General features: G+C 50.3%; 1 protein-coding gene across 1 annotated transcript; it reads left to right on the forward strand.

The window, feature by feature from the left end:
- Window positions 1-16,893: 16,893 nt before the first annotated feature.
- On the forward strand, window positions 16,894-54,725 carry SMAD6 (SMAD family member 6). The gene is made up of 5 exons (XM_062501438.1): window positions 16,894-16,977; window positions 17,107-17,650; window positions 20,345-20,401; window positions 22,156-22,233; window positions 53,695-54,725. The coding sequence occupies exons 1-5, from the start codon at window positions 16,894-16,896 to the stop codon at window positions 54,234-54,236; spliced, it is 1,305 nt and encodes a 434-aa protein (XP_062357422.1). The 3' UTR covers window positions 54,237-54,725.
- The last annotated feature ends 15,325 nt before the right edge of the window (window positions 54,726-70,050 follow it).

Consider the following 70,050-nt stretch of genomic DNA (forward strand, 5'->3'; position numbering starts at 1 on the left):
GAGGAGCACAGATTTCAACTGTGCTTTCATCCCCATTGGCTCCTTGAATTGGGCCTTGGACTCACAAATAAGGGAGCTGTTTTTCTTTTTAAAACCTGAAGTTGATGTTCTGCAGGACCTGCTGGGGCCAGCTGAGAAAACCTTGATACCAAAGCATTGTCTCATCCTCCTGCCGAGCTCTCTGACTTCAGCTCTGTGTCTTAACCACAGGGCCACCCCTTTTTCCCTTTGTAGGACCATTTATTTGTGAACCAAAACCAAGGTGATGGAAGCCACCAAGAGCCCCAGCTTAGAGAAAGCCTCTGCTGTGCCTCCAGAGCTTGTTCAGTCCAGGGCCAGCACGGGCAGGCTGGGCTGTGGTGGCTCCCAGAGCCAGCAGTGACGTGGTGACGTGGTGGATAATCACCACATGTCCCTCCGAAGGTTCACAGGGATGAAAAGGCTCTGTGCAATTGTAGATTTTATTTTTTCCCCTCTAAGGGCAGCGTTTGGCTTGAGCTCCCCAAAGCAGTTAAGTTTATTAATAGTCTGTTTCTGGAGCCGAAGTGACTCCATAGAGGGGAGTTATTCCATGCAAAACAAAACAGGAAAAGAAAACAATGTTCAACTCCTCGGTGCTGGAGGGGTGCTCAGAGAGCTGCATTGTTCCACCTTCTCACATGAAGCAGAGGAGACCCAGGACAGAGCAGCCCTGGCAGGAGGAGGGTGGTGAGGTCAAACCCAGGGACAGAGAGAGCATCTGGGGACGAAATGTGACTGACTGCTGAAAATGAGTCTGTTCCTGGCCAAGTCACTGCTTTAAGCATTCAGAAAGAATCAAAGGGGGAACTTGCCAGGCAGCAGCACAGTCTGTTATTGATGGGATCTGAGTGCTCATTCCTTGGGAAAGCAGCAGGATCCATGAATTCCCATCCTCATTGGCCAGGTGTGCTGCCCACTCAGACCTGCCCCGGCTACAGAAGTGCAGTGGAACATTTCCCTGTCTCTCAAACATGAGGTTCTGTGGGACTTCTCATTCTCATTTTGGACCCTGTGCATTCCTTCTCCACCCCTCTGCTGTTGGTTTGATGGGCACTGCTGGTTCCTTATCACCTCACCCAGTGCTCAGGTGCTTCAGACATGGGGAGAAGCTGGAGCAGGGGCACAGGAAGGACAGAAGATCCAGGTGAGAACAACACTCGGGAGCAGGCAGGAACAAACTCTTCTTCCAGGGACTGTGAAGATTAAAGGAGACCTCTCAGTTCAGGAGAGCCTGGAAGGATGAGGTTGGAATCATAGGATTGTTTAGGTTGGAAAAGTCCTGTATGATCACAGAATCCCAGAATGGTTTGGGTCAGAAAGGACCTTAAAACTCGTCCCATTCCACTCCTGCCATGGCAGGGACACCTTCCACTATCCCAGAGTGCCTCAGCCTGGCCTAGGACATTGCAGGCATCCAGGGGCAGCCACAACTTCTCTGGGCACCCTGTGCCAGGGCCTCCCCACCCTCCCAGGCAGGAATTCCTTCCCAATATCCAATATAAAGCATTCATCAAGCACAGCCATTAAGCCAGTCGTTTCTTTCTGCAACTGATGTGGGTTTTTTGTTTATGCTTTCCAAGTCTTCTTCCCATCCTGGCAAATAAAGCCACGTGACTGAAAAGGACATGGAGAGGGGAAATAAGATTGCTCCTATTGCAATTATTGCTGTAAGCAACCTGGTGGGAAACACAGGAGACAGCTGTTCCTCAGGAAAATAAAACATGGAACTTTTCCCATGGCAGGGAGAAATGTTCTTTATCATAAAAAACCCAGCATCATCCAGCTCCTGCCTCCCCCCTCCTCTGCCTAAACATAAAATACTCCTCACATGCCTCATTCTGCAGTGCTTTGAGCATTGCTGGCTTTTTTCACTGCCATATTTCAACGTGTGCCCCTGTGACAGACAGCAAAGTGCCTCCCATCAGATTTAGAGCTTGGGATTATTTTCCTACAAGAGGAGAATAAGATGCAAACATCCCCTGAACAGGGCTGCTGAAGCCTGGGATGAGTTTGGGGAATTTCATGAATCTTGGTGACAGCACAAGGTATCCACTTAATGACATCTTCAACTTCCAGCAGTTTCAGAAAGTTTATTGCATTAAATCTGGGATGTAAATGGATCATAGGCAGTTGTAAATTTTTGTTCTAGTTCTGAATAAACCAAATTATTTTCTGGGAAATGAGGACCTGAACAAAAATGTTGGTTGAACGCATGGGTGGATTTGCTCTCCAAACTTTTTAGCGTTTTAAAATTAGAAAGAAGTGTCGGTTAGAAATGGAGATGATTTCAACTCAGAAAGTCAAAATGTTTAATTCTGAAATTCTTTGGATTTCTTCTCATTGAAATTCCACATCCATATTGTAAGAGAGTGACTGACCTTGTGCTGGGGCACGTGTGTGACAGTTAATTTCGAATCTTTAGCTTCAAATCACTCATCTGGGTGGAGGAGCACAGGGTCCATCAAGCAGCCACGTCTGAGGGAGGGTGAGCTGGGCACCAGGTAGGCTGGAGGCAAATTAACTCATTGCTCCACAGGCTCATCAGCTCCTTTCCCTCCCTTTGAACACCACAGAATTCCTCCTCCGTAGTCACTATTTACACAGTTGCACACAGATTCTTTCTTAAGCATTCACATATTTTATGAAGTCAGAAAACACTTCTAAGATGCAAAACCCCTGATGGTTTAAATGAGTTTAACAATAAACAGGCAGAATCTAAAGTGTGTGCAGTGCTGGGGTCAAGCCCACAATGAATTTCCACTGGCCTCAGCTCAGAGGAGCTTCAAGCCCATGCTTTCACTTCCAAATGACTCTGGGCTGGTGAAAACAGAGTTTTTACTCATGCTTCACATATAAATGGGCAATTTTGGAGTGCTGGGTGTCACTCAGAGCTTATTGCTGGGTGCTGGGTGCTGCTTTGGCTGAGCTTTTGCAGAGGAACCCTTCAGTTTAGGTTGCTGCTGGCACCCAGCAGTGATCTGGCAGCAGAAAACTTTCTTCACATGCCTTTACATTCAACTGAGGCAGCTAAATTGTTACTCAGTGAAAGCCCAAATCTGCAGCAGAGGCATCCCTCCACGCCAGGGAAGGGAGCTGGGATTAAAGAACTGGCAGAGAGAGACCCTTATGCAAGGGCAGGAAGATCATTCAGAAATATCCATAAAACACAGGACAAATCTTAAAATATTTATTAAAAACAAAGTTTGACTGTTAATTCCCCCTCACACATGACCCGTGAAAGAGATTGTAGAGATGGGGAAATGAAACCACAAAGCCAGTAAGGGATTTGCCTGAGGCCTCAGCCGTAAATCAGGCTCTCAACTGGAGAGCAGCTCTTCCTGCTCCCTCCTCACTCCATCTCCTCTCCCCAAAAAAGCGCAAAGGGCCGAGGCTTTGGCCGTGTCCCCCCAGGTGCCAGCTGGGAGTGATGCTCAGCAAGGTGCCAGAGCTCAGAGATGAACCCTGCAGCTACACAGGGAGCACAGGGAGTGGCTGTGACCTCCTTATTTCTCCCAAACCTTATCCTGCCGTGATGAAACAACCAGCCTTCTCCAGAGGTGATGAAACAACTGGGAGTTGTTTTCTCCAGTTTGGGAGTGCTTTCCTGGCCTTATCAATGAAAACACGCCTGAGTTCTATCCAGTATTCTGTGTCATTACTGGGGAACATGATTGGTGTTGGCAGTTTTTTGTTTAAAAAGAGCATTTAAGTCTCTTTTTGGAGTCTGTCTGATTTTGCCCAGCAGTTCTGTGATTTTTCATTTGAGTGGCTCATTCCCTACCTGTGCAACAACGAGGCCACCTGTGGACCAGGAGCCCTGGTCCCTCTCCTGGAGACAAATCCATCTCTCTCCAGCCCCTTTTTACAAGTTTATTGAGCCTTATCCCCAGCACCCATGAGCTGCCAGGCTCCCCAAACCCCCGTGGGCTCCCCAAACCCCCGGGGTGCCGTAGCTGTGCCATGTCCCCACCGTGTCACACCGCAGAGATGTGCCTGCGGAGCCTCGGCCAGCGCCACTTCCTCCCGTGGGACTCTCCAGATAAGTCACTTGTGTATTAAAAGTTGTTTACCTCGTGCTCCAAGCAGGATGCTTCCCTTATCTGCAGGCAAAGCCAATTCCCCCAGTGCCTCCCTCATTCCTGGCTCCTGGCTCTGCGTTATCTCCAGACCCTGCCCCGAGCAGCCCCCAGGCTCACAGTGCCCACTCCAACGTCTTCAAAGGCTCAAAATTGCTCTGTAATTTGAATCTTTAACAACACGTGGAGAAATCTCCTGGAGCTGGCCTGTATCGTGTCTCTGAGTGGCTTCATAAATACCACACTGAGGAATTTGGGTTTTCTCATGTGTATCTCTGTGTGTGTGTGTGTGTGTGTGTGTGTGTGTGGGTGGGTGCGTGCATCCATGAGGGATGCTTGTATTCTAAAAAATGCATTTTCTGCTTTTCCCTAGAAAAACTACTACAGATCTACTGTGCAGTTCCTTTTCCTCACCCTTCCATCCTTGTCCCATAGCTCTGGCTCTTGTACCATCACCAAGGGCAGGGTTTAGCCCCCATCCCTAATTCCCAAGCCAGAGGGCTCCAGTGGCTCCTCCTGGGCCACCACTGTGGTCAAAGCCTCATCCCCATCTTCCTGGGATGCAGAAGCCAAATGCAGAAAGCCAGGATAGGGAAAAAAAAAAAAAAAAAAAAAAAAAAAAAAAAAAAAAAAAAAAAGCTCGATGGAATGTATTTATCTGAAAACAATAGTGTGTCTGGATGGAAAAGGCAGCATTTTACACCAATCATGTGGTTGTTATTAGTGTTTTCCAAAACAGTCAGAGGTACCTTATGTGTTAAGAAAGGGTGGCCTGGCCTATTCTGCTTAAAAAGCAAAAATTGCATTTCTGCACCTCAAGCTGCTCTTGTGTTTGAGCCCTGCACTGAGACCCAGCTAGCTGCCAGAGGAATTTCCAGTTCCCCCAAATCTGCAGTCACAAGGCTTGAGCTCAGCCCAAGATGCTGAAGCAAATATTTATGGTTGTGTTTTAGCTCTCCCTTTCCAGTCCCTTCCCTACAGCAGGAGAGTGTCCTGGACCCGTGGCTGGAGCCTGGGCTGCTCCTGGCAGCCACGAGGGCTTGGGATGCCATTCCCAGTGCCCCAGCTCTGGATGCAATCCCGGACCAGGTGCTCTGGGATGATCCTGCTTGAGCAGGGATGTTGGACCAGATGTCCCCACTGCTGGTCCCTTCCAAGCTGACCCGTTCTGTGATTCTGGACTCTTTGGGGACCCCGTGGGACGATGCTCATGGGCAATAGGGCAGCACCATGGCTCCAGCTCCATCCTTTAGCCAGGCACAGAGCTGCTGCAAGGAGGGATTGTTTGAAGCTGCTCCAGCCGAGCCGGAGGGTTCATTTTCTCGGCTGAGGCAGCCCCAGAAACCCAAGATCCACTGATAGCCATTGAGCGAGGATTTCCATTTTTGGTGCGAGCTCAGACTTAAAATAGACAATCTTGAGCGAGGAAGAAACTCTGTTGACAGAACATAGGGAACATTCCTCCAGTGTACTTTTGCAAAGGACTATCTCTGTCTTTAATCTCCACGGCGTTTCCTGCAGGTCTCCCGGGCCCAGCTTCCCTCTCATTGTTCCTGGCGCTTTTGGAAATGACCTCAGGCAGTTTGCAGTGACTGGCGACCCACGGTCAGAATGACTAACCCAGTCTGTCTCCATCCCTTGGACGTGTCCCATTGACTAAATAAATGACAGGCACTGACATGTGAATAGAAACAAAAACAGCCTGACAAGTGAAATCTTAACTCTTTGGAGCAAAGAGACGTCTGGACTCGGGCTCATCCTGCACAGGGAATCACTTGGAAAAGTCCTGACAAGGGGAAAACGCAGCGAGGCTCCCCAGCTGCTCGGGACACATGCAGATCGGGGAGACAAACGCCTCGAATATTATTTTTAATTGTTGAAAATTGGTTTGTGCAGCTTTTTATCTTGGCACATCTTTAATTAAAAGCGCGGCTCGGTGTTTATGCGGGTGTCTGGGCTCAGCGTGAATAATTGCACTGAACATTCCAAGGGGCAGTGAGGACAGAGGCTCCATCTGTCCGTCCCAGCCCTGGACTGGACCCACAGCTCATCACAGGGGAGCCTGGAGATGCTTCCTGCCATTCCCATTGCCACTTACTGCACAGAACCACCCTTTGGAGAGGTGATCCTGGCTCCCCAAGCCTTCATGGACCTGCCTGCACTGTTCTGAGGGAATAATATATGGATTTATACCCCTCCTAAAAGCCATCAGTGCTGCTGCTCTTTCAGGGACTGAATTCCACATTTTGCCCAGCTCCCTCCATCCTCATCCCAGCTAAGTGACACCAGAATTTGGGAACATGCCCCAAACCAGCATGAGCGATTTTTTATGCTGTCTTTCTTGGTTCTGTTTATGCACCAAACTTGCTGTCTTTGAAATCTAACAATAGTTTTACCAATAAGAATAGAATTAGTGTTAATAAGCTACATTTGTGGAATTTTTCCTTTTTTTTGGTTGGAAAAGTAGGCAAGTATTCTCTTTAATATCATCAATTAAATGCTGTAATTACAATAATTAATAATGCTGTTTAGCAGTTATTAGCACTGGGTGCCTTGTTAGGATGTCTGTGTTAGCTCAGGTTTAATAATGAGCTTCATAAAAATCCAAAAAGAAGAAAATAATGATACGGGGAGTGGTTGTAGCACTGTGGTCTGAGGGCTTCTTGCTTTAATGTAAGTAACAAATAATTCCCTCTGGCTCTCAGCATTTGTGGATAAGGCCATAAAAAAGGAGGAAAAAAAAAGGAAAGAAAGAAAGGAGGAAACCTCAGCTAATAAAAATGCCACCCTGGCTTTATGGCCGCACGCGGAGCGTTTGTTGTTTGGCTAATGATGATGGGAACAGCTCCTGTTGGGGTGGCCGATGTCCCCCTGTCCTGCACATGTCCCACCTGTTTGGAGAGCACAGGAACGGGGGTGACACTGGGAGCTGGGTCACTGTCACTGCCATGGGCACAGCCCTCGGCTGGAGGAGGCTTCAGGAGGGGTTGGCAGGACTTACAGCCAAAAATTTTGTCCTAGCCTGGCTTTGGGAATTGTCTTTTTTCCCTTGTCCTGAGCTGGTGCTGATCAGCTGCTGTCCCTACCTCAGGGCTGCTGAAGCTCAGTGAAGAGAGGGAAGGTGCCATGAAAAATGCAATCCCTGCAATCCCTCAGCTGAGCTCTCCACACTCCTCCTGCCTCGTTGCTGTTTTGGTCTCAGTTCACCACATCTGGTCACCGTGCATCAATCATTTACCAGCAGAATAAAAAGAGTCTGGGAGCTAAACCCCACTCATTTCTATAAAATCAGTTTTCTGTCGAGTGCCTGCTCCAGTACCTGCTCCATCCTCTGGTTCTCAGCCCAGCATGGGCTGCTGGGCCATGGGAAGTTGTTTGCACACAGCAGGTCAGTGTTGCATCCCTGAGCCAGGTTGGGTCTAGCACAGGCTGGATTTTGGGAAGTGTGGGCAAGAGCCAGCATGGAGGGTCAGGCTGGGCAGTGAGGTGTTCCAGGCCCACCTCAGGAGGTTCAATAAAGGTCAGAATTCACCTGGGACCTGTCTGGGGGAGGCGACCGGTGCTATACCAGGGCTTGGCTCACCAAAACACCAGCAAAAGGGTTTAGTGTCAGAAATGCTTGTCCAGCTATGGAAAACCCCAGTTCTGGCTCCAGGAGGATGGGAAGGGGTCTGCAGAGGGCACCTGCACCCCAGAGCTGCCTGACATGCCCACGGGTGACCATGCTGGCAGCCAGGATCCCTGTGCAGCAGGGAGAGGGGCTGCTGGCACCCACGGAGCCTTGGGGAAGGAGCTGCTGCTCCTGATCCTTTCCCAACAGCCTGGAATCTCAGAGCCAGCATTTTCCTGGACAGTCATGGGTTCTCAGCAGAGTTGGAGGAACAGAAGGGCCAGCCCTGGGGGTGACAGCTCAGAAGGGGTTTTCTCATTCCATGGTGTAGCAATGGAATGGAGAAGATTCCCTGGAGATCTGACTGGCTTCCAGCCTCCATCTGCCCTCTCAGCAAAGCCTGCTCCTGTGCTGGGTGTTTTAGCTGGGTGTTTGCTGGACCAAACTGTGTCCTGCTGTGTCCTGGTGTCTATTTAAGGGTGATTTGCTCTCAGTAACACCCAGAAGAGCCAATGACTTCAGGGTCAGCTCCTTTCCTCCCTAATCCTGCTTTCTGTTGGAAAAGCAGCCCTGGAGATCCTGCAGCCAGCTGCCAGCATGGACATTCAAAAAGCAGTTTCAACACAAAAAGAGGTGGAGCTTTGGTACTTCAGCAATGAGTGCCTCTGGCTACCTTTGGTCCCCACTCAAAGCAGGGAAGGCACTATCCCTTTTTCCCATAATGATTTTCATATGCCCGTTTAGGGTTTGTGAGAGATTTGGGGAAGCATCAGCTCAGTCTGTGCTGATCCCGCAGCCACGTCCCAGGACCAGCTTTAGAAGCCTGCCTTTTTCAATTCTCCCTTGCTGCTTCTCCAGCCAGTGACTCAGTCCCTATTTCTATTCTCTTCCCACTTCTGTTCCTGCTTCTCCAAAATTTTGGTCAGCAGCAGCAGCTTTTGCTAATGTCTTGTGGCTGCTTCTCTCAGAGTTATTATTGGAGATGCCTACGAAATAACAGTGCTGCTCTGTGAGACGCTGCTGCACCACTGCAGAAAATATTTACCAAAGCTGTGGTAAGCAGCTCTTTACTGGAGTGACTGGCGTCTGCTCTGAAGCTGCCCAGACGCCACTCACTCCAGCAAAGAGCTGCTGCAACAGAACAAATTGCCCAGGGCAGCAGATCTTGGGCAGGGAGAAAAGCCAGCAGCCCAGTCTGTCTGTCTTTGTGTTTTCTAAGGGAGAAAAATTATCTTTTTACAAGCCTGCCCTAGTTGGCTCTGACCAGCTCTTCCCAGAAAATACCATCATAAATAGGAGAGCAAACTGCTGCAGAAATGGACAGGTTGCCATTTAGGGCTGACTTTTCTCAGATCTGCTTTGGTGTCTTCCTCAGCCTTCCTTCTCCTCCAGCCCTGCCGTGTTTTTAGCTCCTGTTTCTTAGCAGAGCACTACTGAATACAACAAACTTCAATTAAAATCCATTTTGGACATAAACATCTACATTTATGTATACTCCCTTTGCTTTCTGGACCAGCTCCAAATAGAATCATCCTTTTTTTAATCCTATTCCCCTGGGGAACTTCCACTTTTGTGTTTGCAAATTGTATGGGTAAACATGAAGAGGGGTAGATTTATTTTTTTTAAGGACACTGGGCTTGGCATGTTACACAATTTGTTGCTGGATCACCGTGGTGGCAGCACACAGAGCTGTTTGTCTAACTCAAACAGTCCCTTTCCAGCTCAAGAGTGACAATTCACCAAAGCCAAGCCAACAAGAACGTAAAGGGCAGTTTCAGAACTGGGTGTTATCTGCCTGGAAAAGGCTCCAGAAAGACAGAGTGTCTCCACAAGCTGCTGAATAAAAGCTGATAGAAGGACAAAGTCCTGGTGTTTGTTAGGGGCGTGTGATTTCAGGATGAGTCCTCTGGTTGTAATTCCCTTCCCGTCTGAGCAGAGCTGCTGGTTCATGTGACAGAACTGGGCTCCTGTAGCCAGAGCAGGACAGGAGGGGTTTAGGGGCTGCAGGTCCTTCCGAGGCTGGGGAAGGAGGGACTGAGGATGAGGCAGATGGTCCAAATTCCCAAATTCCCATGCAGGCAGAGGCTGGACTCAGCCTGTGCATCTCTCTCCTGCAGGAGCTTCAGAGGCTGCACCAATTTTAGAGCTGCTGAAGGTGACTTTTCCTCCCCATCCCCTTCTTCATTTTACACAATCCCAGAATGGTTCATGTTGGAAGGGATCTTAAATCTTATCATGTCCCTGCCATGGGCAGGGACACCTTCGACTGTTCCAGGCTGCTCCAAGCCCCATCCAACCTGGCCTTGGACACTTCCAGGGATCCAGGGGAAGTCACAGCTTCTCTGGACACCCTGTGCCAGGGCATCCCCACCCTCACAGCAGAGAACTTCCTCCTAATATCCAACCCAACACTACTCTCTGTCAGTTTTAATCAATTCCCCATTGTGCTGTGGCTCCAGGCTCTGGTAAAATCTCTCTCAGTCTTCCCTGCAGGCTCCCTTCAGGTGCTGGATCTTGCACCATCCCCTCCTCGTGCTCACACCACTGTGGGACCCACTGGAGCTCCCAGTGCTCCACGAGGTGGGAAGTCCTCCTCGATAAAGCACCAGATGGAGGCTCAGCAATCAATGCCTTCATCCTCTCCAGCCACATGCCTCACTTTCTTAGCTCAGCAGTTCAAAAGGAGAATCCCAGTCAGAGGCAGCAGGAGGGACACTGGGAGGTCTGATGGCAGCCCAGTGCCCTCAGATCACCTTCCCATGCCACTGACAAAGGAAGCCTGGGCACACTTCATGGAGCCCTTCATCCTTTCCTGCTTTGCTGAGTTGACTCTGCATTTTCTGGAGGTATCCAAGGCTGCTCAGAGGGACTGGACTTCCCAGGTGGGTTTTTCAGCAGCACTGGGAATGACAGAAGATGCTTCTCCTGCTTCTGACCCTGTGACTGACCAAGAGCCAAGGTGTGCCTTTGCCGTGGGAAAAATGGAAATTAATCTTTTATTCAGGAGAAAAGGCCCGCTTTTCTCTCTGTGGAGGCTGGCATTGTGTTTGGATGAAGGCACTCTTCCTGTACTGCAAAACCAGAGACACCAATGCTTTCCTTGGATTGCAGCAGGGCTTTTCTGGGATGGCTTGAGTTTGTTTTCCTAAAAATGAAAGCAGCAGCACAGGGGATAATCCTGTACTCGTGGCACTGGCCTGACTTGTGGTTCAGTCCTTGTTTGTCCTGAGCCAAACCAGGGAACTGAACCCAATACTCCCTATCTCAGATCACGGCGCTCATCTCCAGTGCTAAAGTGAGAGGGAGAAAGAGGGAGACTCTTTTTCCCTCAGTAACTGCTTAATTATTTTTTACAAATTGGCCCAGCTCCACCTAGAAGGGATTTAAAGACTCCATGTTCCTGCTCCAATCAAGGGACCTTTCTTGGGATGGGTACCACCACGGATAGATGCCATCACCCACGCCAAGGACCTTTGAGGAGATAATTTTACCTCTGTGGGTTTGACTAGAAATCCAGGCTTGCTCCCAGAAAGCTTTTCCAAGCAACATTTTGTGGAAACTGGTACTTCACTACCAAAAAGCAAAAAAAAAAAAAAAAAAAAAAAAATCTGGTTTTGCCGAAGTGACATTTTCTGACCCAAGAAAACATTTTGGCAAAAAGCTTCCCAGCCACTCTGCTGGGAATGTGCTCTTTGCCATCAGTCCCCAAGGCTGGAGCGCCGGGGTGTTGAAATGTTACTACAGCCCTGGAAACAGTGAGTCAGCTTGTCCCCACCCACAGCAGATACTCGTGGGAAGGGCCTTGAAAAGCCTGGAAACCCAGCAGCTCCTGCCTTGCAGAGTTTCCATTAACACGTTCACATTAATTCCTGGTGAAACGCAGAATTTGGCAAATTTCTGTTGGATTTTGCCTCTTTTTTTTTTTTTTCTCCTTCCTGGTTGTGATGAATTTTGGAGGATGTTTAATTTCAATCCATCCCTGAGCAATTTGGCTGCTGTGGCCACAATTCAATCCCCAGCCCTGAGTCACAGGGGCAGCAGATGCAGCCTCACCACAGATCCAGTGGGATTTGGATGGGAGGGATGGATGGATGGATGGATGGATGGATGGATGGATGGATGGATGGATGGATGGAGAAACTGTGATCCCACTTGGAGGAAAAGGTGCCAGAGCAAAATTGGCCACTGGGCTGGGATGTAAATGCACTGAGCTGGGCATTCCTGGCTGGGCAGAGGATCCTGCACTGATGTCCCAGGGTCTCCATGGGGTTGTCACACACTGGGACAGGCCTGGGGGTGATGCTGCACCTCTGCTCTGGAGCCAGGCTGGGAGAGCTGGGAATGTTCACCCGGAGAAGGCTCCAGGGAAATCTCAGAGCCTCTTCCAGGGCCTGAAGGAGCTCCAGGAGAGCTGGAGAGGGACTGGGGACAAGGGATGGGGGGACAGGACACAGGGAATGGCTTCCACTGCCAAAGGGCAGGGCTGGATGGGATCTTGGGAAGGAATTGTTCCCTGGGAGGCTGGGGAGGACCTGGCACAGGGTGCCCAGAGAAGCTGTGACTGCCCCTGGATCCCTGGAAGTGTCCAAGGCCAGGTTGGATGGGGCTTGGAGCACCCTGGGACAGTGGGAGAAGTCCCTGCCATGGCAGGGGTGACACTGGATGGGCTTTAATGTTCCTTCCAACCCAAACCATGCATGATTTTATGCTCCAGGAGAGCTGGCAAAGTGTGGTTACATCCCAGGGGAAGGGTTTGCCAAGGCTGCAGCTCCTCCAGGATGGGGACACAGGCTGAGGTGAGATCACATCTTTGCACAAAGGGTTTCAAGATGTCAAAGAGGTCTGGGAGTGTGGAGTTCAGCAGTTGGGAAATTCTCCATGGAGGAAAACTCTTCAAACATAAATTTTTTTTCATACTTTGGGCTTATCAAAATGCCTCATTCTGATTTTAGCTTTTTCCATTTTGAAGAAGGTCCAAGGTCCTATCACAGTGTGTTACCACACAGGGTATAACATTTGCAAGAGTAAAATGACAAGTCAGTTTGAACTGGAAAATCATGGCAATGTCATGAAAACAAAGGAAATGGGACATTCAAATGTTGTCAAAACCTTTTTTCTCTGGTTCCTTTCAAAACCAGCTTCCAGCAAAACCAGCAGGATTTTATGAGGCATTTTAGTTTTTGGCAGAGCCCCTGGCTCTGGCACAGCAGGTTTGTGGTGGTTTCTCTGGTTGGGCTCAGACACTCTGAGCCCTCACTCCTGGGGGGAAAAGGGGGTGCAAAGTGTCCCCCAGCCCTCCCCACCCCTTGAGGGTCCTCATCTGCCCCCCATTTTCAAAGCATTAAAATAACCTACAAGTCAAGCTCTTACAACATTATTTGTCAATTATTCATTTTGTGGTTTAACCTCTGCATTCTTCTTTTTGACCAGGATTGTATCAAATACTAGGGATTTAAAAAAAAAAATAAAAAAGAAAGAAAGAAAAGCAAGCAGAAAACGATGATATTAGATATTAATTTTCCTTACTGAACACCTGGAATACCACAGTCAGGGCTTGAGCTCTACTGATGCCTTTGAGGGTGCTGGTAATGTCAGGCTGGTCCCTGTCCCCCTTTTTTTTCCATCCCAGCTGCAGTTTGGCTTTGGGAAGGGGTTGGTGCCCTTCTGGCCACCCACGGTCCTCTTGGACCCAGGAGGATTTGGCTTTCTCTTGTACCTGGGAGATCCATGTCAGATAACACTGGCAGGCTTTCAAAAGCTTCTCTCCAGCTTCCCTGCCAAGACCTATAGGATGTGTTCCAGAGCATCTCCCAGGAATGTTTGTTATTATGACAGGCAAAAAAAAAAAAATAAATATAGGGGGGTAAAAGAAAAAGCCCGTGAAAGAGCACATTACTGTTAATCACTTGAAATCCTTTAATAACCAACATTACTATAAATTATACGTGCATTGTGACAGGCACAATCGAGGGCTCTGTTTTTGCTGCCCACGTTGGGGCAGGAACAATGTGCTGTTGTTGCAGGGGCTGGGATGGATGGCATTCAGGAATTGGGGCTGCTCCTGCATACCTGTGCCCGTGGAGATGCTCGGCTGCTCCAGATCCCATGAAAGCCCCATTGTTCTTCCTGCCATATTGCACACTCCATGATTATAGAGCGTTGGATGAGCGGGGAGACGTTGCTCGTTGGAATAATAACCTATTCTTAGCTCTAGCAGTGCTATATTTAAGATTTATATATATTTAAATGTTGGTAATTGCACATTTGGGACATATTGTAATTTGGGTGACAGCTTAGAGAGACAGTGCTGGAAAGAAAAGCATCAGCGGTGTTTAGGGAGGTGAATCCCGGGGTCATGCAGGGCAGGGTGATCTATGTGAATTTTAAAAAAGGGTTGGAACATCTCTGGAACAGCCTCAGGACCAGGCAGGGATCCCACCAGGGTTGGAAATCCACCCCTGGAAGTGTCCAAGGCCAGGCTGAATGGGGCTTGGAGGAACCTGGAATAGTGGGAGGTGTCCCTGCCTGTGGTAAGGGTGAAACCAAATGGGCTTTAGGTCCCTTCCAACCCAAACCATTCCAAGATTCCATTAGATCCAGGAAATCCCATTTTCTACTTCCATGTCTGAAGCTGTATTTTTTGTGCCCCTTTTGTGCCTTTTCACTGTGAACGAAAGGCATTTCCCTCCCACAATGGGGTGTTGGGTGACTTCAGTCCAAAGCGTGGTACAGGAGTGAAACGTGGCTGCTCTGCAGGTGGATGAGAGCTGAGCAGTGTCAGAGGCAGCAAGTCCCTCACAGGTTTTATATGAGTTTTTATATTTTTTTAAGCAGGCAAGCTGCACATTTCCTGAACCCCACCCCAAAATGGCAGAGTAAAAGGAGCTTTGCCCTTGTTCCCACAGGTCAGAAGGGACAGAAGTGACCCCAAAATCAAAAGATCTATTTACATTCTGTATTTATATTGGTGCAAATGTTGGTGGCACACACCTATGAATTTCAAATGGAGTATTTGAGATTACACTGATTAAATTTGCTGTAAAAAAATATGATAATCTTCATCCAATAGATTTAAATTACTTTTGGGGGGGTAGATTAGGGCAGGTTTGGGGAAATGTGGACAGAAATTTAGACAAAAGCCTTCAAGTATGAGACAAGCCACCCAAAATTCCAAGAGAAAAACTACGGACATTCATCTTGCCCAGGATCTGTTGGTGGAAATAATTTCACTGCTTTGGTTTTCTGTGTTTTCCCCCTAACTGATCAACTGCTGGGGGATTAATTGCCAAGATTAATTTTTGCTCAACAGCGAAGTCTTCAGGCTGGCCCCAAGCTTCTCCTGCAGCAAGTTCCCACAGATCCATCCCAGGGCTGGGGGAAACTTCTCCGCATCCCTGGGGATGGAGCGAGGATGAGCAAAGCCGTTCTCGCTGCGAACCCCGGGATCCGCTTCCCTGGGCGCGTGTCCCGGCAGGAGTGGCTATTTTACAGGAATTAATTTATTTATTCTGTGTTCGGGGAAGGGTTATTTGGGATGAATCCCATCCAGGGGGGTCCGCGGAGGGTGCCGTTCCCCACGGGCACTCTGCCGCTGCGGCCGCCTGGGGCGGAACACGAGGCCGCCTCTCCTCCCGCTCCCAGCGGCGCTGCCAGCGGCCGCGGGCCGGTCCCCGTCCATTCCCCGTCCATTCCCCGTCCATTCCCCGTTCATTCCCCGTCCATTCCCCGTCCATTCCCCGTTCATTCCCCGTCTATTCCCCGTCCATTCCCCGTCCATTCCCCGTCCATTCCCCGTCCATTCCCCGTCTATTCCCCGTTCATTCCCCGTCCATTCCTCGTCCATTCCCCGTCCATTCCCCGTTCATTCCCCGTCCATTCCCCGTCCATTCCCCGTCTATTCCCCTGTTTCCCGGCCCCGCGGGGACCGCGCGGCGCCGGAGCCGCCGTTCATTCACGGGCACGCCGGGGTGGGAACGGGGCGGGGCCAGCGCCGCGCGCCGGCCAATGGGAGGCGGCGGCGGCGCACGTCACGCGGCCTCGGGCCAATAGGAGCGCGCCGGGCCTGAACTTTTGCCACGGCGGACAAGTTGATACATCGCGGGGGTGTGTCCGGCGCGCGGCCCGCGGGGGGGCGCGTTAACCCCTGCGCTGCCACGGCCTCGATTCACAGCGCCCCGCTCGCCCACCCCCCCCCCCCACCCCCGTCCCGCTCCGCCGCTCCCCGCGGGTTCATCCCCCCACCCCCGTCACGCCGCCCGCGGGCGGCGCGGGGCCGCGCGGGGCGGGCGCGGGGTAGCGCGGGGAGCGTGCGGCTTTAAGCGGTCGGAAACCCGAGCCGGTGTTTGCGCAAGGGCCGGTGCCGCGCGGAGCCGCCGGAGTGTCTAGACTGGCACATGATGGGCGGCAGCCAATGGCGGCGCCGCTCGCGAGGGGCCCCGCGCGCGCGCCCCGGCCACACAAAAGCCGGCGAGGGGCGGGCGGGCGCGAGCGGGCGGCGGCGGCGGCCCCGGGAGCCGCGCACGGAGCGCGGGGACCCGCCGGACCGGGGCCGCGCCCTGCGATGCGGACAAGAGACGCGCTGACAACCGGCCTGCGCTGCGGGCTCTGCTGCTGCTGCTGCTTCTTCTTCGCCTTTCTGATTTAATTTTTTTCCCTTTTATTTTTTTAATTTTTTAAATACTTTTTTTGGTTTTTGTTTTTTGTTTTTTTAATACTATTTTTGGCTGAAGGGATCCGACGCCTCCGAGCGGCCCCCGGCGCCGGTTCCCCGCCGGGCGGCACCCCCGGCGCCGGGCGCGCTTCCCCGCTCCTCCCCACCTTGTATGGTGGAGCGGCCGCGGGGCGCAGCCGAGCGCTGCCCCGGGCTGCCCCCGGCCCTCGCCCCCGCCGCTCCCCGCCCGGCCCCGCGTTGGCAGCCGATGTAGGGCACGGCGCGGCGCGCCCGAGCCCCAGCGCCGCCACGGGAGCGGCCCCCGCGGCGCCGTCTATGCCCGCGCCGCCCCGCCGCCCCCCCCATGGTGCGGCCCCGCCGCGGGCCGTCCGAGATCCGCTGGGCAGCAGCGCCGCGGGGAGTCCGGGCTGCTCCGGGGCTGCGATGAGATAGAGCCGGCGGCGGAGCGAGGAGCCCCGCGGAGGAGGGCGGGGGGCGGCGGAGAACGACGCGACCCCCGGCCGCCCGCGGGTCGTATGTTCAGGTCCAAACGCTCAGGGCTGGTGCGGCGACTTTGGAGGAGCCGCGTCATTCCGGACAGGGACGGCGGAGATGGGAGCGCCAGGAGCGGCCACGACCTCGGAGCCACCGGCAGCTGCAAGATCGCGGAGAAAAGCCCCTCGGCGGAGCTCCGCGCGGTAGCGCGCAGCCTGCTGCTGCGGGAGGCGGAGGAGCGGCGCGGGGCGGCGGGCGAGGCGGCGCCGCGCGGGGACCCCATGGCGGAGCGGCGCGGGGCCCGGCTCCGCGCCCCCGGCTCCGCGCCGGAGAGCGACGGCCGGACCGTGACCTGCTGCCTCTTCTCGGAGCGGGAGCCTGGCGGCCCCCAGCCTCCCCCGGCCGCCGCCCCCGGCCCCGACGGAGCGGCCGACGGCGGCTCCCCGGAGCGGCGGGGCCGGGAGGCGCGGGCGCGGCTGCTGCTGCTGGAGCAGGAGCTGAAGGCCGTCACCTACTCGCTGCTGAAGCGGCTGAAGGAGCGCTCGCTGGACAGCCTGCTGGAGGCGGTGGAGTCCCGCGGGGGGATGCCCGGCGGCTGCGTCCTGGTGGCCCGCACCGAGGTGCGCCTGGGGGGGCTGGCGGCGCCCCCGCACCTCCTCCTGGGCAAGCTGTTCCGCTGGCCCGACCTGCAGCACCCCGCCGAGCTGAAGCCCCTCTGCGAATGCCAGAGCTTCGGCGTCGCCGACGGACCCACGGTCTGCTGCAACCCCTACCACTTCAGCCGCCTCTGTGGGCCAGGTGAGCAGCGGCGAATTGGGTCCCCACCCCGCCACGAACAGCCACCGATTTGGGAGTTCGGGGTTTCTGACCCCTTCTTGCGTTTATCGGAACCCTCGTGGGCAGCGCTGCCCCGGCCCCGCGGTGTTACGGGGATGCCCGGGAGGACGCGCCTGGTGCGGGGTCCCCGCCGGGCATCGCCCCCTCTATTGGAACCGGTGGTTCCGGTTGTGCGTAAAAAGCCCTTTCTCATTATTGTTTTATTTTTTTTTTTCCCCTTCCCGCGGAGTTTCCCCGCTCTCCGGGAGCCGGAGGGCGATAATCGGCGGCTCCATCCCGCTGGCGCCAGCCTGGCTCGCTCGTATCGGAGCCGGGCGGTCACCGCCGCCGGCTTAAAGCCGCAGGCGCTTCGGGGGGGCTGCGGGGATGTCCCCGCCGCGGGGATCCCCGGACCCGCAGGCGCATCTGGGGCTCCTGCATTTCCCGGGGGTTTCTCCTTTTTATTTATTTTTTTTATTATTTTTTTTTCCCGTAAGTAAAAGAAGTGAGCGTTTTCAAGGCGTGGGTTTGGTTTTCTTGAGTTGTTTTTTTTTTTTCTTTCAGTAATACTCGATCGCGTGGCCGTGTCAGCAGGGAATAGTTATATGGAGCAGGGACATCTTGGAGTTTGAGGTGCAGAAATCGAAATGACATTTAACAAGCTGTACAAAATCTGTAATGAAACTGGACAGCTGGATTCCCACTGCCAGAGGGCAGGGTTAGATGAGATATTGGGAACAAATTCTTCCCTGGGAAAGTGGGGAGGCCCTGGTACAGGGTGCCAGGGAATCTGGGGCTGCCCCTGGATCCCTGGAAGTGTCCAAGGCCAGGTTGGATACTGGGGCTTGGAGCACCCTGGGATGGTGGAAGGTGTCCCTGCCCACGGCAGGGGATGGAAGGAGATGATTTTTAAGGTCCTTTCCAACCCAAACCGTCACATGATTCTATGCTGACTGTCCCTTTTTTGGCAGGGACTTTGATTTTATTATTTATTTTGCAGTCTGGGCTCCTGCCTCGTTTTGCATCACTTCTTTCAAAGAAATTTCTCTTCTGGGCGTGCTTCTCTGGAAGGTCGCTAGAGGCTGGAGGCAGCTTTTTTTATTCCAGTTGGAGTTGAGCTGCGTTTTCAGGAACGGGGCATTTATTTTAGAAACGGGAGAAGTTTCCCAGTCTCTTTCCCGCAGCCGTGGTGGTTTTCCCAGCCGTGAGCGGCTGGCAGCTCTGTGCTGGGAGTAGTAGAAAGCAGAGCTGTTATCGAGTGGCTCCTTATCACTTTGATAATGGGTGCCTGTGCCAGGACCGCACCCGCGCCGGCTGGGCGCTGGGAACGGGAGCCAAGAGAAGGCCTTGGTGCCCTTTTCCACAAGTGGCTCCCTACAGGGATCATCATCCTGTTGGTGTTTCCCACCCAGTTTGCTGTGGGGTGACATAGCTGAGGAGTGTGAAAGTTCTGGGGTGCTTTGAACAAGTCCCTGGTGACAGCAGGTCTGGTTGGGACCAGCACAGCCAAGTCTGGCTGTTACATCCACGTGGAAACATCAGCACCTTTATTTTTTTTTTTTTCTTTTGGGATTTAGAAGCACCCTGTGAGGAGAGCACCCTGCTCCCTTAAGGGGAATGGGGAAGCTTTTCCAAGAAGCAATAGATGACCCCAGAGCCATCCCACGGGGGATGCTGAGGTTTTTTCTGATGGACTCAGCCAGGCTGAGCTGCAGGTGCCAGCTGAGTGCTCCCAGGTCCGGGTGGGAGCTGAGGAGCACTCCTGTGTTCTGCTGCTCTGGGGTCAGTGTGGTGCCACCAACAGACTTCACGGTAGAATTTCTCACTGAAGTCATTCCCTGCACAGTGCTGATGCCTTGATACGGCCCAGCTGCCTGCACACTCAGTTTTGGCAAGTCACAGTTTAAAAATCATCACTGTCATATAATGGAAGGGGTAAAGAAACCCTTCTAATTAGGGTCTGGAGTTGATGAAGGACCTTCATCGACTTTCCCCGTGGTCTTGACCCTTCCAGGAACAGCGAGAGCTGGTTGAATGACCTGATTCAGCAAAGCACCTCTGAGGACTTGCTGAACTTGGGAGCACATGACTGCTCAGTCCTGCTGCTTAAAGCTGAGCTCGGGAGCTTTGTGGGATGGATTCAGGGTGAGGGGGATCACGGTGGCCTCTGCTCCTGAGCTGCTTCTGTGCCAGGGCCTTTTGGGATGGATCAAAGTTACTTGGGTGGCTTGGTGGCTGAAGCCAGCCTGGCTCTGGTGCCAGCCCTGGGTGCCAAGAGGAGTGTTTTCATCACCCAGTCCTTCTGTTCAGTACTTGTGAAGTGTTTGGGGAGCACTTGTTAAGCCCTGTGTGTTGGAGTCAGGGATTGATGGCAGGTTGTATCCCAAGGCAGCTGATGGAAATGTGGTTCTTGGGGAGCAGTTTGATGTTTTGTGTGACTCAATCTGTATAGGGCAGAGGGGTGCAGCACTTTCAGTAGCAAAGCCCATTTTGAAAGTTCAACGTGGAGCTCCCGTTCTTCAAAATTAGGAAAACCTTGGTCTGCAGTTGCTTCCAAGTATTTTGTTTTCCACTGGGTGTTTATAACCTTGGAAGAATTCCTACCCCAAAAGAGAAAGCGAGGGGGGTTTGTTGATAAACCGAACACAGCACTAACCTGAAGTTTTGTTTTTCCAGAGTCTCCACCACCTCCCTACTCTCGGCTGTCTCCTAATGATGAGCAAAAGCCACTGGGTACGTGTTTTGTCTCTTTTGATCTCTGGGGAACTCTTTCATGGTGCAGCCCTGGTGCTGGTTCTGAGACAGTCCTACCTGGCATGTCAGGCAAAAGCCAACAAGTCGGGGTTTTATGGCTGCTCATTATTTCTGAGCAAGCATCAGCTGATGGGTTTTAAGAAGTAAGTGGATGCCAGTTTATCCTACCAAATTACCATGTAGACACATGCATATTTTCCAAAATAATATGAAGCTCTATTTTTAATGAAGGCGTAATGAAAGGTTACCAGACGTCATGTTTTGTCTGTGTGTGTAATCTGCGGGAGTGGGAGCTCCTGGGTGCCATTTCCATAAAGGTCTGGCTGTGCTGCTCCATGCAGGAACCAGCTATTACCCTTCCTCTGCTCCTTACAAAGAGATGGAAAGCCTTTGAAACTCAGTGCTGTGTCATTTCTGAACGGGGTGTCACTTTTCCTGGGGAATTAGAAAAGGTTTTCCAAACCAAGTTGGTGAAAGCAGCTTTAGGGTGGGTAGACTGGGTGTGGAGTGCAGGGTGCTGGAGAGCCTGGCAGCTCTGGATCATGGATCCAGATGGATCCTGGTCCTGCGTGCTGCACATTGGCCTGGAAATGTTTTGAGCTGGAATTTGCTTCATCCTCCCCATCCTTTCTCAGCCCTGCTTCTTGCCCAGTTAAATGGGAAGCAAAGGCGTGGGAGAGGGAAGGGAGCAATCCCACATGCCTCTTGGATTTCTTGCTGGGATCGGTGCAGCTGGGGGCTTTCTCCCTTTACCCCGTGGCCAGTGATTTACTGGGGTTCATGGCCAGGGGGAGCTGCTTTTGTCGCCATGAGGCAGGGACGGGGAGGAGACAAATGGGGTTTGGCAGGGATAGGAGGGGACAGCAGTGCCTGCCTGTCCCACCCAGCCCCGGGGGAAGGCAGGAGCTGCCCCTGCCAAAGGTGAGTCCGTGTCCTGCCAGACCTGGGAGCTGCTGGCAACTCAGCCATGTGTGCACCCTGTGCCCAGCGCCTTCATGGCCACAGAGTTGTGACCAGAGCAGCCTGCAAGGCCAAGTTGGCTGCTGGTGGCTTTTTTTTTTCCCTTTTTTTTTTTTTTTTTTGTTAGATGTGGAGGGGAAAAAAAAACAAGAGTTGTCCCTCTCTGCACTCCCCCTTCCACCTTAATTCCCTTTAGAAACTGCTTGTGCTGCAGGGAGAGATGATAGTGAGCGACACGTGACTTTATTAAAACAACAGCCAGGGGTTGAAATTTGCTTCACTGGCTTGTTTGATTGGAAAAATAATAGTTAATCTGTGAGCAAACAGTTGAGCACTTAATTAGAGGGGTGTAAGCAAGAGAGAATAACAAAGACTCTTAACTTGTTAAAACAAAGTTTCCTTCGCTTCAGCAAAGAGGAAGGAAGGAAGCAAGAATAAACAGCTTCAAGAATTTTAATGGTGATAATTAAGTATAGTAACTCTGACTTGTTTAGAGGCTTAATGTAACTTTATCCAGTAAGCACCAAGTTCCTACTTGTTTGATCAACTTAACTGGAGTTATTTTTGTGGTTGAGGCAATTCAAACTTTGCATTTGCGTGGTGGAGCTACAAAGTTAATCGCTGCTTTCTGGCTCTGTGGAGAGTTTTTCTCTCGGGGAGGTGGTGGGAAGCCGAGCAGCCACGGGTGCTCACGTAGTGCTGGCATACAGGACTAAAACTGGTTTTTTTCTTTTTTTGTTGGTTTTTTTTTTTTTTTCTTTTTTTCCCCCCAGATCTATCAGATTCCACGTTGTCTTACACTGAAACAGAGGCTACAAACTCTCCCAACGTCACGCCCGGAGATTTCTCAGGTTGGCAGCTGTTGGTGCCTTTCTGTGCTGGGGGCTGGTGGTGGGGGCAGGACAGCAGGAGGGGACAGGGGTCCTGGTCCTGCCCTTGGTTTGTGTTCTGGCTGTGAAGAGAAGGACAAAAAGAGCAGTTATTTGAGTCGGTTTTTCAGAGAAGTCTGTGCTGTGCTAAGATGCTGTTCGTGGGACGGAGGTGGCCGCGGGGCCACGCGTGTCCTGTTTGGAGGCCACCTGGAGCAGTGCCAGGCTCCGGGGCCATGGCTGCTGTGGGGCTGGGCTCTGGGCCCTCCCCATCCCCATCCCCATCCCCATGGCAGGGCAGCGAGGCCGTTCCAGCGCTGCTGCTTTGTGCTGCTTCCTGCTGGGTCCGTCGGGCTGGTGTTACCTGTTGGGTCCTGGCCCTGGGCTGCAATCCCTGCTTTCATGAGCAGGCTCCCAGCTATGGAGCCATTGAAGATCCTGAACAAAGCTTGGCTTAATTAGGTCCTGTTTTTTGCTCTGCCCCACCCTGCAACCTTTCATTCACTTAATGGGGCTCTGCAAGGCCTGGGGTGGTTTTACCTGACGGCAGAGGTAGAGTTGGGACTTTCCTTGGCTCTGGCTGTAGCAATAATTCCACTTCTTTCTCCTCGGTGTCTCATCCCAGGCTGACTGTGTGTGGGACCTGGCTATAGGACCAGGTTTAATTTCTTTGCCTGGTTCATGGTCTGAGAACTGGCATGAAGACAGACAAAGGGGGGTTTTGGTGGAGCCCCAGGTGCCTCTTTCAGCAGCTGGAGTGAGGCTTGGACACCTCTGAGCCTCACTGCTGGATTGCACATGGATGGAATGTGCTGCTCACTTGGGGGGATGCTGTGATACAGCCAAGGGAGGTGGTAGAGGGGACCTTTGGGCCACTGGTGCCTTGGCCATGGAGTTTCTTTGGTTTTTTTCCTTGGAAGAGTTCACAGTCAGTTTGGTGAGACTTGGGCATTCCTGAGGATGTTTAGGCCGATCCCAACCCCAAAGGGTGTTCAAACAGCGCAGGGTCTGTATCATGACATGGTGGCACATTTCCCTCTGGGGATTTTCCCTTCTCCTTGTCCTCTCAGGTGCCCCTGTAGTGGCCAGCTGGCAGTGCCACAGTTGCCACATGCTGGCCCTTGGGCTTTTGTTGTGCTGCCAAGTGTCCAGAGCAGGGCAACAATTGATACCAGGACTGGGATAATTCAGCCTTGTGCTCCAATAAATATGTGTTTGCAACTCCTAACAAACATTCCTAGGGCTGGATGCACATCCCTAAAGCTCCCCATGCTCATGGCTTTTGTTGTAACTAGATAATTGGCATTAATTACAGCAGCCAAGTTGGAAAAGTGGGGTTCCTGAGGATGTAATGGTTTAGCTTCTCTCATGGCTAAGTCTTTATGGGACATCTGTTGGGTTTGTTGGAAGAGAGATTTTAACTTTTCCTTGAACAATATAATGATAACATGTGACTAAGATTGTGCTGAAACCGGATCCCTGCTCTCCCCCTGTGCCGTTTCCAATGGTGTAACTTTTAATAAGAGTCTGGGGCTGGGTGATTTATTTTTCCCCAGTGCTCATGATTGCTGAAAGAGGATAAGAGCCCTGCTGAAGTTAACCCATACATGTCATCACGAGGAAATACAAGGGAAAAACCCACTTAGGCTCCAGTCTACCTGCTGCATTTCAGTTTGTTTATTCTCCATTTCAGCTCACTTAATAGCTCTGCTTGAAGTGTAGGTCCATGGGAGTGATGCACAAAGCACATGGTCTTCCCTGTCTCCTCTTGTGTACTAAGGGAACTCAGTGTGCATCTAACTCTTCTTCCAAAAATAGGTACATTTTGGATCTAGCATCAAGCCTCTGCTATTTATTGGTCCAGCTTTGATCATGAAAAAGGCTTTTCCTACAAAAAACACAAAATTCAATTTTGTATAACAAAGAGAGCCATTCTTCTCCTGTTGCTCCTTTACTTGATGAACTTCTAAGCAGGAGGTTTTAGCATGAAGGCAAAATATTATCTCTGTCATATGTGTAAATTTAAAAAAAACAAACCCTCTTTTTGAAGTAGAATCTTTCATGGCTGTAATATTGTCCTTAAAAAGAGGAAAAGTCTTTGGTGAAATAGCAGGCTCACTGAAAAGTTCAGAGGAGCAGTCAGTGTTAACTGGAAGAACAGGCTGTGGATAGTTGGGTGGATATGACCTGGATCCATGGATGATCCCCAAGAGCCCTCTTCATGTCATGTTCAGAGTGTTTGGGTCTTGGAACAAAGCTGTTTGTCTAAGGATCAGTGTCCAGCCACAGCTTTTCCCTTGGAATGGAATGCTGCTCCTGTTTTCCCAGTGAGGTGCAATGGCCTGGGAAGATCTGGATTGGTGAGAAAAGGTACTTGGAGATGTCTGACCCCAAAGTTTCCTCCTGCTGAGCTCAAGCAGTGCCACATTCAGGCTTGTGAGAGCACCAAGATGGGCTCCATCTTCTCCTCATTTTATTCATTTCTGCCTGGGGAGCAGAGCTGAGGAAAACCTGCTGTTTGGGAAGTTCTGTTTTAAACCCAGGTGGTTCTCTGACCTGGGCTGAGCCTGTCTGTCCCCTGGGAGCCATCAGAGCCTTGGCCAGTCCTGGTGTCCCCACGGCCCCCAGCCAGAGCTGGGGAAATACCAGGGAAAGGGCAAAATCCAGCAAGGCAGGAACAAAAGCTCAGCCTCATGACTCATAATTGGTGGAACATTTGTAGTAATTTTTTTTTTCCTTCCCCTCAGACTTGGCTCCTCCAGCACATGCCAAGAAGCTGCTGTACCCGTTAGACTTGCCAGGCGTGTGGAGGGCTGAGCTGGGATGGGATGGGGTGGTGGGGACGTTCTGGAGCAGCTGCTGTGGGCTTTGGGATTGCCTGCCTTCCTCTGAATCCCACAGGACTTTCCCTCACCTTTCCTTAAAACCCATGGAATAGCCTCATTCCTGTTGAAAAAGCCCCATAATGAGCATTGGCCAAAGTTCTTCTTAGTGTGGTGACTTTAAATCCTGGAGGACAGGTGGGAGAGCAAAAAGTAGCCTTGCACCTGTAAGTTTCTATACTGAGCATTCCCAGGGAATGCTGGTTTATTTTTTCCAAAAATAATTGTTTTGGTTTATTATTCAACTTTGAAATAGCTTCCCATGTGCTAAAACTCTCCAAGAGTTTCAGCTCTGGTGAACCCGTGTGTAGATGAAAACATGCATCCTAAAGAAGAAATGTTGAAATGGTGGCTTGCTGGAGGAGGGGTGAATTCCTGTCCGTGCTCCGAAGCAGCAGGGAGGTGTTTTCCACCTGGAAATGGAGCCACAAGCATGAGGTTATTGCCAGCAGCTCTGCTGATGTCCAGAAGGTGCTGGGCTCCATGTGGAGATGAGCTCTGCTTGGTGACTGATGATGGTGAAGGAAAGCTGGGAATTAACGGGGAGAAGAAACAGAGACTGAATAGGCAGGAGCTTATTTAAATTCTTTCTGATTTATTTATTTAATTTTTTTTAATGCCTGGGAAGATTTTTGCAGGGCAGTGATAGGGCTGGGGGCATTGGATTTGGGGAGCAGGGTCCCTGTAGCACCAAAGGGAAGAAGAAGTCAGGATCATCCATCCCAGCTGGTGACTCAGCCCTGCTGAGGTGATGCCACAGCTCCAGGCAAGAGCCAGAGGGTTTTTTTCTGTTTCCAGCAATATTTAGGATGAACTTAAGGAAGCATATTTTGAAACCCACTGAATGGAGAAAGTGAACGTCTCCCTTCCTCTCCCCCCAGAAATAACAGGCTGCAGGATTTATGCTAACAAGGAAATTTATGAAGATCCTGTGTGTTAGGAGTAGGAAAAAAAAAGCCCATTAAATCTGTCAGGCGGATGTGTGTGGCAACTGGGCAAACATTGCCCTTTCCGGGCTGGGGGAGAGATTCTGGAATTACCTGTTAATAGAAAAAAAAGGGTATTTTCCTCATTAATAGGGCAGCAGTTTCTTCTGGGGGGAAATGTTGGGTTTTGAGGATAGATTCTGGCTTTGCTGTGTCTCACTGCCAGCTCTGGGCTAGGGGCTGGGTCTGACCCAGCACCACCCTGGAGCCTTTTCATCCCTTCTTTCCCCCCTTCCTGCAGAAACAAATCCTTGAAAAAAAAGGCACAACATATCTGTGCATCCAGTTTAATCACAGACAGATGTTTGTTTGGGCCAGTAATGATTTTGGTTTCTTTTTTTCTTTCATATTTAACTGTAGGTTTGCTGGCTTGTCTTCCCCTGTGCAGTCTAGAACAATCAGGGTTTGGCTAAAACCTCTCCTGGTCGGAGGAACGAGCCTGTTGCCAAGAGCTACTTCTTTGATGCAAAAAATACATCCTGGAGGTGCTTTGTCAGATGTTTTTATATTAAACAGCTTTCCTCCATAGTTTCAGTTTGCCAACGGGAAATAAAGTGCATCTATTTTCCAGTGTGCTTCAGAGAGGAATTCTTTGCTGGCTGTGGTGGCTTTTCCCACGTGGCTGTGGATGGCCATGGATGTTGGAATCCCCATGGGGAGACCTTCAGAGCAACAACCTGCCCTCCTTGGGGTTTGCTCATGTGCAGCTTCTGGCCCTGCCTGGGGCTGGCATCAAAGGCAACTTCTCTGACTGTGGGGTGAATCATGGATTAATCCCTGAAAGGGAAGGTGGGGAAGCTCTGGGAGCTGATCCCTGGGCTTTCAGTGCTGTCCCTTTCACAGAGGTGCAGGTGTGCTCCTTTATTTCATATTTTATATAAAGATGTCTTTCTGGGCTGGTGATAAACCCACTGGAGCCAGTGGATTTATGGAGGGCAGTGGGTTTTTCCACATCCTATTTGTGCTTACCATGCTGGGGGAGCTCAGGTGGCAGCTCCTGGGGTCCAGCCATTCCTTTGGAGCAGAAGGTGAAGGGAAGGGATCCTTGATTCTGCAGCCAGGTGGACTTCTCGCTGTGTCCAAATCCTGCTGATAGCTGTGCCTCAGCCATAAGCAGAGGAACCCAGCAGAGAGTATTCCACCTGGGAAAATCATAAGCAGACAAAGAAGTTGTTCAGACCATTGAGCAAGCAGGAATTTAAGAAAAAAAAATTAAAAAGTTAGATGACTTGCCAATGGCAGAGAAACACCCTAGATCAAGGCCAGAGGGAGATATTACCTCCATGTGGTTGTTTTTCCATTAAAACCCTGTGGGATAACTCATGTTGGGCACCAAACCAACAGCTGGAGCGTTGAGCTGTACCTGAGCAGGCTGCCACTGAGCTGGTGGTGACCTTGCTTTGGTGGCAGTATACCTTGATGGTTCCACCTGCACCCTGTCTCTTGTGTGGGGAGGTGTCTGTGGCACCATCCATGCAGAGCATGGGGTTCTGGGAGCAGGACTGAGCTCTGGCAGGGGCTGTGCAACTCTAGAGGTGTTTCTAAAGCCAGTGACAGCTGTTTGTATAAAATACCCCATGGGTTATGGGCTTGTAGTGCAGGGTGTTCGGTCTTGGGATCAGTTCAGAGCTCAGCCAGGATAGTGATGTGGGGAGGGGAAATTTAATTTTGTGAAGGCTGAGGGAACACTGAGGAATTTGCTGGAGGTGGGAAGAGGTGGTTTTGTGCTAAAGGTCGCCTGAGGAGGATCATCAAGATTCCTCTGTGAGGTTTTGCATCCTGTGCAGCAAGGAGCAGCAGCCTCCAAAAACAGTCTGGTAGGAGGGCAGGTGTCTCCTGGTCTGGGAGGTGGAGAATGTCCCTTTGTTGCTGTAACCATCCAACAGGCCACACTTAAGAAATGAGGACAATCAGAGCTCTCCCTAAAAAATGTGGGCAGCTGGAGTTGGCCCTTGCTCAGAAGAAGGAAAAAAAAATCCAAACTGGATGCCAGAGCCTCGGGATCTTCTGCCTGGAGTGGCACAGGTTGCACAAGGGGTGGAAGAAGGTTGGTCTTACCAAAACTGGGTCCCATGCCTGGTGCAGAGATTAAAGCTGCTTTGCAGATGATCCCTCTATTATTTGTGTGCACACACAGCTCCTGAACTCCAAAGGAGAATTTTCCATCAGGGAACTAGGCAGGATGATGCCCTGAAGTGAAAGTTCCACGGGCAGTATTTGGGTAGCATGATTCTGTTGGAGGCAAGACACTGAGGTTCTCAGTATATTCCAGCAGAGGAGAGAGTTGCTTTTTCTCCCTGTGTTACCTGGAACTGGGATGGATTTTCACAGCTAGCCTGGATGTTTTCAGCCTAGAAGTTCTTGGAGAAAGTACAACATCCAGATAAAATGTGTTTTTGTCTGTGGTTCATTGAGTAGTTATGATGTTTGGCCTTGAATCACAGAATAATCACATCCCTCCTTCTCCAAGCACCTAGGCATCACTCTTAAAAGAAGAAACATCAGGAAGTAAGCAAGTTACTTAAAAGTAAATTAGTTTAATCTTTGTAGCCTAAATGCTACATTCTTGCACCCTATTAGGGGTTGGATACAACTTTCTAGGTAGTAAAAAGTGCCTTTGATGTAGCTCTGGTTGTGTCCTTGAACCAGCATGGATCCGATGGATCCAGCTTTGTTTGAACTTTCCTTTTTCCCTGTGCCTGTGTTTTGCTTTTTAAAGGGATTTGCTGAATACTGAACACAGTGTATTTATGACCTTTGAAAACGGTGAATGTTTTGAAGGAGGAATTTTGGCTTCTTATAGGGAACCTGTAGAGAGAGGCTTGTGTTCACAGTCCCAGTAATAGATTTTTTTTTTTGTGGCACTTTGATGAGAGGTGTTTATAGGCTTGATTCATAACTGAGTTACCAAGGTTTTCCACGGAAATAACTTATTAAATGTGTGGCGCTCAGCGGAGCGATTGAAGTCTGGAGATTTGCTATTCATCAAAGGCACCTCCTTTCCCGGCCTCCAAGACCTAACTCAGCATTTTACCTCTGGAGGATGCTCAGACCCAAAAGGGTTGTGTGGTGTGGAAGCTTGAGCTGGCTTTTAGTAAAAAAAAAAAAAAAAAAAAAAAAAAAAGGCAAACTGGAAGGAGGAGGGAAAAAAAAAAACCTTCAGGAAAACATCCCCCCGTCACTGGGAGCTGTTGATGGTTAAACCTGGTTTTCTGGAACACTGCTTGTTTGTGTGGATTTTGCTTTTCTGCTGCACAGCTGAAAAGTCCATCCCTTCAGTGCTGCTGCCCCAGCTGCTGAAGGCTTTGAAGTGTCCTGAGTTCCCTGGAACCACAGGTTCAGTTTACTGGCAAAGGAGACTCAGCTCTTTGTGCTTCCCAAGAGCCTGGGGTTGGGCACGTGGGGCTGTGATTCCCAGCTCTGCAGTGTGCTCCAGGGCATCCAGGTGTTGAGTGGTGATGGAGAAGGAGGGACATTGGCTCACTGAGGTCCCACCTTGCTCCTGAGGATGTGGGTTTGGGTGCTGCCTGTCCCAGTTCTTGCTCTGCCCCTGCTCTGTGCCTTTCACTTGGCTGGTTCATCAAATCCTGGTTTGGTTGGAAGGGAGCTTCAAGCTCATCCTGTTCACTCCCTGCCGTGGGCAGGGACACCTTCCACTATCCCAGGCTGCTCCTGGTCCAACCTGGCCTTGGGCACTCCCAGGGATCCGGGGCAGCCACAGCTGCTCTGGGAAACTGTGCCAGGGCCTGCCCACCTTGTCAAAAGTCCTTCTCTGCCTTTCTTGTAGCCCCAGAAATGGTGTTTAGCTGGAAAGAAACAGCACCCCAGGGGCAGAGGGCTGGGAAAACAGAGACTGAGGGGATCTCCAGCACTGGGGTCTGGGCTTTGGATGCTGAGGGCTGTTGGATTCCTGTTTAGGTGTGGTTTTTTTTCTGCAAGAACGAAAACATTTCACATGGAAATGCCTGTCTTGGCTGACCCCTTGTGGGGCTGCTGATGCTGACTGGTAATGGCCTTTGCAGCTTCTGGGGCTAGAGCAGGGATCAAACAGCTCTGGCACTGAAGTGCTGGATTGTGCTGCTGTCCCACCCCCCCTTTCCCAGAGAAGCTACTCCTTCGTAAGGAGCTGCTTCCTTATCCCAGGCTTTGGATATGGGAAAATACGTGGGGGGGAAAAAAACCATCAGCATCAGAGGATATAAACAGAATTAAACCCAAAGCTCTTCTCCTGCCCCAGCGTCTCCATAATCAGCCCTGCACCCCATTTTTCTGTTTGTATTTCCCTAGTTTTATTTAAGTGGATAAGAGTTGCCTCTGATGCCCAGACCTGAAAACCCTCACAAAATGCAACCTGTCCCTGCCTCTCCACAGGGATGCAGTCTCTGGCAGGGAACAGGCACAGGCTGGGATGCTGCTCCCTGCCCTCGGCATTTTGCCTTTCAGGTTATAAAAGCCCATGTATGAAACCTGCCAAGAAGTCAAATTCCCAACAGTGCAAGAGAGAGGGATGTGTAGAGAGTTTGTTTTGCCCTTCACAGCAGTTCTGTGTTCCTGGGGGATGCAGGAGGTCTTTGCTGAGGGTTCAAGGAGCCCACGTGCTCCTGTCCTGCAGCATCCCCCACCCTGTCCAAGTGCAGTTCCCAGAGCAAACACTGGACCAAAGCCATCCCTCCCTTTCCAATGGCAATTCATGGAAGTGCCCTCGTGTCACATTTGCTGTCCCAGCTGGACACTGATGCTCAGCTGGACCCACTGCAGCTTGGCCATGTCCCTGCCTGGACTTGGATGAGCTGCCCTCCCCTTCCTGTGCCTGTGTTTGGTTTATGGCTTTGGAGATGTTCATCCTCCTAAGTGCTTGTAGCAGCTGAGAGGGATCAGGCTGCCCATTCCTCCAGGCTGGAGAAGTTGGAGTTTCCAAGCTTCTGCAGGGGCATTTCTCGATGCCAGGCATACTCAGGCAGGATTTCTCACAGTGGCTCCACGGAAGGGTGGGAGACACAACAGTGTTGGTTTTATCTGTGTATTCCATGAGCGGGAGCAGAACCTGCCAGCAGAAATGCTATTTCTCAGCTCTTTCCATTTATTAAGGTCTCATTTGCTAAGATTTTTCCATGAGAGGAGCCAAAGAATGTTAAAGACTTAAAAAAAAAAAAAGTGCCAGCTGTTTTATGCTTTCACACACAGTGATGCAAAGTCCTGTTGTCTGTTTAATCAGGGCAAAAAGGTACCTGCAGGGAGCTGCAGCACTGGGTGGTGGGTAAGGCTCTGGCACTGCCTGCCCAGAGAAATTGTGGCTGCCCCATCCCTGGAAGTGTTGGATTGGGCTTGGAGCAGTCTGGTCTCATGGAAGGTGGGATGAGCTGAGCTCTCAGTCCCTTGCAACTCAATCCATTCTGTTTCTCTGATAAGGCAGAGCTTTAGATTTATCCCACCTGTCTGCAGAGGCTCCTGCAGGGATGGACGTGCCATGCTGTGCAGAGCACATCCCTTTTCTTCCCTTTCCTCCCTTTCTTTTCCCCTCCTGGCTGCTCCAAAGCCTGGCCTGTTCCTGTTTCTGAGCCTGGTGCTCACACAAGGCCCCGTTTGTGTGATCCTGTGCCGGGAGAAGCCGAGTTTGTCCACGGGGAAGAATGAGGCACTTGATTCTTCCCCCCCTGCATGAGGCTGTGGGGTCTGGGAGCATCTCTGTCCTGCACAGGGAAGGCAAACATAGGCTGTGGTGGCTGGGAACTCCTATGGTTCTGCTTTCCTTTATTCCTGAATAAATGTTTTTCCTTTGGAAACAGTGCTGCATCTTCCCCCCAGCTCTGGAGCAAACACAGTTATTATGTCCTGAATTTTTGCTTGTGTTTTTTTTTTATCTTATTTTTTTTTATTTGTTGCTCTTTGAACCTTACAGTGAGACCTGTAGGTAAAAATGAACTATAGGTAATTTTTTTCCATCATTCTTCTTAAAATCTTGAGAATTCGTGACATAACCTAACAGCAGCTCTCACCCTGGAAGTATTTAAGGCCAGGTTGGATGGAGTTCTGAGCCACCTGGTCTGGTGGGAGGTGTCCCTGCCCATGGAAGAGGGTGGAACAGGATAATCTTAAAGGTCTCTTCCACCCCAAACCATTCCATGATTCTATGATCCATCCCCTCACCATAAGCGAAGCTTTGCCAAGTCTCACAGCAAACAGTCAGTGGTGTTTATAAAAAGCTCAGGCTCCAAGATTAGATCTGGTTGGGTTTGTCTGCTGCAGCAGCTTGGGGTATCCAGCTGTGGAGAGAAGGAGCAGATGTGAAAAGGGGCAGTTGAATGTCTCAGACCCAATCCCTCCCTCCCTCCCAATAAATTGCATGTCTGCAGCTGCCACAGGTCTGATCACAGTAAAACTGAACCCAGCAGGTTTTGATTTTTGGCCTGTTCTGGAGAGCTCTTTCTGCTGAGGTTTTATGAAGCCCTGCAAACACAACACCTTTTCCAGAGAGGCTGTGGGTGCCTGAGTTGGTGCAGAGCTGCCCTTGGTGGCAAGGCCAGGGCTCAATTTTCCTCAAGTGTCAGGGAGTTGCTTTCTGAGATCTGTAAAAAGCCCCAGTAGAACACAAAAAAAAAACAAAACAAAAAACCAACAAAACTTTATGAATCGACCAGGAAGCCAGTAAAAATTAGTAGTAACAAGCTCATTTCAATAGAAATGGGTTTGCTGCTCTGCTGGCTGCCAACCATTTATGAGACTGGCCGGGTGCCGGGTCCAGCGCCGCATCCCTCACCCTCCTGCTGCTGGAAATCATTTGTGACTCCAAAAAAATAAATAACACTATTGTGGAGCTTGTTTTATTGCTGGGGCCTGAGCTGGGTGGCAGCTCTGGAGTTTGCAAGCCCTGGCTGGGGGCTCTCTGCTCCATCTGAAGTGGGTTTGCAGGGTGCAGGTGAGGACACGGGGTGGGAGTTGCATCCGTGGCCCGTTGGATCTGTTTGTGGATCTGATGCCACGGTGAAGAGCGGGGTCAGCGTGGCTGTGCCAGTTCAGAGGTGCTGCAGGGAGTGTTGGGTGTTGTGCCAGGAGAGGTTCAGGATGGATATTTGGGAACATTTCTTCCCCAGAAGGGCAGTTGTGGGGTCACCATGGATGGAGGGATTTAAGCCGTGTGGATGTGGCACTTGGGGATGAATAGAACGGTTGGAGTTGCTGATCTTGGAGGGTTTTTCCAGCCTTACCCGTTCTGGGATTGCTCCTGTCTCTGGTGGGGACATGCCAGACCCCCCCAAAGCCCAGGGTGGTGTCCCAGTGAGCCAGGGCTGGTTTGTGTGGAGAACCAGACCCCAGAACGGGCCCGTTTGTGCTTTGGCTGATCTTTAAATACCACAGGGGTTTCCAGCATGGGAATTCACCTGACTCTTCCCTTTGCTCTGGGGCCATTCCAGTGCTTGCACAAAGGGATGTGTGTGACTGAGGAGACTTCTACTCCCAGCAGAACAAGGAAATTCCTGGGAGAGCACCAAGTAAGGTAAATATCCTGTGAATACAGGGAGCTGCTCTTCCCCCATTGCTGAGTTATTTGAATGGAAGAGAAATGTCAGCAGAATTATATTTTAAAAAAAAGTCACACTTCACAGGTTACAGACTAGGAGCACACTGGGCAGCTTCTTCATCACTGGAACAAGAAAATGGGAGTCATTCTTTATTCCCCAGTAATTACAGCCACATATTTTGAAATATCCATGTCTTTTCTATGTTGAATCGCCCGTACAGACCTTCAGAGCTGGATTGAATTCAGCTGTGCTTGAAAGGGTCGGTCATTTGAGACTTCCAACATTAAAAGATCTTTGCAAATTAGTTTTGCTCTTGCCATGCTGAATTTGTTTGTGTAGAAAACCTCAGTAGATTTGGTATGTGCCTGTCTTTGAAGGGCTGTGCTTCAAAGGCTGCAGCTCTGGGTGTTTTATGTGCTGAGCTCTGCAGTCCCCCAAGCTCTGCTGCCTCACTGGGAAGTGTCAGCTCATGTTAAACCTGCAGGAAGGAAAAGCTGAGCGTGGCTTTTCAAAACCTTCAAGGAAACTGGGTGCCCAGAGCTTATTCCTGTAGGAAACGGGTGCAGGAGCTCCATGTGCTGGTGTGTGTCTGTGGTACAGCCCCAAGAGTGGTTCTCTCCATGCCCATTCCCTGTGGGTGAGAGGAAACCTGGGTGTATTTGGAGAATTAGGGATAGTTGATCCCAGAAAATTCAACTGAGATCTTGACAGTGAGAAGCCAAACACAAGAGATTCAGTTGGACCATAGCTAGTATTAAAAAAAAACCAAAAGGTAAGCAGCAAAAATAATATTGTGAAGTTTCCTGATTCTTGGGGTGCTAATGGAAGGGGTGAAGAGCTGTCACCTCCCAGAGCCGTGGAGCTCTCTGTGCCCACTCCAAGCTGTGGAAGGTTTTTGTGAGCAGAGTGCATTGTCCACTTCAGCTGCTCCATTCCAGGGTGGGAGTGTTGGGCTGCCTGGAGCTGCCCTGGCTGGGTCTGTGCAATAGGATCAATCCAGGTTTAAACGAGGACAAACCAACCAGCACCAGAACATTGCTGGGAGCCAGCAGATAATCCCAGATCAGCCTCGGGCTGGAGTGCTGGCGCTGCCTTGCAGAAAGCGCTCGTTCCTCTCCTCTTCCCCCTTTTCTCCCTCTCATTGAGATTTCGACACAATATTATTTTAATCCCCATCCTCTCACCCCTCCTCCTCCCTCTGCCCTTCCCTGCAGGCTCTCTCCCCCCATGCAGGCTGCAGAGGTTCTCAATGAGAACCAGCTGCCTTCCAAAGCTGTTTCCCCTCGGAGCGGGGCCGGGCCAGGGTGAAGTTGGCACCGTGTGGGTCATGCCTGCCTGGCTCTCCCCCAGCTTCCAGAAGGCTTTTCCTCCTGGCTCTGTCCCCTCTGAATGGTGGTTGTACTCCTGGGATTTGGGGCTGGCTTTGGAGCCATCCTACCTTGGAGCACCCCATGGGGCGGGGCACAGAGAGCGCCTGCATTTGGGATATGCCACGTGTTTTCCCAGCTCCCAGCCACCTCCAGCCATCACAACACAGCCTTGCTTGGGTGAGAGGTTGTTAAAAAATGGCTTTATTTGTTTCTTGAGCTCTTCTGTGGGTCAGGCTGCCTCGGTGCACATCCCTGGGGTTGAGTGTTTGGTGTATGTTGAGCACAGGAAGCATCCACAGGGATTTGGAGTCACGTTTTCCACCCTGTTCAAACACCCAGGAAGGTTTTAGGGATTCAGAGGATGCTTCCAAGGCAGGCAAGTGAGTGAAATTGGTTCAGGCATTAACAAACTCACATGTGCCAGCTGCAGTAAGTACCAAACTCCTCACATCCAGTGCCCCAGGACAGTGGTGATGAGGGGAACAGGTTGCTTTAACAGAGGGAAGGAGTCTTTCTCCAGTGAAACAGCACAGGCTTATCTTGGAGCATTTATTCCTTTTATCTCCTTTAAAGTTGTGCTTAATGCTTGTGTCACATGAATAAACTGAAGTAGTGTGTATGGTGCATAAAGAGCAGGCAGCAGAAATGTTTTTCCGAAGTGCTGGATCTTTATCCTGGATTAAGTGGTGGCACAGGGATGAGGTTGTGGCTCCTGCTGGAATTGGAGCAGTTGTGCACACTGGAGGTTTGGTGGTCTCCAAACTACAAAGGCAACAGTGAGTGCTGAATGCAGATGCACTCCCAGACTGGGAGCATCAGCTTGGATACCTTGGATTCATTCCCTGAGCTGTGATGCAGCAGACTGTGATGCAGAAAGAAATTCTCACCAATTCAGCATTTCAGAGCTTCCGAAACAGCGTTTTTCTAACTTAACCCAGCAGGTCTGTGAGAAAGGGAGGGATGAGAAAATACTTTCTTCCATGTGCAGGAATTCCAGCGTGGCCCCTGGAGAGCTGTGGCTCCCTTCTCCAGGTGCCACCCAGCCTGGTGGCATTCCCACCAGGGAGCCAGGGGGGAAATCATGGCTGGCTGTTTGGAAATGCAGCAGCTCAGGCACTCCCAGAGCGGTGCCTCTCTGTTCCAGTGAGGTCGTGGGTGTTTATTTGAGGGAAGAGCAGCTCAGCCAAACATCCTGCTTTTAAACTCTGCCTCTGCAGCCCTCGGAAAGATGCCTGCAGCTATATTTGTGTGCAGCCTCCAAGTGCTGGGCTCTGGGCATGGATGGGATTTGCAGGGAGGGTTTATGAACAGCCTCCCGTGTTTTGGGGTTTCTGCTGCACTGAAAGCTGGGATTTCCTCATCGCTGCACTGAAGAGCTGCAGCACACTTCCATCAAGATATCCAGTGTCAGGCAGGGAGCTGGGTGTCCTGCAGGGCTCTGAAAATCCCACTTCCCCAGGCAGGGTGTTGGAGCCCTGAGTTTTGAGTCAAAATAAAAATCAGTGAGAGCTGCCAAGTTTGGAGGGGGAGTCTTGGTTTTGGGTCAAAACCGCTGTGGTTTCTCCCCCCACCCTTGTTTCAATCCCAAGCACAGCCCTGCCAGAAACTCAGCTCAGCTTCCCCAGCAGAATTAGGGATGTATTTATGATTCAGGGTTTTTCAGGAAACCTGAAACCAGATGAGTTTGGCCAAGGCCAGGTTCTGGCTGGGACAGGGCTGCAAGGAAGAGCGGGACAGGGATGTGCCTAAGAGAGGGCACAAGCAAGACTTATTTTTGTAGACATTTCATAGCAACAGGGCTAAAATAGAGTTGTTGTTCTGCCTTGTCCATTGCATTGAGAGGAGACCCTTTTTCTGCTGAGCAGAGCCCCTGTCCTGGCTGGGATGGGGCTCTAGGTTGGGCCATCACAGGGTCCTTCAAGCTGCAGAAGTTTGTGGCAGCTCTTAGTTTTAACCACTGATTCTGAAATAGTGGGCTCCTGAAAAAGTGTTTTAACTTCACCCTGCCCTGCACACCACAGCACTGTGCTTTCCCAGCCCCTCAGTTACGTAGGTGTAGCTTATTGCCACCACTTCTGCATCAATTCTGTGTCTGCAGGTAGAATACACCGATGTACTTATTCTCACAATCCATTTCCAGCTCCATTTCCTATCCAGAGTCGTCCAGGCAATGACACATTACCCTTAAGATTTGAATTCCCTTAGTGAGATGTTGCTTTTGCATGTGATTAAAGACCTAACAATGTTTTGGACAATTTTGATGGTGTCTGGGTTGCAATTCTTGCACTTAATCTCAGAATAATACAGATGCCCATGTCTGACATGTTTTTCTTAGATACTTAGCTGCAGCCAAGAGGGAGAAAGAGCCAGGTGAGGGGCACAATTCATCTTCTCTCTACAGAACAGGGCAGTTAAGTTGTGCCCCCATCATTCCCTGCTGGGGAGTGCAGGTGGGAGAGTCTGGGCATGTTCACATGGATTTGGGATGCTGTGATTTATCCTTGGACCAGCTGAGCTGGCAGAGAGAATTTGCGTGGTTGTGAGGCACTTGAAAATTAACAAGAACTGCTATTTTTAAAAGAAGGAACTGTAGGATGTTGGCCACAGGAACAACCAGTGAAGTCCTCCATGGCTTCCACCAGCACCATCTCCACTGCTTCATGGCAGGCTGGGAGCGTGATGTCATGGGCAGAAAATAGCTCCTGTTGTTATCAGAGTAAAAGTTGAATTTCTTGTAATCTGCCGCCCCTTCCAGCCCTCCCTCCCCGCAGGAACCTTCAAGCACACCCCCAGCCCCTTCCTGATTGTTTTTCCAGCCCCATTACACAACTGGCGTTTGTTTGGATTTGCAAATTGGTCCCGAGCAGTGTCAATAGCTGGAGATACACACAGAGGGGAACGGACTTTATTTGGGTTTTAGGGCCTCAGGAGTGAATGGTGCCAAAATAAATAGGGAGTTTTATCCTGGGCCGTGTTAACCAAACAGCCCTGGGAGCTCCTGGGGAGAGGTTCAGTGGAGAGCAGCAGGGATGGAACCATCAGGGATCCTGGAGAGCCGAGCAGGACTCGGGACTCGTGAATGTCCCCTTGAGCTTTTATTCCTTAATGATGGATTTACAAGGAAGTGAGGACATCAGGGTCAGCAACAGCGGGCTGGGTGACTGAGCCCAGTTATCTTCTGGCTTTGGAAACCACGTTTTGTTTATCGAGCTCTTAGGAGAAATTCAGATTTTCGTTCCTCCGCTACTGCTGCGTTGTCCTGAAGTAAAAACCTCCAGCATTTCCACTCTTACTGACTCATGGCAAGTTTATCCCCATTTATCCTGGATCTCTCTGCAGTTTCTCGTTCCTCGAAGCTTGGTGGCAGAGCTGGGAGAGGCCAGGTCAGAGCTTCCTTGCATTGCTGGGCTGGAGCCTTGGGCTTGGTGGTTGCATGAGTTCTACCTTCTCAAAAACCTCAAGGACTTCAGGTTTTCCTCTACCTGGGGCTGTTTGAGGTACTGGTGGCAGAGCCATGCTCCATGTCCCCATGAGCAATTCTGAATTCATCACTGACAGCACCTTGGAATAGCCCAAGAGCTGCTTAAACAGACAATTTGAACACCCAGGCTAATTTCTGTTGATTTTCAACTGTCTAAATACAACCACAATGTAGTCAGTGGAGTTACTTTGAATTTCTGGTCAATATTTGGAGCAGAACCTGTCTGTGCCCATCTGCAGCATGGGAGAGGATTTCTTTGTAAGAAAAAGAGAGGAAAACATGATGGAGGTTGGAGAATAAATGGGGGGTGGAAAATGAGATTCAGGCTCCCCTGTTCTTCCTGATTTTTTACCATTCTGCAAGAACTTTCCCTTTGGAAAACAGGTTGCCTCAAGTAGCCCTGGTGGCTTGCTGAGGGCACTGGGTTATGACAATAAATAAAAGCCAATGGCGCTTCTGGAAATGTGAGGAATGTGAAAATGTTTAAATTATTTAGTACCAGAAAACTTTATTTAAACATTTAATCGAAGAACAGGCTTTCATCTTTAAAACATCAGTGTTTGAACTCCCATCCAAGTTTTTTCCAGACTTTCTATGTACTTCATCATATACAACAGCAAGCTGTGCTTTGCAAAGGGAATAAACTTCCAGTTCCCTGATTCCATTTGTTGTCATTGCCTCAAACACACCTAAATTACAGTTGAGAAGCTGTTTAGGGGAAAAAATCCTAATCATGTTATTTCCTAGGTTAAATAAGGGTCTCATTTGTTTGAAGAATTGGAGCTGGTGAGTTCTGTGTCCAAGCAAATCCCATAAAGCTGCACGGTTTCCCTCTGGAAACCAGCCTGGATACAGATGTGTCAGTCAGCACAGGGGGGTTTTTCCCAGTGCAAAGGAATATTCACCTCTGGGAAGTTCATCTCCCCAAAAAGCACCACAGGATATGGGTGGGTGGCACTGGTTTGGTTGCAGTCTGGACTGGTGAGGGATGCAGGAGTGGGCTCTGATGAGTTGTGCTCCACTTCAAACATTCCACAGGCATTGGAAAAAAAAAAAAAAACCAAAAAAAAACCCAACAAAACATTTCATTCTTAAAACGGATGAGCATTAGCAGATTGTTTTTGAATTACATAATTTTTTGAGTGTAAGAGCTGTGCTTTGAAGAGGAAAAACCTCAGGGCTCCATGCACATCACCACCCACCATCCATCAATAGGTGATTGTTTTCCAAAGCAGCCACGCTGAAGCCACCCCGTAGCAATGACTCAGTGCACGTAACCACGCTCCCTTTTGGGGTGAACCAAGGGGATCAGCTTAGTAATGATTTTCCTGAGATTGTGACCTCAGGGCCCCTTGGGTGCAGCATTAGCATTGGAAATGTCCCTGTTTGTGTTCCTGAGCGTGCACAGCCAGGGCCTGCCGTGCTCCACTGGGGAGATTTATGCTTCCTAAGTACATTGTAAAAGTTTTATAAAGTAGCTTAAATATTTACACAATAAGCATTTAAGGAAACAGTTATGCCTCTAAAGGAGCTGCTGATCCTTTGGGTCCATCAGACCATGGACATGAGGATTTTTTAACTGTCTGACCTCCAGGAATTGCTTTTTTTTCCACCTAACTGGTTTTAAGCAGGCAAACAAATGGAAACTCATACACAGGAACCTATAAATAATGTTAATGACCTGGCTTGTATCCTCAAAAGCCAGGAAATTTAGGAGCATTCCGGTGAGCTGGCCCTTTGCTCACTGAAGGGTGGAAAGCATAGCTGGGAGGATTCCTCCCCAAAATCCCACTTATCTCTGCCCTCTGGCAGTGGAAGGCATTCCCTGTGTCCTGTCCCCCCATCCCTTGTCCCCAGCCCCTCTCCAGCTCTTCTGGATCCCCTTTAGGCCCTGGAAGGGGCTCTGAGCTCTTCCTGGAGCCTTCCCTTCTCCAGGTGAACATTCCCAGCTCTCCCAGCCTGGCTCCAGAGCAGAGGGGCTCCAACTCTTGGGACATCTCCATGGTCCCCTCTGGAACTGCTCCAACAGCTCCATATCCTTCTTTGCCTTGCTCATCCCCCAGCACAACCACCTTTCTTCTGCTCCCAGATTTCCTTTTGCAAGGCTCTCCAGCATTGCTGCATCTCCAGGGAGCTACAAGGGGCCCGTGCAGCTTTTATTTCTTGCTTCATCCAGCACCAGGCTATGAAAATGCCTGGAATTTTCCCCCCTTAGGAGCTGCTCCATCCCACTGTAAGAGTGGAATCCTAGACTGGTTTGGGTGGGAAGGGACCTGTGAAGATCATCAAGTCCAGCCCCCATGGATGTGTTAATAGATGGGAGGGTCCAGCCATTGCTGCTTTGCTTGGTCTGCTTCAAGGAGAGCATCCCAGACCCCTTGGATGAGCATTCCCTCTCGTTTCAGGCCAGCAGGGGATGGGGACCCCCTCGGATGGCAGAGGCGGGTGCTGTGCTCCCCTCCCCAGCAGCGCCCACCTCCCCTTTCCTTGTTCTTCCTGAGGCTCTCGGGGTTGGAGTTTTTTCCCTCCGGCTCGCACGGCAAACGGATGTTTAGATCCGAAAGGAAATGGGATTGCTGTTTGCTCGGCTCCTCCTGGAGCAAACAGCCCTTCAAAATAACTCCAGTGGCGTAAGTGCCAGGAAAAACAGAGAAGCCAAAACCTTGTAAGCAAATAATTGGCCTTTTTTTTGTGAGAGGGCTCCTCTTCAGCTCCAAGTTTGCAGATCAGAGCTGCTCTTTTCACGTTTTGTTTTGAGGTTTTGTAATTTTTCTCAAAGCAAACAGATCCAGTGTGTGCCAGATGGGGGGGGGGGGAGGGTTGTTACTGTCCCAAAGTGCTGCTTCCAGGTGGTTCCCCTGGGACACGCAGAGCTTTTGGGTGGGAAATCACTGGAGTTCTGGAGCTCAGATCTGCACCCCGAGTGCTGGGTGTTGCCCTGGAGGAGGTGACCCCAGAACGGTGCCCTCGGGGTGTCCTGTCCCTGTCCCTGCTCCCGCAGGGATGGCTCCTGCAGGGCCCTTGGCCGGGGCTGTGGGAAGAGCTCAGCTTCCCCACGCAGCCCTGCCCAGCCTGCCTGAGTCACCCCGGGCAGGGAAAGCTCTCAGCAGGTTGGGAAAAGCAGCTGGAAACTCCCTGGCTGCCCCAGGGCTGAGCTTTGCCCCAAAGCTTCACCCTCCACTTGGGAAGATGGGGCCACGACCACCCCAAAAGAGAGAAGAGCCCAGAAGAGCTCCCCAAGGTGAGCACTGCACATCCTGTGCCTCCAGGGATTTCTTTGGGGTACACAAGCCCAAATCCTGCCACTGCTGTGGCACCCACGGAGGGGATGGGGTCGTGCAGGGGAGCAGGGTGTGTTTAAAACACACCAGGTGATGAAGTGTCACCCAGACCGAGCTGTTCCTCAGCTCCACAGCTGGCTCATCCCAGATTTCAGCTGCTCAGTTTCCAGGGAAAGGGATGGAATGGAGGCTGCAGCCTCATTGGGGTGTCCCTGAGCCCTCTTGGCTCTCAGGGATTTATAGACACCCTCACCCACCACCAACCAGCATCCTGTGGTGGAAAATCCTGACATTTTCAAGGTTGGTAGATCTGACACAGAGGATGCAGAGGTGGGAGCTTGTCCTGCTCCCTCTTCATCTCCCTGTGGAAAAACTCATTTGAGTAACGACTGCAGGCACTGAGGTGAGGTGCAAGGAGAACAGGTACTTTTTTTAAACTTTATTTTATTTTTTTCCCTTGGAAATGCAGCCTCTCGCAGCCATGCTGTCACAGTTAAAATAAGGTTTAAATTACAGGCCTGGCTGTGGCTTTTTCCCTTTCTTTCAGAATTTTTGCCAACTTGCAATTTACTTAATGAAATCCTGCTATTTCGTTTAACGGGGATATTTTTTGCAGATGTTGATTTAACCCAGCTTTATAAAATATGTGAACTGTGCAGTTTCTTTCCTATTTTTAACAATTTAAATATTCTAGTGCAGAACTTGACAGGGTTTGCAGCACCAGTATCTGTTTGTACCATGTATGAGTGAGGCTGAACGATGAGGCTTCCCCATAAGAAAGTGTGTGAAATGCTGCAGTAATGGGCAAAAAATACCCAAAGTGGGAATTTATGTTGCTCATTGGAGCTTGGTGAATGCATTTCTGGAGAAGTATCTGACCCTGGTTTTATCTGGTTTTATTCTTCAGGGTTTTTGCAGGGGGATTCTCTACATCCATGTGGATTCTGTGTACGTGTGATCTATGTGGAATGAGGAAAAAAAAAAAAAAAGGGTCTGGTTTAGGCTGGTGACAAGATGCCTTTTTAATGTGTAATGCCTGGTGTTTCCCCCAGTATTCCTCACTTTATTTTTTAGAACGTATTTCCCTGGAGGGAGGGAAGGAATCTGATATTTCTCCTCCAGAGCTGAGTTGAGGGAGTGCAGTGTTGAGCTCATTGTGCCCAAGGATGCCTTCACATGCTCCCATAATCTCCCTGGCCTTGATGTACAAAGAGCCCAACCTGCTCCCCTTCCTCTCCTTCCCGTTTGCCTCTCCATGGGAAGGTCATTTATTTAATTTATTTGGTGCTTCTTTTGCATTTTCTGAGTTCAGCCTTAGCTTTCAGCCCCAAAACAGCTTGTGGAGGAGTTGCAGCCACAAGCCCTGCGTAGACCAATCCTGAAAAGGTTCTTCTTCAAAATTCAGCTCCCAAGAAAGATGAGAGCTTGTCCTTGGAAGGTGGGGGAGTTTTTGATCCAAACAGTTCCACTGGTTGTGTCCATGCTATAATTCACAGGACACAGGTAATGGCTTCCCACTGCCAGAGGGCAGAGTTAGATGCGATACTGGGGAGAAATTCTTCAATTCTTCCCTTGGAAGGTGGGAGGCCCTGGCACAGGGTGTCCAGAGAAGCTGGGAAGCATCCAGGGCCAGGTTGGACATTAGGGCTTGGAGCAGCCTGGGGCAGTGGGACGTGTCCCTGCTCATGGCAGAAGGTGGAATGGGATGAGCTTAAAGGTCCCTTCCAACCCAAACCATTCTGTGATAACTCATTAATCCTTTTCTCCTAGAATATCCCCAGCCAAGCTGGAGTTGTCTGGGATTCATATTAGTGCAGCAGGACAGGATGTATTCCATGGAGTTCTCTGTATATTTTGGCATTTTCCTATTCCCCCCCTTTTTTTTTTTTTTTTTTTTTTTTTTTTTTTTTTTTTTTTTTAAGAAACTGTGGTTTGTAGAAATGAAAACAAGTCCTTCTTGGCCAGGGAGGGTAATTGGTGTGAGTCACCTCCAGTCTCCATGGGCAAGTACAGCGAGAGGAATTTGGTCATCTGGGAGGTGACACTGAAAATTGAGGACTTGCAGAGGCCACGCGTTGCTGCCTCTCTGGGCTGCAGTGATGCTCTTCAATGTTGTGGATTTCATGCAAATACATTGATTTTCATCCCCCACCCCTGCTTCACACCAATTTTCTTGCTGCTCTTCTGCACTTTAATAGGTTTTACAGCACCATTCCAGGGAGTATAAAAGTGTGACAGTTGCACTCTGTGATTTTTAGAGTTACAGCTGTAGCAATTCTACAATTCTAGGAAAATATATGTTTGATCTTCAGGGATGATCTTGTCCCAGGTTAGCAAAAATGGATGGCACAGAGCTGCTGACATGTGGGTTTTCCAGAAGAAGGGCCCCTCCATGGCACACAAATGGCACTAGGGCTGTTTCCACTGTGCAGATCCTCCTGCTTTGCAGGAGATGCCAGCACAGCATCCTCACTGTGGACGCGAGGGACCAACCCTGGGGCTTGAATCCCGAGTTGCTGGAGTCATTGTTTAGTCTTTGCTTTTGAAGTGGGAGTAAGAGCCCGTGGATGCTGGCCACGAGCAGTTGTGAGTGGAGCGAGCTGCCTGCGCGGGACGGCCCCAGCAGATGTTTACACACCAGTGCATGGAGCAGCTATCGGAAAGTCTGGCGTGCGTGGGTGCCCACGCAGCCCTGGGCATGTTGGAGGAGGGCAGGAGCCATCCCTGTGCTCCCTTCCACCTCTCCCTGGCAGGATTCCTGCACCAGGCCCTTCCCGGGGCTGCTCACCCCAATCCCATCCTGGCACTTTCAATCCCTCTCACCAGGCAGGAGCCCCGAGACCTCCCCATACAGGTTTAGCCTTTCAGCATGACCAGGTTGGCCAGCACACCGGAGGGATTTGTTTCCTTGCACAGGCTACACTGGCACCCAAAATCCTTTAATTCCCTGTAAAACTCTGGCAAATCCTCCACGAGCGAGGACTTGCAGGAGCCGTGGGCGTCGTGACACGCGGTGGCAGCCCCGGAGCCTGAAGTGCCTGCACAGACAAAGAGGCTCTGGAGAGCTTTATCAGGAGCAGGATCTTGGGTTCTGGCCAGGGAGAACAAAGCCTGAATTCCCATTCCACTCTCAGCCCCTGTCTGCTTCCCATATATGTGAGGGCACTGATACTGTGCTGGAAAAAATCACCTTTTTTTGGGGTTGCTGGGGAAGAACTATCAGATGTGGGGAGGCTTCAGCTGGAGATCTTTTGGAGAGAGGGTTGGGATACAGCTGGTCTGGGGTCTGGAATGAACACTCTGGCACAGGGTTGGGTTGAAAGCCAGAATTCCCAAACTGAGGTCTCGTGTCTGCCCGGCACCGGACTCCACACCCAGCCGGCCGTGAAGGAGCAAAGCAGCTCATTCCCAGGTTGTATGGAGAAAAATATTTGTGGGGCTGCTGCTTGTGGTCCTCTCAGGGAGCCTCCTCTGTCACAGGCTGTTTTCCAAGCTGGGGATGGGTTCCTAAAGCTTTCTCAGTCCTTGACGCTCACAGTGGTGTTGGCACAGAGCTTGGTCTGCCCTCGAAGGTGCTGCTGTGGCTGCACCAAATCAGGGTGGCCTTGAGTTTTTTCAGCCCATTTGCTGCTCCTCAGTCACCTCTGGAAGCCATCAGCTCATTCTCAGGAGTAAATCCAACTGAGATGTAAGAGCAGGGTGCAAGCCCTTAAAATACTTCTGGTGGTGCTGTTTTGTTTGGTATTGCTTTGGTTTTCCTCCCAGGGAGGCAGCTCCACTCATTCCTGGTTAGGAAACTAAAAAGCTGCAGCAGCCACAGCCTACTCAGGGTCCTGTGTCCTGTCCGAGCTCTGGAGCCCAAAGTTCCCACTTTCCTGGTATTTTGGGAAGTGAATTTTCTGTGATCGTCTGGGACATCTGAAAGATGCTTCATGAAGGGGAAGCTGAGCATTCCCCTCTGGAAATGGCAAATTTGGGTCGTTCCTGGAGGGAGCTGAGCTGTAATTTGGGGTTGGGCTGTGCAGGGAGGTGGTGGTGGGCTGGCCATTGCAGGACAGCCTTCCTGGTTTGGGGGCGCTCAGTGCCTATGGATTATCCATCAACTGGATGTGAAAAGCAGCCAGTGTTTGGTCAGTGATCCTGCTGCTGCTGGGGACACCCTGATGTACTTAGGAAGTGTGGAAAATGAGGAGGCTCAGCGGCATCTCTGCAGCCTCTTCATGACATCCTCACCAACTCGGCCTCAAAAGCAGCTCCAGCACCTCAGTGCCCCCTCCACCCTGGGAGAAACCCCTTCCTTGGGAGCTTAATAATTTGGGATTAGTGCTGGGGGGGGAGCCAGCAGGGTTTGGTTTGGTGCCCCCAAAGCCTCTGGCCCATCCCCTTCCACTAAGGAGATTCCCAGGCTTGGCTCCAGAGCCCAACGTGCTCTTCCCGAGCGGCACGATGGAGGCGGGAAGGGGTGTTATTCCTGTTTCTCTTCTGAGGGACCTACTAATTAGTTTCTGCTTTTAAAAGGCTTTGAAGTGCTCAGCCGAAACTTCTCTGGGAGCGAAAACTATGATTATTTATATTTATCCCATTTCCCAGCGCCTCGGCCCCGCCGCGGGATGCTGCTCCATGCTGCAGCTCCGGCCGCTGGGCGGATTATCCCGCTCCCCCAGGGGATTCTGACAGCACCTACAGCTGCCCTGCCAAGCCAGAATGGCTTCCAAAGGTGGGTGAGAGCCCAGGAGATCCCATTTGGCCACCCCAGTCCGTGCCCATCCCACTGGGATGTGGTTGGCATGGCTGGGATTGCAGCCCCCGGATTGATGAACAGCGGGCGTGGGGAAAGGAGCCTTGGACATCACAGCAGTGCCTGGAAGGGAATTCTGCCATCTGGTGATTTATGGGGTGATTTCTCCCAGATCCTCAGCGTTTTTCAGGCTCTGGGGGAACAAAAAAGGGATTGCACACATGGCTGGGTGGAGGACCTGAAAATATGAGAGGTTCTCAATGTCAAAGTGAGAAAAAAGGGAGGTTTCCTCCCCATTTTTGTCCTGGTTTCCTTCACCCTGCTTGGGAACAAACCTTCTCCCCTGTGAGTGGAGCTGCTGCCTTGCCAGGAGCAGGCAGAAGAAAAAGCCAATCCCAACCAGACGATGCTCGGAAGATTTTCATCAAACCTCTGGATTTTACAGAAAATCAAAATAGTAGGGACCTTCCCTTGCCCAGCCTTTCCTCTGTGGTTTGCACCAGCTCGTTTTTCTCCCCATGTTCCAGCTGGTTGTGGCACAGGTGTGGATGCTCATGGAGATGCCAAGCAGGACCCCAGGGTTTTGCTGGGTTTGGGTTTATCCAGGGCTGCTTTCCAAGAGGGAAGAAGTCCCAGCCAGGCTGCGGTTGATGACGGGTCTGATGCTCTCAGAAGTGGCAGCCAGCGTGGGCAGTGATGTTGGGGGCTGCTTTTGAAGCTGTATTTACATTGTTGTGTTCCCTGGGATGTGCCAGGTGTAACGCAGGTACCTGCATGGCCCAGGAGCTGGAAAAGCCATGGATGTGCCTGAAAGCCCTGAGCAAGACAAGCTGAGGTTCATGGAGACTGTTGGACTCAAAAACATTTCAAAAACATCACCTAAATCTCTGAAAACTTTGGCATTTAGAAGGAACACATAAATATGTCAGTGAAAAATACCCAAGTTGGGTTTTTCCAGTTTTCACCCTTGGCTGAAAAAGTACTTTTTAAACCAGGAGAGTTGGGGGGAAAAACTATGCTAAAATACCTTAATCTCATGTTCTGGACTGTGGATTTAATGGCCAGGGAAGGTCCATTAGAAGCAAACTCCTTGAGTTTAGCTTCAAAATAAGCTAACTGATGATGACTTCCAAATTTCCGGGCAGAACTAAACATGGCATATGTTTCACTTTGAAGGATATAAAAAAAAAAAAAATTAGCATGAGCTGATGATTTTGCAGAGTGGTTTCTTTTATGCAGAGAAAATTGTTTTCATCCTCATTCTTGGCATTGGCTCCTTGTCCTGTGTTGCTTTTGTTTCTTGGGCTGCCATGGAAATGTCCCCCTTTCCCCCCAGGCCTTTCCACACACCTCTTGCACCGGCTCTGGTGCTTGTCAGACCCTTTTTTTTGAACTAATTTAATTAATTAACCCAGCGCAAGTGTTCTTTGGAGTTAATCATCTCCTGGGTTAACAAATTAAATCTGCTGGCAGAGGAGGCTGGGGAGCAGCAGAGCTCTGCTCCAGGGGAAGGGATGGAAGAGGAGGAGGAGGAGGATGGTGGATGGTGGATGGTGGATGGTGGATGTGGTCGTAGGGAGGGCTCTTCTCAGCTGTCTTTCCGTGGTTTTTGTGGGATAAATGAGCTCAACTGGTGCTCATGGCTGCCCAACAACCACATCCAACACCAGGAAGGTGCCTTGTGAGGGTGGAGGAGTTGGGACCCCACAGTGACAGCAGTGACACCAGAAGAATGACAATATAAAAATCACATTCTTGTTTTAGAGTTGAGATAGGAGCTGGGCTCAATCCTTACATTCAGTGGAGTAAACCAGAAATCTGGAGAGAGTTTGGTGCTCTGCAGCACAGCAAGGTCCAGCTTGTCCCTGTGGCTGACCTTGGCCATCACCTGGGCAGCTGGTCATTGCTTGTCATGGCCTCTGTGATCCAGGGAGAAACTTTTCTTGGTGAAAAGTTTCTTGTGTTTCTTTTTCTTGGGCCATCAAAGGATCTTCTGTTGATACTGGGCTTGAAGGAGAATGTCCAGGAGGAATACCAGGGCTGCCCATCCTGCTGCTTGCACCCAGCTGTCTTTTCCCCTCAGGAACCCGTTGTCCTGCCATAACAGCAGCTTCCTGCTTCCCTGGAGAAACCCGGGAGGAGTTAGGGATGGGATCTGAGCTGTCCTGTCCTCACCAGGATTTTCACATGGAGAAGCTCCTGCCCAGCCTCCTGGGCCTGTTCCCTGCTGGGATTAGGATGTTGCCCTAAATACACACAGTGGGGCCAACAGTGGGACCAAGATGGGGCTCGCCAGCCCCTTCCAGGTGACCCCAGAGTCCCACCCAGGGCTCCCAGTGAGGATGGGCAGCCAGAGGGGGCTGCTGTGTGTCCCCAGAGGGGCCCCCTGTGCTGGGGACAGCTCTCAGCCTCTCCCCAGCCCAAGGGGCCGTGCTGGGGTTGGTGCTGGTGGCAGGGGGGGCTCTGGGGGGCACAGTGATGCATTCCAGCTGAAACTTGTAAGGCAGAGGTATTTTAAGTATATTGGCTTAAAGAAAACGGTTGTGAGCTTTGCTGGGGCAGATTGACAATTAATTTTTTTTTTTTTTTTTTTTTTTTTTTTTTTTTTTTTTTTTTGCCAGACCATAAAAATTCCATTTCTGCTGTGGAAAGTTTTAACCCCTTCCTTACCCTGGTGCTTGTTTCCAAGGGTCTTAATGGGGGATTATTTTAACTGATGGCTCCCTGGTGAACTGTTAATAGATTTTGGGGAAATGTGTGTGTTCTTTGTGCTGGGCTTTTTATCTGAACCTTGTTCACAATGACCTGTGTGTGGCTGTAACCTTCCTGCTTCTCTGCTCCTGCGTGTTGGACAGTGTAAATACATGGGTCTGCTGTGGCAGAGGGGAGGAAAATGACTGAGCATGGGTCTATTAGTCCAAAAGTGGAATAAAACTGAGTGGAAAGGTGTTGAGGGAGGATGTAACTGAGCTCCATGGCCAGTGGAGTGTGAGGCTGCCCTGTGACACAGGAGTACTGTAGGGAGGGACATGGAAATGGGGAGTAGGCTTTGTGGTGGGGGGCACTTCTGAATATCCTGCTTCATTTCCAGGTTGCCCAGATGTGCATTCAAGTTGCCATCACATCTGGAGAGTGCAGTGATTTATTCTTCATGTGCATGATCTCCCCTATGGGCACCACTTAAATGTGTTTTGAGAGGCTCTTCCTTGCAGCCATGTTCTGAGGGTCCATTTGACCTACTGAGAGGAGGTTTTGGTGGCTTTGGAAAAGCCAAAGAGTGAATCAGCACCGTTTATTTCATGTGTTTCGTGATCTGCCCATGTTTTCCATCCTGCTTTTATGTGCAACATCAAGCGGTGGGACTGTGCAGCGTTTTTGTTTTGGAAAAAAGCATCTTTCTTTTCTCTTTTAAAGCACTCCTTTGAACTTTACTGGCATAAAATGCTGTCAAATCACAAATAGTCTCAAACCTCAAGTTATTTTCTTTACCTCCACACTCTGCAGGGAGAGACAGCAACAGTGCTGCTAACACAGGGAGGATTTACAGTGTTTGCTCTCTGCACTTATTCCCAGACCCAGATTCTTTTTGCCTGAGCCACGAGTGAGTCTTTTCCCTTTAAATTCTAGGTTCGATTCTCCTATCTTGTTCCTTTATCTCTAATTGTTTGAATTCACTTTGGGATGGCCTGAGAGGCATTGCTGCCACGGAGGAAGGAGTAAACACAAGGCAGCGTTTCAGCCCCTCCATCTGATGGATGAAGGTGGCTTTGATGGAGGAGATAGCCCTGACGCCAGCCCCTCTGGAGCTGCTACAAGTTGTAGCTGCCTACAATGATAGTTGTTAAAAACCCGTCCTGTACCACTGCAGCACTCAAATATTTTCCTTTCTTCAAAAAGAACGTTAACAAGCCTGCCTCTGTTCCAGCAGAAGTGGGAGGGGGGGAAAAAAACAGAACAAAAAGTGGATTTTCTTGTCTGTGCATAAAGGGCAGCGTGGAAAAAAAGAGGAGGGAGAAGTGGAATATTTATTTAAAAGGCAGAGGAGGAGGTGGTGGTGTGCTGGCCGCCCCTGCTGTCTGCAGAGTGGTAGTGGCTAATAGCTGGAGGCAAACTAATACTTGGCAGGGGATGAGACAGAGCACAGGCCCCCCTGATTTGGGGGCTTGCTGAAGTGCTTGTTTTATGTCAGGGCTGCGGGATGAGTTCATCTTTGCAGGAACTGGTTGAGTGCACTGGGAGATAAAAGGAGGGAGAGGGACCCTGCAACAGCTTCCTGCAGGCAGGGGCTGCTCAGATGAGCCTTGAACTGCCCCCTTCCAGGGGTTTATTTCCCTGTGGGTTGCTTTTTTTTTTTTTTTTTTTTTTTTTTTTGTATTTTGAAGACTTTCCTCTCCCCTGGCCAGAAGTGGGTTGAAAGGGAACTTCTCACTTCTTGAGGTGCGTTTACCTAAAACTCAGGTCCTCACCTGTTTGAAGGAGCACAGGACATCTGCAGGGGTGCTGTGAGCTGGCACAGCTGGCACGGCCAGGCAGGAGCTGTGGGATGACAGAGATGAGGAGCACATTGGCAGGGGGATGCATTAATGGATGGATGGAGTGAAGTTCCTGCCATAAGTTGCATGGAAGTCCTTTTAATAAAGCTATTTTAATGTGAAAAGCCCTTCTCCTGTTTTCATGGATGATTTTGCTTAGATAATTCCCAGTTCCTGGAAAGCAGAGATGGCACCAGGGCTGTTAGCACTTCCAGCAAAATATTTTTGTAGGATAGGCACTGTTTTCCTCCAGCTTTACTTTCCCCCCTTGTATATTAATTTGCAGTAAACCATGAGAAACTCCTATATAAATGTTTATTGCTGACTGTTCCCCTGATTAATGAAGCTGCTGGGGACACTGGAGGTTTGAAGTTGTCCCATCCTTAATCTGCAAGGGAAATGCAGGGGCTGAGCAGTAGTTTCTCGAAAATGTAATAACAAAACCAACATAGCTAATGGGCATGGAGGGCTTTGAGGAGGTTGGGAGGTTAAACAGATGCAGAGCTCAGTAATTGCTACCAGCATCCAGCCCCAGCACATGAAAGGCCCTGAGCTGCTCTGTAGCCCCCAGATCACTTGAGTGGGACAACAGCAGAGCTCAGCATTCGGGGAGAGCTTTGGAAAGGCTTTGGGAGCATCCATAGGATGTCCCAGGGGAAAAAATGGCTGTGGAGATTGGATGCTGTAGAAGATTGATGGGTCTCTGAGCACCCTGGTTTAGTGGAAGCTGTCCCTGTTGATGGCAGGGGGATGGACTGAGATGGGTGTCCCCAAAAATGTGACCTGTGATGGGTGAAGGGGTAGAGATTGACATGGTACCCCCAAAAATGTGACCTGTGGTGGGTGAAGGGGCTGCTTGAGGTTGATAAGCATTGCCCACAGCAAAGGACATGCTGCTGCCTCCCCGCCTGCCCCATCACCCCTCCCCCATGGCCCTCCCCTGAAATTTGTATGGTTACAACTCCAGTTAAATTCCAACAAAGCTGCTTAATTCAAAGCTGGTTAATGGGGAGGGGAGCCCGGTGCTCTCGGGGGTAATTTGAGCCTGAAGAGAAGCGGGGCTGGAGGGCTGTGCCTGAAATCCGGTGCGTCAATGGGGGCTTTGGAGCAAAATAATGGCATCACCCCATGGGCGAGTTAATGGGACATGATGGCACGGAGGCACCGGGGTCAGCAGGCCACGGGCACGTGAGGGATTGTCAGGGAGCTTAATGCTGGCCACGGAGCACGGCTGGCTCGGAGCAGAGCTCCTGGCTGGAAATTCCACGGCGGTTTTCTGTTAACCGGTGTGGTAGGGGCAGGAATGATGTTCAGCAAGTGGTTAATTTGCCCTCTTTGGGGCTCCTTCTTTTCCTGTCTTCCTTCTGGAGACATCATAAATTCTGGAGGCATCATAGATTAAACAGATTTCTGGCAGCCTGCGTCCCTCCCATCTTCCCTGAATGTAATTCCTAGAAAGAAGAGACATTTCTCATTGTCTGGAGGGAGTTCCAATGGGTTTTTAGAAGGACATGTATAGTTCATAGCAGCTACTCCCCCTTGGCATGAAACACTTCCTCAGATTTCATGTTCCCCGTGGGAACATCAGCGTCGCTGTCAGAGAATATTACACAGAGGAGACACCCGGCAGGTCACTCATCCAGGCACGTCCCCTGGGCTCAGCTCAGCACAAGCTGGGCTTGGAAAGTGGGGCTGCAGGAGCACAGGGGTGCTGGGGAGGTGGGAGGAATGCAAATATCCTGAGGACACGCAGATCCAGCTGCTTGATGCAGAGTTGGACATTAAACTGGAGAGAGAGAGAGATGTGCTGAGTTCATGGGTGTCCTGTGGGGTCTCCAGCCTAGGCTTCAGCCCCCAGTCTTGGTGGCATTTGACATAATGAAGGCAGGATTTGGGTTGAGCACAAGCTTTGGGTTGAAATGGACTTTGGGTTGAGCACAAACTTTGGGTTAAACAACTTTTGAGACGAACACAAATTTTGGGTTAAATACAAGTTTGGGTTGAACACAAATACAGGGTTGAAGTTGTGTTGAACACAAGTTATGGGTTGAGCACAGGTTTTGGATTGAGCACAAACTTTGGGTCAAATACAAGTTTGGACTGAACATGGAGTTTGTGTTGAGCACAAGTTTTAGGTTGAACGTAAACTTTGGGTTAAATTCCAGTTTTGATTTCAACTCAAGTTTTGGGTTGAGTGTGAAATTTGTGTTGAACACCAGTTTTGGGTTGAACAGAAGTTTTGGGTTGAACGTGGAGTTTATGTTGAACACAAATTTTACCAGGTTTGGGTTGAACATTGAGTCTGTGTTGAACACAAGTTTTGGGTTTTGGGTTGAACATGGAGTTTATGTTGAATACAAGGGTTGGGTTGAACGTGGAGTTAGCGTTGAATGCAAGTTTTGGGTTGAACGTCAGTTTTGGTTTGAACAGGGAGTTTGTGTTGAACACAAGGGTTGTGTTGAACAAGGAGTTTGTGTTGAACACAAGTTTTGGGTTGAGCACCAGTTTTGTGCTGAACACAAGGGTTGGGTGGAGCACAAGCTCAAGCTCTCACTGAGCACAGCTGATGGGTGGGAGGAGCTGTTTCCCAGCCTCCATCGCTGTGGTTTCCCAGGTGATCCCAGCACTCCTGACTCCCTCTCTCTCCCCGCAGACGCCAGCACGTCGCCCGATGCCGTGAAGAGGAGCCATTGGTGCAACGTGGCCTACTGGGAGCACCGGACGCGCGTGGGCCGCCTGTACACAGTGTACGAACAGTCTGTCAGTATCTTCTACGACCTACCTCAAGGAAACGGCTTCTGCCTCGGACAGCTAAACCTGGACAACAGGAGCGAGACTGTGAGAAGGACTCGAAGTAAAATCGGCTACGGGATTTTACTGAGCAAGGAACCGGACGGGGTGTGGGCCTACAACCGCAGCGAGCATCCCATCTTCGTCAACTCCCCGACACTGGACATCCCCAACTGTAGGACTCTGATCGTGCGCAAGGTGATGCCGGGCTACTCCATCAAGGTGTTTGACTACGAGAAGTCCTGCCTGCTGCAGCACACGGCCGAGCTGGATTACGCAGACGGGCCCTACGACCCCAACAGCGTCCGGATCAGCTTTGCCAAGGGCTGGGGGCCGTGTTATTCCAGACAGTTCATCACGTCGTGTCCTTGTTGGCTGGAGATCCTACTCAGCAACAACCGATAACGGTCAGGAGAAAGGAAAACGACGACGAGAAAAAAAAAAACACACAAAAATTTAAAAAAAAAATTAAAAAGACACAGACTATCCCAAATATCATCTACCTAGATTTAATATAAAGTTTTATATATTATATGAAAATATATATTATACTTGTAATTATGGAGTCATTTTTACAATGTAATTATTTATGTATGGTGCAATGTGTATATGGACAAAAAACAGAAAATGCACTTTGGCTTATATAATTCTTTCAATACAGATTTTTAAAAAAAAAAAAAAAGAAAAAAACCACAAAAATTATACAGCAAAAATAGGAGAAACCCCTAATTTTGATGTATGGTTTTTTGAAATATTATTAATACCCAGACAAAAAGCTAATACCAGTCACTCATTGATAATAAAGTATTCGCATTATGGGGGGGGATTTGTCTTTTTTCTTCCCCCCCCCAACTGAAGTTGGCAGCAGTCAGGGGAGTTCCAGGGGGCAGCTTCTGTCTCCCATCTCAGCCAGGACCCTGGAAAACCAATGAATGAGTTGGAAGGCTGCAGCTGGCTCCAAGAGGAGGGTGAGTGAGGCCAGTTGGAGAACCAGGGAGCACTGGGAGCAGGTGAGAGGAAGATCTGTAGCTCTTCTCACTCAGGGCTCTCTGACCTCTCTGATAACACAAAACATGGTGAGAACAGGGTGAGGATGAGGGTGCACATCCGTGTTTGTGCAGATTAATCTTCATCAGTGCTAATCAGTGGAGAAAAGCAGAATATTCCATGGCCACAAAGCTGCCCAACAGGACCAGTTTGGATTTTTGGTCTTACCCAGGGGTTGTCTGTGAATCCTGCTCATCCCAGACGTGTTTGATGGTTGAGAAACAAAAGGAGGTTCTGGACAACTCCTGGTTGGGTGGATCCTCCATTTGAGCGTGGCCTGGATTTTGGGAATGTCTCCAGTGCCTCGGAGGAGTCGTGAGCAGCTTTGTCCCATAGATCTCCTAGTCTGTCATCCAGGTAATAAATGATCCAGGAGTGTTTGGGAAGAATATATTTACTCTGAGGAGCAGCTGCAGCCAAAAAAAAATGTCCTGGTCAGATGTGCCTGTCTTGGCTGATTGACTCTCCCTGGAAATGCTGGATAAAATCAGCCCCCTTTGCTCTGACTTGTGCTGGGCCTGTCAGGGCCAGGTTGGACACAGGCTTTGCTTGGTCAGGGAAGTTATTTATTGTCAGGGAGTAGCTCTGCCAAGTCCTAGGGTTCTGCTACACATCCCTGTGCCTTTGTTTTCCATAAAATCCCAGCTTCTGGTGCCCAGTGACTGGTAAGCTTTCGAGGTTGCAGCGGATATTTTTGTCAACTTCATATTTGCAGAAAGAATGATGCAATGAGACCTCAAAGAGTTAAATAGGGCCTAAATTTACTACTCCAAAGCCCTCTGGTACATGTCAGGGGCCTGGTGCATTTTGGCACCTGTCCCTGATGTTCCTGCCACAGCCATGAGTGAGGATGGGGAATCACAGAATTGTGGAATCCTGGAATGGTTTGGGTTGGAGCAGACCTGAAATCTCATCTTGTTGCACAGCTTCCACTATCCCAGGGTGCTCCAAGCCCATCCAGCCCAGCCTTGGACACTTCCAGGGATGGAGGAAGGTGGGGGCTGCATCCCACAGGGAAACACAAACCTGGGTGGGTGCTGGGGGAGATCCTAGCAGGGAATGTTGCAATGACATTCCTGCAGTCATTTTTCAAATTATAACCATATTTGATGTTTAATTGGGACCACATTGGTTGAATTCCTGCAGCATCGGTATTAATACTTGACATCATTAATTTTTGTTTGTGTTACAGCCATTCTTAGGGAACAGTGTCAAAACATGTCACTCATTTAAAGCAGCTTTCAAGAGCTTTGCAGGGTTTTTTTTTTTATCCCTTTGGCTTAGGTTTGGTGGGTCCTGCCAAACCACCCACCTCCCTTGCTGTATCGCTTTCACACAGTCAATCAAGAGGCCATTTTTATGTTTTGGGGGCTTTTTAAAGAAATTTTTTCTTAATGCTGTCCTCATTTTACCTGGGAAGCACCAGCAAAAGTTACTTTCCCTTTTTCCCAGCATTTTCCACCACCACACTCACACCTTTGCTCCCTGTTCTCCTCGTGCAGCAGTGCCACCATTTTCCACTTTCTACCCACTTCATCCATATTTTGGACAAAAAAAGCACCAAGGATAGATTTGAGGGTTAACTCTGGGCTTTCCCTTGTGCAATCCACTGATGGTGCTTCATTCTCTTCTTTTCATTACTCATGCACTTCCCCAGGAATAAATCTGGAGTTTTATTTCAGTTGGCAGCAGGGCTTTAAAGGGAATAAAAAAGGATTTTATGGTGAGGTAATGAAATAAGACATCAAATATCCTTTTCTGTCTTATTTTGCCCCTTTAATACCTTACAATCATTGAAACTTATAACTCCTTTGAGGAACTTTAGGACTTCAAAGCTATTGAGCTCCACACTGGACCCTCTCAGAGCTCAGCTGGAGCCTTTTCTGTGCATCCCCTGCACTGGGGTTGGACCTGGGGGCTGGGAATTGGCACCTGGAGCAGCCTTTGGGGTGGCTGTGGGTGGAAGGCACTTCCATGGGGAAAGAGGAATTAATTCCCTGCCAGGTTTGCAGGAGCAGCTTGGGTTTGATTAACGAGCTGATGGGATTCTGCTGTGCAGCACCCACAGCTGCTGCTGTTTGCCCCAGCCCCTATAAAGCAGGATGGCCACAGCCCTGCTCTTTTTTGAGCAGTCTCCTGAGCTTCTCCGAGTGGGATTTTTCCTCTTTTCTGCAGGAATTGTGGTCTCCCAGTACCCGAGGTAAGTGGCATGTTCCCTATTGTTCCTTTAAGGTCTGTGGTGTTGCAACACTCTAAGGGTAGAAATTAAAGAACCCCCGGGACAGGGGTTTCAGGGCTGTGCTTAGACTGAGCTCCTGCTGCTGCTCCAGGCTTTGTGTGGCTCCTTTTGAGCTGCAGCTGCCTCAGCTTTGTCCTGAGGAGGCTCTTGGGTCACCCCTGTGATTGCAGATCACCAAGGGCTGCTTTTTTTTTTTTTTTTTTTTTTTTTTTTTTTTTGGATGTTTTGGGCAGTGCAATGGAGAAGTGAGGGTTTATTGGTTTTTTTTCTCTCTGTGGCAGTACTGGAACACCCCTTGTGCTGCACCCAAGGGTCAGACTGAGCTCAGGGGGCTTCCTCTGCTGCTCCTTAATGTCAGGGATGGATGTCTGGAGCAGCCCTCAAAGCCAGGGCAGCAAATCCCTGAGCAAGCACATCTTTGTCCTTGTGCTGAAGAGCCCGAGCTGGGCACTGACCCCAGAGCTGCTCTGGCTTATCAGTGACTGTGTGAGAGGTGATGGTTTTGTTGTAGGACGGGTGCAGGGTGGGTTTGATGCCTCAGCTGGGCTCCAGCTGGTGGCTGTCACCCCTCCAGGGCAGTGAGTCCTCAGGTGGAGCTGCTCTGGGCACAGCCCTTGGGTTGCTTTGGCAGGGACGAGTCAGATGTTGATGTTTCAGCAGAGCCTGGGATGGGTGGTGGGACTCACCTGGCTCTTCATGGGCCATCTCTGGGGTTGGTGGGACAGGGAGATGTTCTGAGCTGGTGTTCAAGCACTGAAACTCTCTGGACAAATATTCTGTGAGTGCCAAGGCTTTGATGGCGGCATCAGCTGAATTCTCCTCGTGTTCTGGGTGTACCTCAAGTCCGCTCCAGTGGAACTCCTGAATTTAGTATTGGACCTGAGTCCTTACAGGCTTTGGTGTGTGGAGTGTGTTTATTTGACAGGATCCTCTTTATTCAGCAATAATGGGTTTTAAAACTGCACTGGGCTGAGGAGGAGCAGCCAATTGCTGCTGGTGGGTCCTGGAGGCTGCTGCTCCTCCTGTGAGCAGACATTCATCATCCCAGTCCTTGGCTTTCATTTCTGCTGTGACTGAGAAATTATTCTTCACTAGCCAGAATGGAAAAGAAATTATTGCTAAACTCATCCACTCTCAGCTCTTCTGAAAAAGAGAGGCTGAGAGCCCTTTGTGGCACAGGTTTGGCTACAGTTTCCTGGGGGCTGCCAGTCTTCAGGCCATAATCCTTCCTCTCAGGGCTTTATCTCCACTGTAGAAGTGGAGTGGCTTGTTCAAGGCATAATTCAGAGCTGGGATTCAAATTCAGGGCTCTGTGTGGGCTACCAAGGTAAAAGACAAAAATCCCTGTTGGTGCAGAGGAGCTGGAGGTTTGGTTTGGGGTGTGATGCTGGGTGAGTGGTGGAAGGTCTCCAGCTCTTTGGGGTGCGGGTTAATGCTTTCAGCAGAGCTGCTCACACACCAGCCTGTGCTTCCCCGATCTCTGGGTGCTCCAGGCTCGGGCTCTGCCTGCTCTGGGGTGGGATGGAAGTGGGGGAAGAGCTTTGAGAGCTGCCCAGGGTGGTGCTGGGTCAGAGGATGGAGCTGCTGGTGCCTCTGAGGGGTGTGGGATGAGCCTCAGGAGCAGCAGGGCGAGTCGTGGGGTTTTACCTGACAAACATCAGGGTAGAAAGAAAAAAAAAGAAGAAAAATCAGGTGTCTCTGTCGTGCAGGTAAATGCCCTGTGGAGGGAGCTGGCTGTGGGATCTGCTGCTGGGGCAGGGCACGGCTGGAGGTGAATCTGCTGCTCCCTGGCTGGTTTAAGCTCAGCTTTCTGAGGTTATGGCAGTTGTGCTGGGGGAGCAGAGGTCCTTGTTCCTCCTCCTCAGTGTGTCCCTGCTGTCCTGAGCTGTCTGAGAGCAGGAACTGCCTGGTGGGAGAACACAGATCTGGTCTCATGAACGGCCAGCATGGACCGTGAGCTTCCTAGGAAGCAAAAATAAGGATTCACCTCCATCTCCCCTCACTTAATGTGGGCTGGGGGCACTGCCAGGGGATTCATGGCATCACTGCCTGCTGGGTGATGTCTGGGGCTGGTCCAGCACCCCAAAACTGCATCTAGGAACCTGGTTGAGTGCAGAGCATCCCGAGTTATTTCCTGTAAATAACTCCTTTTGCTTCTCTCAAAGGTCTTATTTTCTGTCTGGAGCATGATGAAGCATTACTTGCTGCTTTGTGGATAATCCTTTCTATATTCCTGATTTATGGATGTGCTGGTGCGATGCACAAAGTGGCATCTGTGCTTCCCACACTGTGGGAACAACCCAAAATTGCTCTGAAACTCAACTGGCTTACAATTATATTGGATTCTATTAAATTAAAACACATAGCACATATATTACACAATAAACCACAGCTATTTCATGGATCAAATTAAGTTTTATTTGGGCAAATTACAACCTTTCTTACAGTTGGGCCTTTGTGGAACCATTCCTTTTTAATAAAAACAGGCATTTTTGGCAAATGCTCTTAAAGTGTGCATTCCCAATAATTGCATATACTGTTGCTATTCTTTCTGGGATATATGTGGCTAATTATCTTCTGTTTAGGATAGGTTTAAATGAGTGGTATCTTCCCTTTGCTCCTCCCCCACACCTCCCTTCTGCTGGAAGTTCTTATTGCTTTCCATTTTTATTAGCTTGGCTGTGGAAGAGAGCAAAGGAAAAAAAAAAAGTCCTCTCATTAAAAGCAGGAGTGCTTTTCCCGGAATTTCTTGGGGAAATGTGATTCTCACAGCCTCCCTCTAGCCCTGGCTGAGGGGGGACAGAGCTGAAAATGGACCTTGGAGAAATGGGATGGAGCCCTGGGAGGGTGATGGGAAGTGCACCCCACTTGTGGAAGGGCAAAGCTTTGGAGAAAAGAAAGGTGTTTGTTAAGGAGGGGCTTGGGGAGCTCCAGATGCTGTGGAGTTGTGTCTGGGGCTTGGATTTTCCTGCTTGCCTGAGAAGATGCAGGCTCTGGTTATGGGTTTGAGGCTTGGACATCTCTGGTGGTTCTTTATTAAAGCAGGATTTTGTATTTCCCTGTGCAGGGACAGGAAGGGGGTGTGGGTGACACATCAGACCCCAAGGAATGTCTTTGGCAATGGCTCATCCTCACACAGTTTTAGTCAAAAGCAAATCAGTGCTTCAGGTACTGTGGGGATGGACAGGCAGGGTGGCTCATTCCATGTTCCCTTAGGAAACTCATCTGAAAAATGAAACCCCAGCTCCTCTCTGGATTTGGGAAGCTCCGCTGCTTTTCCTGCCTCTTGCTTTCCACTCAATGCCAGGCCAGGCTTGGAGACACCAAATATTTTTTTGAGATACTGAATGTTTTCCTAGGAATAATTGTGCCCATGGTATTTTCAGGCTGGACAGGGAAGCAGAGGGAATGTCCTAAGTGCTGCTTTCCTCAGGTAATGCCAGGGAGATCTCCAGACCCCCAGGGTGGAGATAAAGGGCCCAGCAGCCTCCAAGCACCCAAATTCCTGAATCCAGCAAGCATCAGGCTGGTGTTTCCTGCCCCAGCAGCACCTTGGGATGTGGGAAGGGTGCTCAGCCTGGTGGGATGGGGACTGTGGAGCTGTTGCTGTGGATGCCCAGAGCACGTCACATCAAACTTCAAAGCTTTCTGTCAGCTTCCAAATCCTTCTGGGCACCATTGTCAGGAGATCAAGAAGGTTTATGGAGCCTCCCAAATCACATCTGGATGCTGTTTATGGGATTGTGTTTGGTGTGATCACATCTGTGGGAGGGGTTGGCACTGGGAGCTGGTCTGGGAGTGCCAGGGCCATGGACTGGTGGCATCTCCCTGTCCTGTGGTCACAGAGAGGAGCCCCAGAGCTCATGGTTTCCTTGCTGCTTTGAAACTGCTGCCAGGAGTTTCCTCAGAGGTTGGTGCTTCCCACCTCCTTCCCTCCACAGCCCTGGCAGCGCTGGGAGCCTCAGCACTCCCCAGCTGCCAGCTTGGGCTGGGTGAGGAGCTGGTGGCCTTGTGCCAGGGGTGGTGGCACTGTCTGGGTGCCCCACTGTGCTGACAGAGTGGGCACCAACCTGTGCCACAGGGAAGAGGAAGGGAGATTGTTCTCTCCTATGAAACACTCACAGAAACTTCATTGATTGATTTTTAATTTTTTTTTTTTTAACAATAATGAAGTGTCTTTGACCTCTTGCCTCTTCCCAGGATGGGTTTTCCATTGCCAGTGCCATAGAATGTGTGGTAGTGGAGCAGGAGACAGTGGCACTTGCTCGGTCCCCCAGTGTCTCTGCACCCCATGGTGCAGCAGGAATCAAATGAAATGGCCACAACACCATTTTGGTGACCTGCCTGTGTGATTCATTCCCAGTGGCAGCAGGTCACAGCCTGGCTCTGTCCCCAAGGTGTGCCCTCCATCCTGGCATCCCAGGCACAAGTGTGCAGAGGGAGAGAACAGAGATGGGAGCAAAGGGAAGAGTCCCCAGAGCTTCCCTTGCAGGTTTTGGAGGGAGAAGATTCTGCACCTTGTCCCTGCTGGTCTCTTCCATCCAACATCCTCTGTCACTGTCCGTGTGATGGTCTCAGCACTGGGCGAGTCGGGTCGTGGGTGGCATTTGGGACACGAGGCTCTCCAGGCTGGAGAAAACCCTCTGAGAAGGGAACTGAGCCCCCACCAGCCCCTGAGGGCTGTGTACAGAGCAGGGCTGGGCTCCTCCCCTGGCAGCAGGGCCCTGTGCTCACTTTGGGGATGCAGAATTGAAACCACAGCCCATTTGTGGGGAAGCTCCATGGTGGGTGTGAAGCGCCTTCTCCCGAAGGACACCGGGGGGAAGGGTGAGAAGAAAACCCCCACACATCTCTGGAAATTGCTTTCCTTCCTCTTCTCCTTCCAAAATAGTGTAATTAACAGAAATCAGCTCCTCGGTGCTGTTAATTTTGAAGGTCTGTGTGCCAAGCTGGAGCACGCAGGGCTGTGCTGGGAACAGTTAATTATTACCCAAACGGGGTCTGAGAGCATTGGAGAATTATGAAACTGTAACGAGGGAGGCCTGTTCTTGGCAAACCTTTCAGTGATTCAAATGCTGGGGAATTCAGCATGTTTTTCTCCTTCTCTAAGGTCTCTGAGCCAGCCTGTGGTGCAGCTCTCATGGTGGGGATGGAGTGGGACCATCAGCCCAGAGAAGCTGGTGCTGGAACTGCTTCTGCAGCTCTTCTGTCACAGCAGCAGTTTAAATATAGCTTTGGCAAGTCCATAATTAACCCATTATTGCTTCTTTGAGCTGCCCAAGGTGTGAATTTCTGGATGTGGGGTTTGGTGCTGAAGGTGCACCTCTGTTTGCAGACCTTGCAGTGCATGGGGATGGTCACAAAGGCTGCTCTGCTTTTCTCTTTGCCTCCCACCAGGAAAGTCCTTCCTGAGCTCTGTTTCTGCTGCATGAGATCCCCTCTGGTTGTGGCTTCTGCTGTTTCAAGAGGGCAAATCCCCCCCTCCTCCAGCTGGTTGTGTTGGCAGGGAAATCCCTGATAGGATCCAAGCTCTGCTCTCCAGAAAGTGGCTGGAGGGAAACATCTGACATCGCCTTCCATCTGTGGGAATGTGATGAGAGAACTTTCTTCCTCTCTGCTTCCCAGTTTTATCAGTCCCTGAATTTGGAGATATGGCCCAGCTGGGTCAGACCTGTGCCCTGTGCTGGGGTGAAGTGAGCAGGGGTTTTGCTGCTGTTGGGATCAGTCACCTGTGGAATTGCAGTGCACCTGTAGGAGCTTGGGCAGGAGCCTCCCATCACCTGAGGTGGCTTCATGTGTGGTGCCCTGATGGGAACTGAGTTCAGCATTGCTTTCCCCTTAAAAAAAAAAAAAAACAAAACCCTTGGTAACCTTGAATTCCTGCTTAGGAAACATCTCACAAAAATGTGGATGTGAGCTGGGATCAAGCAAGATGAAAGGGATTCTGTGGTGATTTTTGGAGTTAACCAGCATGGTTAGAGCTCTTTAGCCTGAAATTAGACAAGCTGAGATTTCCAGAAGCCTTTTGATAGAAGCTTAATGGTCATAAACTTTGGTTTATTAAATGTAAAAGAATTTTTTAATGTGATGTTGTGAAATGTTCCCTCTAAGATAAGTGGTGGTGTGTGGAGGGAGGGTGGGAGGCCAGAGCTGCTCCTTGAGTAGCACTTGGGCAATCCTTCCTCTCTCACCAACCTAAATCCCCCCTCAGAGACCCCTCCTGGGGCTTTGGGCTGGTCTGGTGCCACACACCTGAGAAAGGGAAACCAAGTCAGGGCTCATGAGGCCCCTGGGCATCACCTCTTGGAGCAGCAGCCCCTGAGTCAATGGAAAATCAGCAAAACTACTCGGAATCCTCCATGTGGGCAGGGAAATGCAGCAGATGGACTTGGAAAGCTCAGCTACTTCTTATGTGCTCATGAATGAACTTCTGCAGCAACACTGTGCATCTTCTTTATTTTAGAAATGCCTCTGGGGTCGCTGTTTTGAGAAGGGCTGGGAAATTTTCTGTTCTCCCACAGGATGGGTTGGGTTGGAAGGGACTTTGAGGGTGTTGTCATTTCCTTCCCTCCTTTAGATCTGCTTTTGGTGTCAGACCCCTCAGGTGCATCAGGAGAGGGGGAAGGATTTGGGGACTGGGCTTTAATTAAGGCACTGAGGCTTTGCTCAGTGCAACACCAGCCCTGTGGTGGGATGTGGGTTTGGGCTGAGATTTGGGGTATTACTGACCCCTTCCCATTTTGCTGTGCATCCTCACCTTGCTCTACCCTGCCTGGATGATGTCCCCAGGCACGGTGGGGGTGACACCACCAAAGTGGGGAGCACCAGGGAGCCTGTGGAGAGATCTGAGCTCACCATGGAGCTGCACCGGAGTGGAGGGACTGGGTGAATCTGAGGGGTACGATTCCCCCTGTCCCTTTGTGGCATCACCCTCGTCCCACGGGGGATGTTTGTGAGCACTGGGAAAGCTGCTGGGCTGAGCCTCCCTCCCTGCCTGGCCCCAGCATCCACCCTGGCTGAGCAAGGCAGGTCCAAGGTCAGCATCCCCCTCCAGGGCTCTCCCACTCCTCAGGGGTCACTCGTGCCGGAGCAGAAAAACAGTGCAGCAAAGCAGAATTGCTGCTTGAGTTGCTTTTTTTCATTAAAAAAAGGAGGCAGGGAGAAACATCAAAATCAACCCCCTGCCCCCACAAATCCTTCCCTTGTCTCGGAGTATTAAAAACATCCTGGAGCTGGGGCCATGCCTGTGTTCCTCAGCACTGGAGGAGGATTTCTGCCAAGACACTGACCCCTTGTGGATTTTGCAAATGTCTTTGAATCTCTCTCTCTCTCTTCGAAAAGTGAGGGGGGGAGGGAACAACACCCTTTCAAACCTTTGCTTTGCAATGCAGAGCTATCAGAAGATTTATTATTAAACGGAGGCTGCGGGGTGATTTATGGAATTACAGCTGAGCCGCGTTGTGTGCTGGTTACAAATTGCACAGATATTCCATGGGACGTGAGCTCCAACGAGCACGGGATATATTACACTGCAGGGAAAAGGGGAGCTTAAAACCAGCTGGCCGACTGTAACAACTACAGCCACTTCTCTTTGAAGAGGAGATGATCTCCATCTGGGTTTAATACAAACCATGATGGACTGACACCGGCTCTCGGAATATCTTATACAAACGGGATCATTTCTGCTTGCTTTTTTTCCAGAGCTGTCGCACCACTTCATTCAGTGTTTTATTCCTTTTTCCCCCACCCCTGCTCTGTTGTCTCTTCATGTTGGCCACTCCTTGTCGAGCTTCAGGAGCTGCTGGGGATTGTTTCTCAGCCGAGGAAGGGATTTCTGTGAGTGGGGATGGCGATGCTGCAGTGCCATGTGTGGGACCACGGAGCTAAGTTGGCTACCTGGAAATACAGCCCAGATGTGAGTAGGGAAAAGGAAGCCGGAATGCATTATCAGGAAGGATGTGTCTCCTCTGGAGTAAATCCCTCCCGTGGAGCCTCCTGCTCTGGCTGTCCATGGCTCCAGGAGGAACCAGCTGTGTGTTGTGGTGGGTGTGCTCTGGGGAGGGGGTGATGTGGATTGAGGACACCCCCAGAACCTTCCAGACAGCACTGAGTCCTGCTGACCCAACCTCTGTGGTGCTCTGAAGATCAATCCCCAACATCTGGTGTGAAATCTTCATCTCTCCGCAAAGGAATGTCCTGGCCAGGTTTTGGTAGCCCTTGAGTGGGAGGAATTGGTGAATGGATGAGATTCCTTTGAAGCACTTGTTCCCTAGGATCAAAGGTTTCTACATGAGCACGCTCATATTTTGGCTTGTTAGGAAGTCATGGTGGTTTTATTTAACTCCCTTGGCCGGATAATGGATCATTTAGCACTGATTTTGTTCCCTGGCCTGGTCGAGCTCTTAGACCTGACTTCTGTTGTGGATATCTAATGGCAAGTCTGGGATTTTTGGTTGAAATTGGCTGTTATGAATGAATATTCCTGGCACACCCACCCAGGCCAGGAAATAGCCTTTAAAATCCAACTGTAGCTCAGAGTGCTTCAGCCTTCCCTGAGCTTTGCAGGCAGGGTCCATGGTTCCCTGCCTCAGTGCTCCTGGGGAGCACCCATAAATACCTACTGGCATGAGAAATCCTGGTTTTTAGTGCTTCACAGTAGAAGTATGTGCATCCCTGAGGCAGCTTCTGGCCCTGGGGTTTTGGGATGGAGATGGGGTTGCATCCTTCTCATTCCATCTCAGTCTGCTGTGCCTGGGGTGGATGCAACTTCCAAAGCTGAGCTCCTCACCCTTGAGATTAAATGGACAAAATATGGGGGAATTGTCCCCACTGGGAGCTGCAGGCCATATTTATATCTTTTATGGGCCAATCTTTGGATGGCAAAGTCCTGGTGATGTTCCCAGTGCTGGCTTCAGACCTGGGAGCTCCGGCTCCCAGACAATCCAATTTTGGTCGCTTTTTGAGGACTTTTTGGGCCAAAGAGTGCTGTGATGTCTGGCAGTTTGGTGCCTGGCACACCCCGTGGTATGGCCTGGGGGAAGTGCTGGGAGGACAGAGGAAAAACTGAATTTCTGCAACCCCAGACAGTCCTGGCTGAGCCTCCCCGCTCTGGTGGGGTTACGAAACTCCGACATGGCTTTCTCTGAGATACTAATTAGGGATGGACAAACCAGAGGGAAGAAAGTAAGAAATCCCTTTGCACTCGTTGTGGGGTTAAACAAAGTTCAGCTGACTTTCTTCCTCTCCCCCCATGTTATTTTTCCCTTCAGTTCAGGCTTTGCTTATTCAGGATTGGGATGCAGCGCTGCTGCAGTGCTGGAGCTGTTGCTGCAGGATTTCTAAACCCTAAATCTGGGAGTCTGTGGGACTTGGAGCAATCCTGATGTGCTCCTGGCTCTCCCAACATGATAAATTTGAGTGCTGTGTATCCTGCAAAGATCTGGATGTTGCTCAGGGTAGCAGATGTTTATCCTTCCTTTTTCAGGTGCGGCTTGGAAGGGCTGGGACTGGGCTTGATGCTGAAGGGTTGTGGGAGGCACCAGTCCTTGGGACACCCATCCCAGCCTTGCTGACTCCTCCTGCAGCCAGGCTGCTTTTGGTGGTGTTTGTTAATGGCTAGACTTGACTTAGGGGTCTTTTCCAGCCTAAAGGATTCTCTGAAGTCCATAAATCCTCCACTTAGAAATCTTTTCAGTGCTGCTGCTGGCCTCTCTCTGAATTCAGCTCGGAGAATACAAAACCCTGAGCTTTCTAAACAAACCAGAAGAAGCAGGGAGTGAATTAATATGCCCCAGTGGCCCTGGCTGGGCTCTGCTCCTCTCCTTTCCAACAGGAGCCTCTTCCCTCAGACCTCCCTGCCACGATGGAAACCACGCCACCACAATGGGTTTGTCTCTGGCTAATGAAGCTCTGCATCCCACTGCAGCATTCCTGTGATGCATTAGGAAATAGTTATCATTTTTCTCTGGCACTGGGTTTGATAAGCAATTGCCTTTGGCCAAAAGCCGTGCCAAGATTTTGCTGCTTGTTACTGAGCTAAAGATGTGACATTGCAACACTTGTAATTGGGATAATTTCACACCCCATTAGCAGGGAGCAGGAATGGCCCTGTCTCTTACCCACTTTGGGGGCAGTTTTTAATAAATCCCTCAGTCTTTTGCGAGAGGAATATTTTTCTGGAAATATTCTTCATTACATTAAATCATTTTCAAGCATGGAGGAGAAACTTTTTGGCAGCATGGAAGGAGGGGAGCTGCTGTGATAGGGAATCTGGAGTGAGCCATGCCCCAGTTTGGTAAACTGGGAAATAATGGACTATGGTCCAAATACTAAGTCTGGTTTCAGGAAAGTCCCTTCTTTTTAAGGAACTGTAAAATTAAGGTGATACCTAGAATTTCAGGATCCTTGCCATTAGTGATCATTTCCTTAATTAATCATCACCCTCTGGGCTTGATGGGCAAGGAAAAAGTGGGGAGTTTGGTTTTGTAGAATCTCCTGCAATGCCCACAGCACTGCCACGGATCCTGGGATGTGGGTGCTGGGCTCTGGAACATCCCAGCCTTGTGAGGATCCTGGATCTTCCTGCCATGGGTTTTGTCACACCTGGAGTCTGCCAGACAGCTCCTGTGCCCCTGGGGAGCCCGTGGCCTCGCCATGAGCAGGTTTGGAAGGAGCCGAGCTCATCCCGTGCGAGGTGTGGGAGCAGCACCAGCTCCTCCTGTCCTCCTCCATGGCCAGGAGCCCTCTGGATCCAGGGCTCTGCAGCTCCTTTGAACTTCAGGGCTGCTCTGCCTCCTCAGCTCCTCCCTGCTCTGCATCAGGGCCACAGCTCTCCTGATCAAGCAATCCAGCCAAGGTTTCCTCTCCCTGCTGTGAAAAACCTCTCCAGCGGCCCCCGAGGTCTCCAAGGGCTTCTCCTCTCCTCCAGGCTGGATTGCCTGTTGGTTTTGGAGGCCTGTGTTCCCCTGGCTGCCTTCCAGGTGTATATTTAGAAAGGGAGATCATACCTTCCATCTCAGGAATAACCAATGATGACTTAATTTAGAGCATGAAAATTAAAAACTCCCTCTCTAACTGCGGAGCATTCAGGCCCTGCAGCCTCTTGCTTGTGAGCTGTGATTTCCCCACTTGGCTGTGGGTTCCTCTTGGTCAGCTCTGGGTACCTGGGGTTCTTCTGGGAGCAGGAATGTGTGCAAGGAGTCATGAGGACCAGTCACCAGTGCTGGCACTGCTGTCCAGCTGTGTAACTCGGCATCAGTACTGGAGTTGAATTCCATGGGAGCCATTTTTAGCTTAAAAAGAAAAAAAAGGTCCTTTTAAAATCCCTTTGGATCATTTATACAACTTCACACTTCCTGGAGGCTTTTCTGGGGCACCTTCAGAGAGCTGTGTTGGTACATTGCTACCAAATGGCCTGGAAAGCTGGGTGAGAGCTCCATCCTGGCAGGGAAAACCATCTCTGGTGTCAATGACACAGGCTGGAGTTGGGTCCTTTGCTCACACAAATGATTGTGGCTCCTTTGGCAGTTTCTGCTCCTGTGGAATAAGAGAACTCTGGGCTGTGCTGGGGACAGGATGCCTGATTCTCTCCATTCCTCACTGCCAGGTGAGAGGCAGGGTTGCACAGGGCTTGGAGCAACCTGGGGCAGTGGAAAAATCCCTGTCCATGACAGGAGAGTGGAATGAGCTGATTCTTGAGGTGCCCTCCACCCTAAACCAGGCTGTGATTCTGTGACTCTCTGGGCAAGCCTAGCAGAGCTGCTCAGCTCCTTTACACCTATCTTAATTTGTAAATCTGGGATGAGCACCAAAACTGGGTTCCTGAACTCCTTTCCTGCAGCTTGGGGTTCATCTCTTGTATTTAATAACAGCATGGAGGGATTGGAAATGGCTTAGAGATTGGTAAAGCCCTGGAGACCTGCAGGACAAACAATTGTGTGCTGCCAGGAGAAATGCTTTCATTCTGCTCCTGGAAGCTCAGCTTTCCCCTCTGCTGCTGATCACACCACTTTTTTCACCTCCTCTGTCAGCTGTGTTATCTGAAGTGTGCTCTGAGTGCAATGTTGAAAAGCCCCAGAGTTAATTTGCATTAAGGATGGAGTAGTATTATTAGGTGTGCCTTAATGTAACAATCTCCATTTTGGTCTATTTACTCTGTACTACTGAGTAAACGTGGAGATAAAAGAAGGTGGAATTAGCACTTCACTTGCTTGCACTAAAGCCAAGCTGCATTATTTTCTTTTCTGTGGGTTTAGGCCTAAAAGTAGCTCAGGTATGTGCAAGTTTAAACAAGACAAACCAGGGCCCCATTAAAAATTACTCTCTCCTGGATAATATTCAACACAGGATTAATAGTAAAGAGGCTGATGTCATCCCAGAGCTCCCGTGACCCTTTGCACTTCTTTAGCACATTGCTGAAAGAAAACTGTTCCTGACACACAGGGCTTGTCCTGCTGGAAAATCTGATGCTGCCATTTTTTTTTCCCCCCCAAGAGCAGAGGGAGAGGTGTTCTGAGCAATGCAAGAGAAATTAATTGGGAATTAGGAACTTTAGCAACCACCTTCCCCTCAAAATCACCTGGCTGTTGTGTCCATCCCAGCTCCTGGGCTGATGCTTCCTAAGGTGTCCATCCCATGGAGAAGGTTGGGAGCCCAACCTGTGATTCTCCCCAGGCAGGATCCTGCTCATTGCCCAGCCTTGGCAATTCCAGTAGATGCCAGGCAAGGATGGGCTCTCCTCCCTGCTGGGACACTCTCGAGCTGAGTTGCTCCAGTCTCTGCTCTCGTTTCCAGCTGCTGGAACAGCTGGGGTTGGAGCTGTGCAGGTTTTCCAGGGATCCAGGACAAACACCACACTGGAATTGCTGCCAGTTCCCACCAGGCTGCAGCTGGCTGGGGATAAAAGGGCCGTGCAGGAGTCTGGTGGGTTTAGAT

This window comes from Cinclus cinclus, chromosome 13 (assembly GCF_963662255.1).
Source record: "Cinclus cinclus chromosome 13, bCinCin1.1, whole genome shotgun sequence".
Lineage (NCBI taxonomy): Eukaryota > Metazoa > Chordata > Aves > Passeriformes > Cinclidae > Cinclus > Cinclus cinclus.

Bases quoted from the DNA above. Each gene is read 5' to 3' on its own strand.
- SMAD6 (XM_062501438.1), top strand. From the start codon at position 16,894: ATGTTCAGGTCCAAACGCTCAGGGCTGGTGCGGCGACTTTGGAGGAGC. The intron at 20,402-22,155 runs GTACGTGTTTTG...TTTTCCCCCCAG, and splicing joins TGATGAGCAAAAGCCACTGG to ATCTATCAGATTCCACGTTG. The intron at 22,234-53,694 runs GTTGGCAGCTGT...CTCTCCCCGCAG, and splicing joins CACGCCCGGAGATTTCTCAG to ACGCCAGCACGTCGCCCGAT.